The 60,948-nt window shown below is 38.2% G+C and overlaps 2 protein-coding genes across 4 annotated transcripts; both read left to right on the top strand.

The window, feature by feature from the left end:
- The first annotated feature begins 23,760 nt into the window (after window positions 1-23,760).
- On the top strand, window positions 23,761-26,228 carry LOC133821859 (fructose-bisphosphate aldolase 3, chloroplastic). The gene is made up of 6 exons (XM_062254022.1): window positions 23,761-24,010; window positions 24,421-24,690; window positions 24,812-24,921; window positions 25,038-25,128; window positions 25,218-25,487; window positions 25,639-26,228. Exons 1-6 carry the CDS (start codon window positions 23,852-23,854, stop codon window positions 25,915-25,917), a joined length of 1,179 nt encoding a protein of 392 aa, XP_062110006.1. The 5' UTR covers window positions 23,761-23,851; the 3' UTR covers window positions 25,918-26,228.
- A 21,297-nt stretch (window positions 26,229-47,525) lies between these two features.
- LOC133821858 (DExH-box ATP-dependent RNA helicase DExH5, mitochondrial) lies at window positions 47,526-58,041 on the top strand. 3 transcript variants are annotated; one of them, XR_009887768.1, is made up of 20 exons: window positions 47,526-48,061; window positions 48,672-48,847; window positions 48,934-49,021; window positions 49,339-49,584; window positions 50,297-50,392; window positions 50,742-50,930; window positions 51,029-51,188; window positions 51,263-51,393; window positions 52,126-52,293; window positions 52,382-52,654; window positions 53,099-53,293; window positions 53,982-54,185; window positions 54,668-54,737; window positions 54,853-55,001; window positions 55,241-55,546; window positions 55,849-55,908; window positions 56,008-56,160; window positions 56,279-56,389; window positions 56,636-57,154; window positions 57,287-58,041. XR_009887768.1 is itself a non-coding variant. In XM_062254021.1 (19 exons), exons 1-19 carry the CDS (start codon window positions 47,654-47,656, stop codon window positions 57,098-57,100), a joined length of 3,627 nt encoding a protein of 1,208 aa, XP_062110005.1. In that variant the 5' UTR covers window positions 47,526-47,653; the 3' UTR covers window positions 57,101-58,041. The 3 variants fall into 3 exon arrangements, 2 of the variants coding, with proteins under 2 accessions (XP_062110005.1, XP_062110004.1); XM_062254021.1 differs by having other exon boundaries at window positions 48,693-48,847; window positions 56,636-58,041; XM_062254020.1 differs by having other exon boundaries at window positions 47,527-48,061; window positions 56,636-58,041.
- The last annotated feature ends 2,907 nt before the right edge of the window (window positions 58,042-60,948 follow it).

Raw genomic sequence — 60,948 nt, 5'->3', positions numbered from 1 at the left:
ATGAATCTCTAGTGGGCGGTCACGCAGGAGTAGAACGGACTTTTCTTCGTCTTAGTGCAAATTTTTTCTGGCAAGGGATGCGCAAGGACGTTAAGGCTTATGTTCAGGGCTGTCTCACATGCCAAACGGTCAAATACTCACCCACTTCACCTTATGGACTGCTACAACCTCTTGAAATGCCGGAACGGGTTTGGAAAGATTTGGCAATGGACTTCATTGTGGGTTTACCTAAGTCCAATGGGGCAACAAATATCTTGGTGGTGATTGACAGATTTACCAAATACGCACACTTTGGTGCACTTCCAAACCCTTATACAGCGAGCAAAGTGGCTGAATTGTTCTCTAATATGGTCATTCGTCTTCATGGCATTCCACGAACAATTGTTTCAGACAGGGACCCTCTCTTTACTAGTGCATTTTGGAAGAAGTTATTTGAGCTTATGGGTACCACATTGAAAATGAGCTCCGCCTATCATCCCCAAACCGACGGTCAAACCGAAGTGACCAATAGGTACCTTGAGCAGTACCTTCGAGCTTTTACCGCTGAGAACCCGAAGCAATGGAGTAAATTTTTGCAGTGGGCAGAGTACCATTACAACACCAGTGTTCATTCAGCCATTCAGATGACTCCGTTCCAAGCCGTGTATGGTCGACCACCGCCCACGATACCAGCTTATACGCGAGGAGCCACATCGATTCAAGCTGTTGAGGCTGATTTACTTTCGAGAGATGCCATTCTCCTCCGCCTCAAGGAAAACTTGACTCATGCTCGACACAGGATGTTACAGCAAGCGAATAAACATCGCAGGGACCGTCACTTCAAGGTGGGGGACTGGGTATTGGTCAAGCTTCAACCATTCCGTCAGACCACTGTTGCTCACCGTCTGAATTCGAAGCTATTTCGCCGCTATTTCGGCCCATTTGAAATTATTGGTCACGCCGGACCCGTCGCGTATACACTCCAACTTCCACAAGGCAGCCGCATTCACCCCACTTTCCATGTATCTCTGCTGAAGCCTTATTATGGACCCTCTCCGATCAAGAGTTTTCCTCTGCCTGAACTGAGTATCGGTAATAAACCAGTGATGCTTCCTTTGGCAATTCTAGCAACGCGTGTTCAGCAACTCCACAACAAAAGCCAGAGACAGGTTTTAGTTCAATGGTCTTTGAGTTCTCCCGAGGATGCTACGTGGGAAGACTTCGATTTGTTCATGGAGGTGTACAAATTACACAACCTTGCGGACAAGGTTCGTTTTGACGGGGGGAGTAGTGTTACACAGGCCCAAGTCACAAGCCCAATAGAGTTGGATACTGGCTTGGCCCACGAAGGTGTGAGAGGATGGTTAGACCTTGCAACCCAAGAAGCCCAGGAAGCAGAAGATCATATCACGCGTGAAGACATTCAACCAGAACAAGAGAAAGAAGAGATAATCGGCAATGCAGAAGAGAAGGGTGAAGCGCGTAAGCCATGTAAGCGCGTGAGACCTCGATGGCTGGAGGATTTCGTTGGACACTTCGGACGTTGAGCTGAGAGGAGTTTTGCAACCATATTCGGTTATGCTTCCAATTTGTAATTTCTGACTTTTGGTTGTAAGTATATATTTGGAACAATGTATTTTTCTGGGTATCCTTTTCTTGAATGAAATACTGAGTATTGTGGGAGTTTGGCACTGACTCAAAGAGTGCAGAATTGCTATTAATTAATGTATTATAATAAATGATTAGTGTAAAACAACGTATAAATGTGTGAAAAGTATAATAAAATTAATAATAAGTGAAAGATAAAACAAGAAAAGAAATGGAACACAAGAAAATGATACAAGATGATTAAATTATAATAGATTTTTTTATCTCTGTATTAAAATTCTCATTGTTAGTGTTAAATTATTTTGTATAAAATGCTAAAATTTACTTTATTGATAACAATCTGCAAAGATTACATCCAACACAGTAGGGGGTAAATTCTCCCTCAAATAAGTGCGCTCAGCTATAGTGAAAGAAGCCTTTGCCAACGCATGGGCAGCTTCATTTGCAGAACGCTTTACAAAATTAATAGAAACTGAACTTAAATCCTTCCAAAGCTGTTTACACTCATCTATCACACATCCAAAGTAAGATGCCATGGATATGCGACTCCGTAAAGCTTGAACAACCATCAAACTATCGGTCTCAACAGCAACTTGCACCAATTTTCTTCTCTTGATCCAACTCAGCGCCTCCCGTACTCCCATTGCTTCACTTAATTCTGGAGCCACAGCCCCCATTCGACAGCAAGAAAACGCCTCCACAAAAGCACCAGTGTGGTCCCGAACAATACCAGCAAAGCTATGGGTTGCTGCCTCTGAAAAAAATGCTGCGTCTACATTTAGCTTCAACGACCCCAAGGGAGGCTTACACCAAATAGCACAACCATCAGCAGGTGTTAACAAATTTGGTAAGGGAGCAACATCCCGATCTTGAGCTTGGGACCATGCCTGCAAAGTGGTGTCTGTGATAACTCTACAAAATAGAGTTATTTTACCACTTTTTATGTGATAATTTTTGCTTAATTCTTGAGTTTTTAATTGATTTATTAAGTTTTTAAGTAATTTTAAATTTAGTAGTCCTATCATGATTTTATATAATTTTGTGTGTTTTTATAAGTATTTTGTTGTAAAATGTTGTAGTTAATTATTGGAATTATTATTGTTAAGTTAGTGGTAAAAAAAATGTTGTATTATTGAACTTAATTGTAAAATATAAATTAAGTTATAATTAATATTTTCAAAGAATTAAATTGATTTATTTTATAATTGAAAATATTTTATTATGACTTAATTTATATTTATTTTGTAGGGAAGTTAGTGCAATTTTGGGTTTTAAAAAGTGAGGAAAAGAATGAAGAAAAATGACGTTTTTGAGAAAAAAGAAATAAAAACGGGCATTTTTGAAATGCCATCTTTCCAGCCTTGGGCCCACGCCAGGCCCATGCCCAGAAGCCTTCCTGCCAGCCGTGTCTCCATCAGCTTGAGCATATAGCATCATCACCACATGGCCTCTTCCTTCAAGACAATTGCTCAAGGCCCAATCTCACCCAGGCTCACGGCTCCTCTTCAATTCAGCATCAATCACCCATGCACTCACACTTCTTTCCAGCTCCAACTAAATCACATGCTGTCCACTCCTTCAGCAAATCACCAAGCCAACGTGGGCCTGCACCAACAATTCGGCCCAATTCAGCCATTCAACCAAGCTGCCAACACAGCCACAAAAAGACCAAAATGCCAAAAATTATATTTTTCTTTCCCAATATTTTTCACTCAAATATCAATTCACTCTTCCCTATTTTTCTTACCTAAATAAACATTCCTAATTTATTTTTACCCTAGCTTTTCACTAATCTTTTACCCAACCAAACATTTCATCTTTCCAATACTCTTACACTTACTCTATTTATCCTACCACTTCCCAACACAATTAAATTAATCAATTTATTTATTTTAATTTGATTAATTTAATCTCCACATTTTGCCTATAAATAGAGTCTTGTAAGACCATTTGGAGAGCTCTTCTTCTTCATATTTTTCAACCTCTTCTACACATTTTTCTGTCTTCTTTTCACTAGTTTCTCTCTACCATTTTCATCTTTTGAAGAGCATGTCAAGTATGTTATTTTGTAATTTTTATCTAGTTATGAGCTTCTAATCTTTTTCAAAGGTTATTAAGATGATGATGAAGCAAAATGTAACTAGATAGTATTTTTCATTGTATGTTGATTTCCCATTTGTGTAACATTGTTTATGGATTTTTCTATCAATGATATGCAATTTTCATCTATTATTGAGTGTTAAAGCATATTACACTTAGTTATTCATTATGCAAAAATATGATATTCTTTGATTAAATGTTTTTCATTAAATTGTTCACATCTAATTCTTAGAGCATAAGTATCATATTTTGCCTAAACATAATCTCTTTGATTTTTTGTAGTTTCATTAGGTTGTAACACAACTAATGCTTAGAAATTATATCTTATATAAGTGAAGAAAAATCCTACCTTTTTGAAAGAGTAACTTGTGCTTGAATAGAAAATATATTTTGAAAAAATATATAGTGTGATTTATTTCAACTATATTAAAACTTGGGAATCAATATACTTATAAATACTATTGAACTTGCATTTTGTGGATTCTAAAATCTTAATAATCTTATTTTACATATATCTTTTGAAAACCATTTTTCTATTTAATCTTGAATCTTTTTATTAATTGTCTTTTATTTTTCTAAAACAAAATCTCATCAAATATTTGGAACTAGGTTAGAATATTATTGCTTTGTTTGAAATAGTTTCTTTTGATGTTAGTCAACTCCCATTGGTTCGATCTCGTACTTACATGAACATTATATTCCGAAACGATTCGTGCACTTGCGAGTTTAATTATTAAAACACTCTCTTTTGGGATCAACAGTCTGCCATGAGCAAAATGCCATAAATTGAACCTCTTTTATTCCTCCAAACCCGCTCAAAAAAAAAATGCTAAAATTTACTATTTATAGGAAAATAATTGACTGAAAAAATGACATATTCCTTGTAAGTCCATTTAAATTTTATAGGTAATAGTTTAGAGTTACAAAAAAAATATCCAACATAAAATATGCATCAAATTTCCAGTAAAAAAATTATACATCAAATTATATTAATGTTAAAATTTGAAAGCAAAAAAATCTTAAAAGAAAAAACCTAAATTTTTGTGTTCGCCTACGGCCCCGGATTTGCTTGGGCCGGCCCTGAATAGGATTGTAAACATTCTTTATTAAAATCTCTTCAATTTTCCAAAAACCCAAGGGACTTGACCAACCATTCAATGGTATTGGGCCAATGGTAATATGCTTTTGCCAATAAGTAACACCACCATTACTTACATCATTTACAACCATCACCCACATACTAAAAGAACTTGGAGATTTATTTTCCAGGAGCACAACTGATTCACCCTTCCACACTAAGTGTGTTGTATACCCAATGGTATCGAGTAGAAGCGATATCGTAGCAAATTTCTCACAACTCAAATCAAATGAAACAACTTCGAAAGGTTGATGCACTGTATTAATCCAATAATAAACAAAATTGAAGTACATTCCCTTATCATTAAGTGAAATTAATATATCTTTGTATGGTTTGGTATCAATCTCACTGCTACTGCTCAGAGTACAGATTTGAGCTCTAAATATTTTTGGCTCATAACAATCTGTGCTTAGAAAAATCTCAACATACTTGTAAATATTTGATCTTTGATCGTAGCTAAATCCACGTGTGATAGTGCAATAACGAGATAGTAGTGGTGGGTCGAATATCTTACATTGTCTCAATGTTGGGTTGTAGAGGACAATTTTATTTATAATAATATGTTCATATCTATTTTTGTAAATAAGATAAGATATTAATATTTTTATTTATAATAATATGTTCATATCTATTTTTGTAGATTTTTTTTTAATTAAAAATATTTTATAAAAGTATATTTTTATATATGAATTTAAATTTAAATAATTATTTTTGAAATTAATTAAATATTATTCTTGATGGATATTATTAAATATATTATTATTATATGTGAAGTTTTAGTACAATTTGAATTGAATCTTATAATTATGATACAAAAGCATATAATCTCTCTCAATAATCATTTCATTTTTTCGAAAGATATACGAGCAAATTGAATGGAAAAAATCTAAATATAAATTTATTATCCCATCAAAATATGCTGCTGTGTAAAAAAAATAAATATATGTATATGTATTTTTATATCTTTTAGTAGCAATAGTATGTAATAACTTATCACACCTGCCAACTTCTAAAATTAATAAGTATGAATAATGTCATTGATCAATAACATATTCGCAGATTTAGGAAGTTAACATACAAGGTAAACAATAATCATGTCCAGAAATCCAATTCATCAAATCTAAATAAAGTAAACGGTCTCTATGCATAAAATAACTTAATAATAGGAAGCAAAAAACCCATAAAACTCGGCTTTATAAAATTAAGCTACTAAAGTTTCATTTGTTCCTAAGCTCAATAATCAACAAATCAAAATATGAGATACTTGACAATAATGTGATAAGCCAATTGAATCAATTTTATTTGGCAAAAACATAAATAATACCTATAAAGTTTGTCGTCAGATAAATTTTAAATGACAATGTCAAAATTAGAAAAGTCACACATTTGTGTTTTTAAAATAAAAGGAGAACTCAAGTCAAAATCTCTAATCTATTTCTAATTTTTCTACATTTTTTATTCTATCTTATTTAATTTATTAACTCTAAAATCATCAATAATTGCAATGTCTTTTCTGTAACTCTTTTTTTTAATATCTATTAATAATTAATTTTCTAATAATTATTATAATAAATCAACGATATATATATATTCATATTTATCTTGAAGATTTTCAAATTCATGATAATATTTTTATTATTTCATATTTCAAATTCAAAATTTAAAATATCTTAATTTATTTATAAATAACTACTTTTTTAATAATTATAATAATAAATAATCATATATAATTGGCATTCAAATAAAAAAATTTCATTTGTATTTATCTTTTTATTGTTTTGATATTTAAAATAAAAATATTTTTTTTATATTTAAATCAAATATTTATAAATAACTACTTTTTTAATAATTATAATAAAAATGAAACATATATTGTTGACGCCGTTTTTCGTCAACAGATAAAAGAAGAGAGCACGCAAACAATTAAAGACAATGGCTAAAGCAAACAAACGAATCAGACACACGGTTTTTACGTGGTTCAGCAGTTAAATCTGCCTAGTCCACGAGTCTCTGTTATTAATCTCAAGATTATCTCTGAACAATTCTTTAGCATGAATTCTCCAGAGTTTTCTCTCAAGGATCAGAAATTCGGTCCTTTACAATGGTGCATGACTTCTCTATTTATAGAGAAGGATGCAGAATACTATCCCACATATTTTGGGTAGTTACTCTTTTGTGAATAAAAATAAATGGCCTTAAATGCCAATAATCAGATATACAAGGAAACGTTTCCCAAAGATCAGGAAACGCATAACTGACTAAACAATATCCCACGATTCTTGGGGATTTACATCAATAAATGAGGATTACATCCTATATCTACAATACTTGTAGATATTCAAAATGATCATAGCGTATCTCCAAGGCTTCAGCATCTAAGGTTTCATGTCATTGTGCGAGCCACTGACATTTCCCAAGCTAACATCGCTTTCGAGATAGCATATCTAGCTCGAGACCCCTGCTCCGAAGTTGTTCCTGAAGATGAGGGGCTCTCAGAGCTATCTTTCGAGATCGAGTTCATTTCGAGGTCAGTACATTCGAGGTCTGTATCATACTTTGCAGGCTCCGATTTACAATCGTAGAGCATACCCTAACCCTCACGAGACCATTTAATGCGAACTCAGCTTTCGAGGTCATATTTGCTATGGCTCGAAATCTGGGTATAACATTTTGCCCCCTCAAAAGTATTTGTTCGAATCCTAAGAGAAGGAAACTTTTGAACTACTCTTTTCGGGAACCATACCGTCACACTCTTAAAACGGACACGTGCCAGATGGGTATTGCTCACTTTAGGTACTTGAGTACCTTGGGAACATGCCCACGATCGTTCGTCTGACAGCTTTTCGGCGCCATCTTATCATCGACTCCCCTCCATTCGATCTGTTGAGGATTTTAATCAACGCTCCTGATTAATCCAGTTTTCCCACCTATTTATACAAGACCCCCTCTTCGTCTTCTTCACATTTGCTCATCACAGACCAGAAAAAAGAAAAACGCTCCCTAAACCTCTTACCACAGTTTATGCTCATTGCATGTTTTCTAGGCCGAAGAAACAAAAGAATCCTGGTTTGTACGAGTCAGTGAGTTCTTTCCTGCAACCTCTTCTCCACTCGACGATTTCGCTGCACTCCCCATCACTGTGTAAGTACGCCATTTTTGTTGTTCTTTTTATACTGTGTTTGCTGTGTATGTTAGTATGTGTTCTTAGCATGACGCGATAGGAGGGTTTGAACCGATAGGTTTTTAGGCTTTCTGGATTTTCACTCTGGAAGTTCGTCTCTGGTTTATATCCAGTTTCGACGTTTGAATGTGGTTTCAACTTTCTGGGTTTTGAAAATTTTAGGCTATGTTTCTTGTACACCAAGTTTTCGGGTAAAAACCCTTACTCTTGATAATTACACGAAACCCGAAAAAGCCCTTTCCTGGCTAATCGCCACCTTCTTTCCCTTGAACTTCGGGATTTTCAAAAAATCATCCACGTTCTTTTTCTTCCCTGTGGAATACGCGCTCTGACTCTTTAGTGAGGGTCTTAATATTTAGTTTCTTGCCCTTAGTTATCCGAGCTCATCTTATCGAGTTCGTGATCCTTGCATGCATGGCCCTCACCATTTTTTCTTTCTCGTTAGATGTCACAGAAACTGGAAAGACGGTGGGGGTCATTACGAGCAATTCCTTACGAGCCCAAATCTCCGAGCCCGGAATCGGTCTTTGTTCGGAACCAGCGTCGGATTAAAGAGTACGAGATCGCACGCGAGCAAGAAGACATTCGAGCCCACTATCGCCGCCAGATCGACGAGGTCATCGAAAAGAAGAGAAGAGTTCTTCGAGAAGCCATCTATTCGGAGCCTAACCCAGGACCTAGGCCAGTTCCCCTCGACCCTGCGTTAAAAGTCACAGTAGCATACCACCCGGGGGAACTCCAGTTTTCCCTAATGGCGGAGCCTTCGTCTTCGCAGCCTAAGAGAGAGATGTTTGAAGCCGAATTCTACCAGAGCTCGGTTATCACCTCCGACCAGATAACTGACATCCTGGCCATTCATGGCCTTAGCTCGTTAGACACACTGAAGTGTCGAGCTCCGACAAGGCATGAACGGAGCTGCTTCGCTCCTGGGGGCCGTGATTCCAGTGTGAAATACGCGGCCTGGAGCCAGGAACACCTAAAGGCAGGAGCTTTGCTGCCCCTGAAGTCCTTTTTCAGGGATTTCACCGATTTCGTTGGGTTGGCTCCATTCCAACTCAACACCAACTCATACAGGGTGCTGTCTGCCCTGAGGTCCTTATTCCACGAGCTGGGGTGGATAGGACCTTCACCCCAAGAGATTTTATATCTCTTTTGTTTGAAGAGTAATCCCTCCCGAGCTCGGGGAGGAGATGGTTTCTACTATCTTTCGAGCTACCCCAAAGAGACAAAAATCTTTGAAGACCTTCCGAACCATCCCCCTGACTTCAAAAGGGCTTTTTTCTGGACAGACGGTCTGTTCCCGTCTCGACATCGTTCGTTTAGGCGAATTCGTAAGTATTCTCGTTACTTTCTATTTTTGAGCTCGAATCTTTAGCCCTTGTATCCATGTTTAGTTGAAGTGTATCTCGCCTTTCAGCTAACTTTCAGCGTCCCACCCCCGACGAGACAATGAAGGAGCACAGAGAGAGCCTGCTCCGACTCCCTTATGGCAGGAGGTCTCTCTCATTTCTGCTACATGAGGACAAGCTTCGAGCTTGTGGCTTGTTAGGACAGGGCCAGTCAACCTCTGATTGGTCCAGTAAAAAATACGAACGCTGGGAGGAAGTGCCTCTGCCCACAGGCATCCTTCCCCCGAGGAGGGAAAGGAAAGCATCTCTCCCAATTTGCTCGAGAAGTCCGCGGTCGGTTTATTAAAACACAGGCCCAATAGACTAGTCTCGTGCCCACAGGATAGATACCACTTCTACATATGGAGTTGGGTAGATGACTGTGTCCATAGGTTTGATAGTGGGCTCGGGAAATACGACACTATGTATACCACGGACGAGATGTGGAATGGGATAGCTGTGCAGTATGGGACCAATGATTATAGGGACCTTTCGAGGTTATCACCAACTTATAGGGAAGGCCCTCCCCCCGCCTCTTCTGAAGACGGGGGAATTTCATGGTCCCCAAGCTCAAGCTCGGGGGAAAGTTCCAGTTAGGTTTTTTCTTCAACTGGTTTACATCTTTTCCCAAAGTTATTATCATTGTTTAACTCACTGTCATTATGCAGGTGCCATGAATCCCGACCTCGACGCCGTGCTCTTTAGTGATGGGGGAGCTGGCGCCCAGAAAAGCAAACGCCCGAGGATACCAAAGAGGCCCGACCGACAGTCCAAAGTACCTAAACGTCACGAGACGACTCCCACGGCCCAGATCACTGCGGACACCTCCAAGGAGCCGACTGCCCAGGTCGATGGGTCAGGCTCAACTGCATCCATCTCTCAGCTTCCCACCGAGACCCGGTTAATAGTTGCTCGGCCTCCGAAGAAACCTTCTACCTCAACGGTTCAGCTGCCAACGGCCCGAACTCATACTGAGGAATATGTACTTGATGGCACCGCTGGGGCAGAAGGGGTGCTTCTCAGCTCGGACGTCCTTTCTCGGGTAGGTCAGAGCTTTTCTGGCTTTGGTGCCGACCACTGGGACCTCGTGCGCAAGGCCTCGGACTGCAACACTCTTTATGAGAAGAGTATCGAACTCTCCGCCGCGGTAGCCTTCTCAAACACTCTTTATGTCTTAGAGTATTTATGTCTCTGATTATATTTCTGATTCATTCTTTGTGTTTCAGGCCCTTGTTGTTTCAGCGCAACTCAACTACAAGCTGACCAACGAGGTGCAGACGAGCTTAAATCTGGCTCAAAAGTCGAAGGATCTCGAGCTGAAGATGATTGACGAGCTCAAAGACTCGAAGTCTGAAATTGAAAGATTGAAGACCCGTCTCGAGGAGCTTGAAAAGTCAAACGCGGAGCTCGAGAAGGCCAAAGCCAAGCTCGAAGAGGAGAAGTCTGCCACCTTCGATTTCATGGAGAGCGAGAAGACCCGCCTCCTGGATGAGGCTAAGGAGCAGAGGGAGAAAGCGGTCGACCAGGCCATGTACAAACTTTGGGCCGACAATGCCGATCTTGACACCAGCTTCCTGGGTCCTCTCGAAGCCACATATGTTGAGCGGTGGAATGCCCGTCTTTTGGAAAGTACAGCTGCTCGAGAGGCGACCCAGCAGGATAGTCATGCTATTCGTCCTGGAGGGTCTGGTGATATTGATGCTGAGAAGGCCAAGGATACCCTTCTTCCTTAAATCCGATCTCGGAGAGATCAGCTATCGGGGCTGCGTCCCCTCATTCTTGTAACTATTTAAATTTGTGCCCACAGGGCTGACACAATTTTTTTATATGCTTTACATTTCTTGGCTCGAAATATTTTGCATTTTTCTTGCATTGATGAGTTATGTTTATTTAATTCATACAAACATAGTTTAGATTTAGGCTCGAAATTCGATGCATTCATGCATAGTTTATTCGAATTATCCGTTTCCAACCTCGTTATTTATCAAGGTCGTACATTACTTTAACCATGAACTAAAAAGTACTTATATGGCATGTAATATGAATGATTTGGTTAATCTTTTAGTCACTTTTCCTCATCCTTAGTATCTTAGCTCCGAGGTTATGAGTTCGAAACTATTTTAAGATGTTCCAGCCTCGATCTCGACATATTTCGTGATGGGTTTAGGCTCCCATTTAGGCTCCCATTTATCATTGATCGATAATTTGGCTGGTTTGTTCCAAACCTGTTATGCTTGCACATCTGGTTAACTCCAAACGTTTTTGGTTTTTGGTAGTTCGGTAATGTCCGACCTATCTAAGCCCGTGTACTTGGTTATTTCCAAATACTTAATGTTTTTGATAACTCGGTTAAGTCCGAAATATCTAAGCTCGCTCGGTTAAGTCCGAACTATCTAAGCTCGCTCGGTTAAGTCCGAACTATCTAAGCTCGCGTATTTGGTTATGTCCAAATACTTTTTTGTTTTTTAATTTTTTAATTTTTTTAATTTTTATTTTTTAAGCTGGAGGTATGTGTATGTATACCAATGATGCCCCCTTAATATCCTATGAGTGTGACCATAGGTTATTAAATTAAGAGAGATTGCAAAAATAAAAATAAATTACATGTGAAACAAAGTAGACCCTTTATTTGAAATTCAAAAACAAACTAAGTACAGAAAATCATGGTTACGGGCGACACTTCCTTCACTATTGATAATATGGTCTAAGGTGTTCGCCATTCCATGCTCGTGGTATGAGGCTCCCATATAATCTCGCAAGTTTGTATACGCCAGGGCGGATGACTGATTCTATCTGGTATGGTCCTTCCCAGTTTGGCCCGAGTACTCCTGCTGCTAGATCTCAGGTTGCTAAGAATACTCGTCTCAAATCAGGTCTCCCACTCCGAACTTTCGATCTCGAACCCTCTTATTGAAATATCTCGTGGTCCGTTGCTGGTAAGCAGCATTTTTCAGCTGAGCCTCTTCCCTTTTTTCTTCGATCAAGTCTAGGGTTTCTTCGAGCTGAGTATGATTGGAACTTTGGTCGTAAATCTGAGTTCGAATTTTCGGAATTTCGACCTCAATGGGCAACATTGCCTCGCAGCCGTATGCTAGAGAAAACGGGGTATGCCCAGTTGATGTCCGAGCTGTAGTTCTATATCCCCAAAGGACTTGGGGTAATTCCTCAGGCCATCGTCCCTTTGCTTCTTCCAACTTTTTCTTCAAGGAACTCTTGAGAGTTTTATTAACGGCTTCGACCTGACCGTTCGCCTGAGGGTGAGCCACTGACGAAAAGCTCTTTATTATACCGTTCTTGTTACAAAAGTTGGTAAATAAGTCGCAATCAAACTGGGTTCCGTTGTCAGGCACAATCTTTCTTGGCACTCCATATCGGCATACGATGTTTTTTACCACGAAATCCAGGATCTTCTTCGAAGTTATGGTCGCCAATGGTTCAGCCTCCGTCCATTTTGTGAAGTAATCAACCGCGACCACAGCATACTTTACTCCTCCTTTGCCAGTTGGGAGTGAGCCTATGAGGTCGATGCCCCATACCGCAAAAGGCCATGGGGACGTCAACATGGTTAGTTCGGAAGGTGGAGCTCGGGGTATCGTGGCGAATCTCTGGCACTTGTCACATTTTTTCACGAACTCGAAAGAATCCGTTTTAATGGTTGGCCAGAAATATCCTTGGCGTATAATTTTCTTGGATAGGCTATGCCCCCCGGTATGATCTCCGCAAAACCCTTCATGAACTTCTCTAATAATCTTCTTTGCCTCGGGGGGAGTCACGCATCTGAGCAATGGCATGGAATACCCTCTTCTGTATAGCCTTCCATCCAGGATGGTGTAACGAGGAAGTTGATACATTAGTTTCCGAGCCTGACTTCGATCTTTTGGAAGAATTCCATTTTCGAGGTATTCAACGATCGGGCTCATCCAGGTCGGTTCTGTCTCGATCATGCACACATCTTCCTTGTCTGACTCAGTAATGCTGGGTGCTGACAAATGTTCTATGGGTACAACATTCAGCTCCTCATTTTCAGTGGAAGTGGCGAGCCGAGCTAAGGCATCTGCATTTGAGTTTTGTTCTCGGGGAACCTGTTCGATTGCATAAAACTCAAAAAACTCCAATGCGTACTTTGCCTTCTCCAGATAAGCTGCCATTTTTGTGCCACGAGCCTGGTACTCTCCCAAGATCTGATTAACTACGAGCTGAGAGTCGCTGTAACAATGTATAGCTTTGGCCTTGAGTTCCTTTGCTATTCGTAGTCCCGCAAGTAAAGCCTCGTACTCAGCTTCATTATTAGATGCTTTAAAGCCGAACCTTAATGCAGAGTGAAATTTGCTCCCTGCAGGAGTGATCAAAATAACTCCTGCCCCCGCTCCATTTTCATTTGACGACCCGTCGACGTAAAGTTTCCACAGCTCGTGGGCCGTGGTTGTTACCTCGTCGTCGGCTGTACCGGTGCACTCCACTATAAAATCTGCCAACGCTTGTGCCTTAATGGTTGTTCTCGGATGGTAGGTGATCTCGAATTGTCCGAGCTCAACAGCCCACTTAAGGAGTCGACCAGATGCCTCTGGTTTGGACAAGACTTGCCTTAATGGTTGATCTGTCAGTACATGGATAGGATGTGCCTGAAAGTAAAGGCGGAGCTTTCGAGATGAGTGGATCAGACTGAGGGCGAGCTTCTCCATCAGTGGATACCTTGACTCTGCCCCCAGTAATCTTTTACTGATGTAGTAGACGGGTTTCTGTATTCTCTCTTCCTCTCGGACGAGCACCGCGCTTATCGCGTGTTCGGTTGTTGAGAGGTATAAGAACAGTACTTCTCCCGTCTCAGGCTTCGATAGGATGGGTGGTTCGGCTAAGTGCCTTTTGAGCTCTTGAAAGGCTAGCTCGCACTCGTCTGTCCATTCGAACTTTTTACTTCCTTTCAATAAGTTGAAGAATGGGAGACCGCGGTCTGTTGACTTCGAAATGAACCTGCCCAGAGCTGCCATCCTGCCAGTCAAGCTTTGAACATCTTTATGCTTCCGAGGTGAAGGCATATCGATCAGGGCCTTTATTTTATCGGGATTAGCCTCGATTCCACGAGAGTTGACAATGAAACCCAGAAATTTCCCTGAAGACACCCCAAAAGTGCACTTCTGAGGATTCAACTTCATGTTGTACTTTCTGAGCACGCCAAAGCACTCTTCGAGGTCATCAACATGGTTCTTGTTAAGTTGAGACTTTACAAGCATGTCGTCAACATAAACTTCCATGTTGTTCCCTATTTGCTCTGAGAACATCATGTTTACGAGCCGCTGGTACGTGGCTCCGGCATTCTTGAGTCCGAATGGCATGACATTGTAGCAGTAGAGCCCTTTATCTGTAATGAAGCTCGTATGCTCTTGGTCGGGGGCATGCATGGGAATCTGGTTATATCCAGAATAGGCATCCATGAACGACATCAGACCATGCCCCGCCGTGGCATCCACGAGCTGATCAATTCTCGGTAGGGGAAAACAGTCTTTCGGGCAGGCCTTGTTGAGGTCTGAGTAGTCAATGCACGTCCTCCATGTCCCATTGGGTTTCGGGACCAACACTGGATTGGCCACCCAATCAGGGTAAAAAGCGTCCCTTATAAAATTATTTGCTTTCAGCCTGTCCACCTCCTCCTTTAGTGCTTTCTTTCTGTCTTCATCCAGCTGCCTTCGCTTTTGCTGCTTCGGGGGAAAGCTTTTGTCTATATTCAATGCGTGGCTCGCTACATTAGGGCTTATTCCCACCATGTCAGAGTGGGACCACGCGAAGACATCCTGGTTTTTCTTCAGAAAGTAAATTAATTGCTATTTTGATTCGTCTAGGAGGTGTTTCCTGACCTTCACCTTTTTTGAGGGATCAGATTCATCGAGCTGAACCTCTTCGAGCTCCTCCAAAGTTTGGAGGTCAATCTTCTCTTCAATCCTTGGATGGATCTCCTCATCAATTTCTAAAACTGTCCCATCTTTATACTGTATGACAACAAGTGCTTGCGCGCTTGTTTGTTTCTTTCCCCTTAAGGAAATGTTGTAGCACTCCCTTCCTGCCAATTGATCTCCTTTCAATGTTCCGACCCCGCTTGGAGTTGGGAACTTAAGGGCTAGATGCCTTACAGATGAAACTGCCCCCAGCCCGACCAGGGCGGGTCTCCCGAGCAATACATTATAGGCAGATGGTAACTCTACTACCACGAACTCCATCATCTTGGTCACCGAGACTGGATAGTCTCCCAAGGTCACAGGGAGTTCAATGGACCCCATACAGGCGGTTCCTTCTCCAGAAAAGCCGTACAAAGTGGTTGCACAAGCCCTCAGGTCACGAAGGGAGAGTCCCATTTTTTCTAGGGTTGCTTTATAAAGAATGTTAACTGAGCTCCCATTGTCTATGAGAACTCGGCGCACTCTTTTGTTGGCAAGCTGTAGGGTGATGACGAGTGGATCATGATGAGGGAACTGGACGTGAGAGGCATCCTCCTCGGTGAAGGTTATAGGCTGAGTCTCAACCCTTTGGCTTTTTGGTGCCCTCGGTTCGGGTTCATATGGAGACCCGTCCCCTGTCTTCAGCTCATTCACATATCGTTTTTGAGCATTTCTGCCCCCTCCTGCGAGATGAGGACCTCCCGAGATGGTTATTACGTCCTCTCCATCTATCGGCGGAGGCCTGTCCTCATCCCGAGATCGGGAGTTATTATTCTGTGTTGCCGGAAGCGCGGCTACTCTCTGGCTGGCAGTAGCCTGTCCAGTATTTTGGTTTTTGACATACTGCCGGAAATAACCTCTCGAGATCAATCCTTCGATCTCGTCCTTCAGCTGTCGGCACTCATCAGTTGTGTGGCCGGTGTCCCTATGAAATCGACAATACTTGCTGGAGTCCCTCTTGGACTTTTGATTCCTCATAGGGTCCGGACGCCTGAAGGGGACCTGGTTTTCATTAGCCAGGGATATGTTTTCCCGAGACTCGTTGAGCTCGGTATGCACTTTATATACGGAGAAATACCTTTCTCCTTTTTTCTTCTTTCCTCCATCAGCCTCGGGATTATTTCCCTCGCTTTTTTTTCTCTTGGAAGGATTCTCCGAGGTAGGCTGTGTAACTAGTGGGTCAACCGAGGTTGAGGCGGAGTTAATGTTTATCGTTGTAGTTTCGGTCTGCGAGGTCGCTTTGAGTGTTGACCTCGCTTCCTCTACATTGACAAATTTCTGCGCCCGTCTGTTAAACTCGGTTATCGACCTCACCGGTTTCCCTTGTATGTCATCCCAAAGGGCACTCCCGGGTAAAACACCAGCTCGGATGGCCATCAAGTGCCCGCTGTCATCCACGTCACGAGCTCGGGCGACCTCTAGATTAAATCTTGTCAAGTAGCTCTTTAGTGTCTCGCCCGGTTGTTGTCGGACGTTAGTCAAAGTGGATGCTTCGGGTCTGACTCCCACCATAGCCCGGAACTGCTTCTTGAAGTCTCTAGACAATTGATCCCACGAAGTTATAGAATGTCTCTTGTACTTCTCGAACCAACTCTTGGCAGGCCCGGCCAATGATGTCGGAAACAACATACATCTGAGCTCGTAACCCACGTTACTAGCTCTCATGATAGTGTTGAATGTACTCAGATGGCTGCATGGGTCGGTTTTTCCTTCAAACGCTGGGACGTGAGGAATCCGGAACCCTTGGGGGAACTGAGTGTTAGAAATATTGGGAGCAAACGGCTCGAGCTCCTCATCAGAGTCCTCATATCGACCGTTTCCTCACTCATTCTTCAAAAGCCTAAAGGCTTTTTCGAGCTGATCGATCTTTTCTTGTACTGGGTCCTTAGGCGGTGTTTGGAATTGATAGTCATTAATCGCGATCCCAGGCTCGCGTCTCCGTGAGGGATCTCTACGCCCATTCAGATGATTCCTAATATCTGGGTTTGTCTGATCTCCCTTTCCCCTGCTCTGATTCAGGTGATTGCGCAGGTCGGGATGGCTCTTGTGATTCCCAGTATTTTTACGACCCCGGTCGTGTTTACTGACAGACCTTGTTTCTCCGGACTCATCACTAGTGAAACTCATCGATCGGTCATTTCGTGGTGGATCCTTTCTACGTCGCCTCGTCTCTGCAGTGCGAGATCGGGACGTCTGACTTCTCTCGGATGGCGCGCCTTTCCGCCCCTGGAACGTCTCCCTGTCTCCTTGTCTCTCCCCTGTACGCCCTTGATCCTGATCTCGACCAGGTTGAGCGTTCCTGCGGGGAGGTGAAGGATATCTTATGGGAGACGGAGGAAACCGTATAGGTGACGGTGGTTGCCGTCCTTGCCTCGGCCTGGAAGGTCCAGAATTTGCCCGAGATGGGCCGGTTGCGTTTGGTGCGCTACCAGGAACCTGAGTCCGAGCCTCGACAGGAGCTCGGTTGTTCTCAGTTCCTGCAGGCACTTCCACAGGTGGATTAGGCGGGACCCGAGCTCGGGTACTCCTCTGAGGCCTAGAAGGAGCAGATGGCTCTGTTGGTGCTGGAGGTTGCGCTGGCCTCCTTGTGTTAGCATTTTTTCGTGGACGCCCACGGGGCCTCCGGGGAGGAACGTGCACGTCCCTTGGAGGAGGGACTTGGTCTTCGCGCGGAGGTGGGGGCTGAGCCACCTGCGCCTCCGCGGCTATCCTAGTCAACTCCTCGTTACGTTTGTTGGCATCTGCCAGCAGTTGTTTCAGCTGCCGATTCTCCAATTCTACAATAGGGACATAACGCTCAGGGTTATAATACATGTCCTCATCCCTTGGTTGTGGAGGTGGTCCCCGGGAATCGGAGGATCCACTCCTTTCTTCAGCGTCCGGGTTCTCCATCGGTTGTTTTCCAGGACGCCTTGGGTAATTTTCTTCAGGAGTGTTCTGATTGTTTGTAGCCATGAATCTCTCTGGGATGGATGCTTGAGGCTCTCAATGAAAGCACCAAACTGTTGACGCCGTTTTTCGTCAACAGATAAAAGAAGAGAGCACGCAAACAATTAAAGACAATGGCTAAAGCAAACAAACGAATCAGACACACGGTTTTTACGTGGTTCAGCAGTTAAATCTGCCTAGTCCACGAGTCTCTGTTATTAATCTCAAGATTATCTCTGAACAATTCTTTAGCATGAATTCTCCAGAGTTTTCTCTCAAGGATCAGAAATTCGGTCCTTTACAATGGTGCATGACTTCTCTATTTATAGAGAATGATGCAGAATACTATCCCACATATTTTGGGTAGTTACTCTTTTGTGAATAAAAATAAATGGCCTTAAATGCCAATAATCAGATATACAAGGAAACGTTTCCCAAAGATCAGGAAACGCATAACTGACTAAACAATATCCCACGATTCTTGGGGATTTACATCAATAAATGAGGATTACATCCTATATCTACAATACTTGTAGATATTCAAAATGATCATAGCGTATCTCCAAGGCTTCAGCATCTAAGGTTTCATGTCATTGTGCGAGCCACTGACATTTCCCAAGCTAACATCGCTTTCGAGATAGCATATCTAGCTCGAGACCCCTGCTCCGAAGTTGTTCCTGAAGATGAGGGGCTCTCAGAGCTATCTTTCGAGATCGAGTTCATTTCGAGGTCAGTACATTCGAGGTCTGTATCATACTTTGCAGGCTCCGATTTACAATCGTAGAGCATACCCTAACCCTCACGAGACCATTTAATGCGAACTCAGCTTTCGAGGTCATATTTGCTATGGCTCGAAATCTGGGTATAACATATATAAATTGATATTTATCTTCAAGATTTATTATTGTTTTAAAATATCAAATTTAAAATCAAAATATTCAAATTTAAAACCAAAATATCTTAACAATTAAAAATATCAACATGTATACACGTCATATTAATTTGATTAAGAACAATATTAATTAAATTAATAAAAATATTTATTTTAAAAAATAAATGATTGTGCAAAAGGTCATGATTTATAAATTTTCTACCTTAAAAATACAAAAAAATCTTAAAAAAACTATATAATAAACAAAAAATCAACGCAAAGCGTATAAAAATACTAATATTAAATAAAAGCACACCTACAATAAATAGTTTATATTTTATTTTTTGCATTTTAATTATCATAAAAAACATTACGGTCAAAACGCCCTTACGTATCCATATAATGAACATGTTGTATGGGTAGGGTGAAAATAAATTTCTTACACACAATCTCCCAAAAAATATTTTAAAATATAAATTTTTTAATAATTACAAAAATCCGCGTGAAGTGCGGCTATATTTTCTAGTATTATGTTATATATAATAATATTCGGTTAAATTAAACAAAAAAAAATAAAAAATCTTTAAAACTACGGTATCTACACAGATAAAGTGAGAGGCAAAAGTAAAACAAATTTAAATAAATATTTTCTTGTACAGGGATATTAAATTTAAAGATATAATTCCTTTAAAAAAACTAGTAGAAGGGAATTTTTTTTGTTTTTTTAAGGTTATATTAAATGTTGTGTACGATAATTTGTCAAAGTTTTCTTTCTTAAAATAATTAAAAAAAAACTTTAATTTTTCTACAATTAAATCATATCTACTCATTCTAGCTTATGAGTTGATTTGAATAGATTATATTCTTTTTATTTTTTTATAATTGCTGAAGATCTCATTACTTAAGCAAACAATTTATTTTTAAAAGAAAAAAAATAATGTTTATATATATGAATTATTTGTGACTTTTAAACTAACGCATGAAAGAAAAATAAAATGAAAAGCACCTTAAGTTTAGCTTATGGCATATATATTTGCCGCTACCTTAAAAAGAAGAAGCCTTCTACTGGTTTTTCAAACCAATTATATACTATGAGAGCGACTACAACGTATCTTTTTTTTTTTTGCAATACCGGTGTATCATTTTTCTATTTCGGCACCTGGATAGATATAATCCCAAATTTTTTTATATGGGGGTGTATATTGAAGGTATTTAGAATATCCTGCAAATTTTCAAGAAATTCTGAATAGTTTACGAAGCCAAAAACATAGTGCAAACTATCAAATTTTCACACGTACACAAAAAACAGGCACGCGTGCAATAAACAGTTTAGATCCTGTTTCGGTACCATAATTTATTCAGAATTTCTTGAAATTTTGTAGGATGTTCTAGATAGCTATAATGTACACCATCATATAATTTTTTTTGGAATTATAACTATTCAGGTGCCGAAATAGAAAAATGATGCACCAGTGTTGCAAAAATAGGGGATGCGTTGTAGTCGCTCCCTATATACTATATACTAGCTTCTTAATTGCAAACTTCTAAAACTTGAAGTATAATTTTTGCCAAATTACCAATGTAATACATTATTATCTGATAAGGTTGATTGTTATAAATTGAATTTTTTTATATAAATATTTAGAGAAAATAAGTTATATAACTTCAAAAAGAGTCACACCGGTGGGACTATGGTGTATTTTCGATTTATGAACAGTTTTTGACGCGATTTTTTTTATGACTATGTATGTTGTAGTTATTTAGTGCATCCTGCAAATTTTTAGAAAATTTCGAATAATTTATAGTGCCGAAAACTAGGTTCAAACATGTTGTTTTCCACGTGCATAAAAAATTTAGTCACACGTTCAACAACTATTTTGAACTTAGTTTTCAACACTATAAATTATTAAAAAAAATATCATTTAAAATTTCTATTCTTGAATTCATGCTCTATTTTTTTTACCGAACTACTATAAAATATGAAGTTATTTAGTTTATCATATTTCTATTATTGAATTCATGCTTTTATGTTAATTAACGCTTATTAAATAAATAGATTAATAAACACATCAATTTTCATAAGTTATAAATAAGTAAATTATCGATTTCCTCAAATAAAATCTATTATTACCTTGTATCTATCTTTTTGACATTTTATCAAATGTACTCAATTTTTTTACTAACATTCAATCATGTACGAGCTAGTAGAATTTCACTTCATTCAAGTCTTCATATGAGATTTTCTACTAATATTATTCCAAAGTGAAATTATATTGTCTCAAACACTAATTAGTCCCCAAAACAAAATATTAAAATATTGTCTCCTTATTTGATGTCTATACTTTTTTTGGACATTGTGTTTTATCACATTATCTGTTTTGACTATATATTTTGACAAATTACTTTTTAGATCCTATGTTTTGTAAAATATTTCAAATAGAACCTTAAACCTGATTTGACCAAAGTTTTCTAATCTGAAATCACAAATAATTCACCAAACTAACAATTCAGAACAAAAATAAAATCATTTTGCTTAAAAACCGTATTGTTATATTTAATTTTTTCTTCATCAAAATTGAGTTTAAGGGTCTATTTGAACTATTTTACAAAATACATGGTCAAAAAATGAGTTTTTTAAAACACAGAGTCCAAACAAATAATAAAAAAAAATACAGGATCCAAAAATATATAAACCCTAAAATATAATAGTACAAAAAAATTAGAAAAAGTACTTTTCAAATAAAGAGATAGAACATGACATTATTGCAAAAATCCAAATATAGGAGGAGTGTGAGAGAATCAAAGTGAAAGCTTTGTTTTGTTTGTGGAGTCAAGAGTTGCATAGGAACAAACACTATTGAGGTTATCAAATCATATGGATATAATAGTGTTAGGTGAGATTCAAAAGAGTGATGGTGGATGAAGCACTACTTACCCCAAATTAAATTTCTTATGAAAAAGGCCTTCCCTTCTGGCGTCTTCAAAGTTGTCAACACCAACTACCATGGGTACCACACTCCCTTTTCCACATTTACCATAATACCCTCCACTATTTATTCTAAATGTTCTCTCTAGTATCTCTACTAATGAATTATAACTTAATTTTAGTATTTTTTTTCTTATTCAATTGTGCTGTTTGATAACAATTAAAAAAATAGTTTTTTATTTAATTAATTAAAATTTTGAAAATTAAACATAAAATAATATTTGATAATTCTATTTTTATTGTTATTTTTTTAAATTTTAAACAAAATTTATTAAATTTTGAAAATAGAAAATATTCACTCTCAAATTTTTTTTAAATCGTTTTCGACTTTTAGTTTTTTTTTCTTCTCAAATTAACATCTCATTTTATATTGTTAAACAAAAAATAAAAATAAAAGTTATCAAATACATTTATTATTTTTTGTTTTTAAAAATAAAAAACAAAAATAGTTATCAAACATATTTTTATTTTTTAAAAATATAAAAACAAAAATAAAAAGAATATTTTCATTTTTGTATTTAAAAAATTCAAAAACAAAAATTTTACCAAACACAATCATTATATATATATATTTTTAATTTGTGTTTATATTTTTTATATTCTAAAAAATACATAGAAATAATATGTATTTTAAATATTTAAATAAAAAATAAAAACAAAAAATATATATAAAGCTTGTTAAAATAAGAGTTTTTTTTCTGAAAAATTATTAAAATAATATAAAATAAAATTAACAAAAAAAGAAGTTAAAGAGTGTCAAAAATTATATTAACATGACAAAAAAAAAGAAAATAGTATTAAGAAGTTATTGAAATATTAACATGACAAAAAAAATAATATAAAATAAAATTATTGAAATTAACAAAAAAAAAAGTTAAAGAGTGTCAAAAATTATATTAAGAAAAAGTATTAGAAATGATTTTAAAAATTATGAGGTTTTTAGTGTAAATATATTATTTTTATTTTGGTAATATAGAAAATTGATTTTTTTATATAAATTATACATAAAAAGTGCTATTTTAAAAAATTCGAGGGCTTATATTCATTTGAGTCGTGCTGATTTTATCTCACAATTTTATATTTTTAAAATTATGTTGAATTGATATTTATTAATTTTTTTGTGACTTATACCAAATTTAGTTCGATGAAAAATTCACAAATTCGAATGTGAGATAAAATTATGTTGAATTGATATTTATTCCATGTATTAAAATTTAAATATGATATCCAAAATTTTAAGTTTATTCTATTTATATGTATTAGATTTTATACAATAAAATTTATCTTTGAGTTTAAAGAAATCTGAATTTCAATTTATTTTAATTTTTTATCTTTTAAAATACAGATCCATCTAAGTATAATTTGGATATTTTTAATAATTTGGGTGTATCTTTTCATTTTATTAGTTGAAATATTTTAAATTTAAAAGACACAAAATATCTACAAATATCAAATTCTATATACCGTAATTAATTACCGGATTTTGTTCGCATGATAAAATTCAAGGGTAGAAAGGTAATTTAAGTCCCGATCCAAGGGCTTTTTGGTAATTTCGCACGTGTTGTTGTCCTATTATGATTAGAACTCCAATTGCGGACTCTACGAGAAACAGCCTTATTTTTCTCTCTATATATATAAGAGAAAAAGTCATCAAAATTTTCACTCAGAGCACCACAGCAGTAGCAGCCACCTTCTTCGGTTCCAAAACCAAAGCTTTCTCTCTCTAATTCGTCGTCGGAGCCATGGCCTGCGCTAGCGTCAAGCTAAACGCCTTCTCTTCCAATTGGATCGGTCAACAGTCTTTCTCCCAGCCCCGTGGATCGTCCTCTCGCCTATCCACGCGCCGAGTCGCGGTCCCGATCCGCGCCGGGGCTTACACCGACGAACTCGTCAAGACAGCTGTGAGTTTCTTTCTACTCATCTTTGAAATCGTTCGTGCAATACAGGTTTTTGTATTGTTTTAGCTTATTTCGATCGAATCACTTGTTGTTCCATGTGATAGATCCTGATGAATTTTTATTATTTGGTTTGATTTGTTGATTTATTGATTTGTTTCGTTGGTCATGTTTGGTTTGTAAACTTAATCGAAGCCTATTCGATAATAGATCAATCCACCTAATTAAAATCTTAACAATTCGAAAATAAAAAATATATATAATTTTCGAGAGATTTCATCCTACCTAAAAGAAAAAAAAATTAATATATTAGCATTTAACACTTGTATTATTTTCTGAAAAAAAAAGTTTATGAATATTACTTTGATTAAGATTTAGTGCATATATTAAGACTACTTTTCTTTTCAATGTTGTAGAAAACAATTGCATCCCCTGGTCGTGGTATTCTCGCTATCGATGAATCAAATGCCACTTGTGGAAAGAGATTAGCATCCATAGGTTTGGACAACACTGAGGTGAATAGACAAGCTTACAGGCAACTCTTGCTAACTACTCCCGGCCTCGGTGAATACATCTCCGGCTCCATTCTCTTCGAGGAAACACTCTACCAGTCCACAACAGATGGGAAGAAGTTTGTTGACTGTTTGAAGGAGGAGAATATCGTGCCAGGAATTAAAGTTGATAAGGTGTGATGTTGTTTCCACTTTTATTGATTGTTATGTCAAGAATTTTGGGCAGGAGTAGGACCCAACCATCCCGTTTGTTGTTATTAATGTCCTTATCTTTATTGCATTATTTGGGTTTCAGGGTTTGGTTCCTTTGCCCGGGTCCAACAATGAGTCTTGGTGCCAAGGTTTAGATGGGTTGGGTTCAAGATCTGCTGAGTACTACAAGCAAGGTGCTCGATTTGCTAAATGGTGAGTCATTTATCGATGTTTGTAGTTTAGTTTTGCTGCTTCTACAAACAAGATGAGTAGTTTATTTCCAAGCAGCAAAGAAGCTTATGCCTTTGTGTTTTGTTGTTGATATATAGGCGAACAGTTGTTAGCATTCCATGTGGTCCTTCTGCTCTAGCTGTGAAGGAAGCTGCTTGGGGACTCGCCCGTTATGCTGCTATTTCTCAGGTAAATCTGTCATCTTGCTTAACTTTGTTGAAAATTTCTGCGAGAAAGTGACTTGATTGAGCTAACGTTTTGTTGTCTACTCCATACAGGACAATGGTCTTGTGCCCATTGTGGAGCCTGAGATTCTTCTTGATGGTGACCACCCAATTGAGAGGACCTTAGAAGTTGCTGAGAAGGTCTGGTCTGAAGTCTTCTTCTACTTGGCCGAAAACAATGTGGTGTTCGAAGGAATTCTTCTTAAGCCCAGCATGGTTACCCCTGGTGCCGAGCACAAGGAGAAGGCTACCCCAGAGACGATTGCTAAATACACTCTCACAATGCTCAAGAGAAGAGTTCCTCCTGCTGTTCCAGGAATTATGGTAAGCCTCATTCCGAATATATTCCATGGAAGTTTTGTTACATCTCCATTTGCCTAGCTTAACCTGTTCTCAGCTATAAAACTATTTGATTTATTGATGCATGAGCTTTAAATGATTTGGACTTGTTTTTCTCTTCTTTTTTATCTCACAGTTCCTGTCCGGAGGCCAATCTGAAGCCGAGGCAACCTTGAACTTGAATGCAATGAACCAGAGCCCCAACCCATGGCACGTATCCTTCTCCTATGCCCGTGCCCTGCAAAACTCCGTGCTAAAGACATGGCAAGGACGCCCCGAGAATGCGAAAGCTGCACAAACATCATTGTTGATCCGTGCAAAGGCGAACTCATTGGCTCAGCTCGGAAGGTACTCGGCAGAAGGTGAAAGCGAGGAGGCCAAGAAGGGAATGTTCGTCAAGGGCTACACCTACTAAGCCTCAGAACTCAGAAGTTCAGAACAAGAGACACTTTCATGCGTAATTTGCATTTGAAAGTGTGTAATCCTGCGAAAGTTACCTCTTTTTTTTGGGTTTTTTATTTTTGTAATCTTTGGTTAGTTTTTACTACCATTGTTAGATAAAAGCCTTTTCCTTTCTTCTTCACTGCACCTCCTGTTTTTTTTAAGTTGATACTAGAGTGCTTGAATAATACCAGTGAACAAGGAAATGTTTTTGAATTGTTAGATAGGGAGAAGCTAAAGATTATATGAACTCATTTTATTATAATTTATGGTTTGCAAAAATAATTCTCACTTTTTTTTTTATTTGTTGTCGTTTTAATAAATGTTTGCACCCACGTTGTTTTCATGTTCATATTTGAATGAATGTTGCTCTCATTTAGGGGGTGTTGGTATGGGTTAAAATGAACGTGAGAATGATAATTTAAAATATGTTATATGTTTTATGTTTAGTTCAAATTTTGAAGAGGTAAAGTTAATAATTTTTATGGGCTTTACATGCATTTTAAGGTAAAGTGAATAATTTTATACACTTTTAATATTAACTTCATCCTAAATCTATGCCTTGGGATTTACTTTTTTTTTTCTTTCCAATTTCCTAAAATAAAACAATTTATCACATTCTCTAAAATTATATAAACCTCTAAATTAAAAAATGGTTTTATGTATTTTTAGACCCTGTGTTTTGTCTTGTTACTTGTTTGGACCCTGTGTTTTGAGAAGTTACTTTTTGGACCTGTATTTTATAAAATAGTTCAAATAAACCCCTAAATTTGATTTGATTTTTTTTTTTTTTTTTTTGAAAATTATAAGCTTTATTAATAAACTTCATTCAGCAATACATCCATAATAGAGGCTGGGATCTCCCCAACCTTAAATGTACGATCAGCAGGGGAACAAAATGCTCTAGCTAAAGCATGAGCAACCTTATTCGCGGACCGCTTAACAAACACAATAGAAATATCACTACGCATTTGCCACATGGTTTTACATTCAAGTACAATATCTCCAAAATAAGATGCCATAGGAGAGCTACATTGGAGAGCTTGAACTACCAAGAGGCAATCTGTTTCAATTGTAACATTTGACCAATTTTTCCTTTTGATCCAACTTAACGCCTCCCTTATGCCCATTATCTCAGCTAGTTCTGGAGAGATCGACCCCTGCTTACAACTAGCTAACACCTCAATGGGATAACCTACCGCATTTCTGGCCATACACGCAAAACTGAATGTGCCCCTTTCAGAAAAAATAGCGGCATCAACGTTAATTTTTATGTCATTCCCATGTAGTTTCCGCCAGGTAGTTGCTCCATCTCCATTGGACAAAAAGGCAGCAAGTGGCACATCGACCTTATTTTGAGCCTGAACCCACTGGTGGAGCATCGGCGTGGCCAGTATATTTACTGAAGCTGCAAATGTCTTCTTGTTATGCCACACAAGTTGATTTTGATCAAAGTTTTTTGAACTAAAATCACAAATAATTCATCAAACTAACAACTCATAACAAAAATACAGTCATTCTGTCTAATAACTGTGTTGTTATATTCAATTTTTTGTTCATCAAAATCAGGTTTAGGGACTTATTTGAACCATTTTATAAAACACAGAGTTCAAAAAATAATTTGTCAAAATACAGAGTCCAAACAGGTAAAGAGGCAAAACACAGGGTCTAAAAAGGTATAACCTCTTAAAAAATATATCTATTTATAATTACATGTCAATATATTTCTATCAAGTGCAAATAAATTTGTTATATTTACAATTACATCTCATATATATTTTTTTTTACAAAAAATTAAAATAAAAGTATGCCTCATATTCACTAAAAAATAAAAAATTAAATTATTGTTTTCTTAAAAAGATAAATAATATACCATTGTGGTAGCAAAACAATATAAAATAGTACTTTAATATCAATTTTGGTAAAAATTTTATTACCTCAAATTTTTTAAGTATTTTAAAAAATATAAAAACACAGTATCAAAATTAAAAAATGGAAACAAAATTAGTTTTTTTTTTCTCAAACTTCACTGTTAAATAGTTAATGTAACAATCAAATTTTTCATTACTAAATATCCCTTTTGAATCAAAAAATATTTTTAAAGATCACCTATAACTAAATTCAATGTTAAAATATTATCAAAATAAAAATAACACAACTGTTAATAATCAAAACCTCTTAGGTGAGGTGTTTCTGGAGGCACGTGCCTGCTCAAGGACACGTGTTGCCTCCGGGATGAATGGTTTGAGCCCTGGGGAGTAGCTAGTCATGAAGTTGTCCATGTCACCCGAGTATAGTCTGATGCTAATTAGGACATAGCCTTAGTGACCCGACCAATATATCGTTTCCCAAAAGTCTATAATCCTAAAGATGGCCCAAGTGACTAGACTTCAAGTTCTGTAAGGAGGATAGTTGCTCGGAGCTCATCATTACTTGTTACAAAACCCACAACCATGCAAATAAAAACAAAAAGGATGTGGGGATCACATTCTGATTTAGAAGCGCGCATGCCCACCTACCACTGACAATGTGGTGGTTGTCCCTTCCGGACAACCAACAATTAGGATTGTTAAAATAACATAGTCACTCACACTCGAAAGTGGAAGCGCTACCTAACACTATCCACCACCTCCTAGCTAAGACTTGTCTGTACTTCATACGCCCAGAGTTTCCCGATCAGCCTAAGGTATGGCTACTTAAGGATGTGAATGTAAACTTGCGTGATGGACAAGCTAAACCTAGTGCACCTTGTCCACCTAACACGTTTTCCAACTTTCCATCATGTAAACCATGTATCTAGCATGTAATTAGAATTAACATTGTTACAGGCTCTCATTGAAGGGCCTTGAGCATCTAAAACTGCCTATAAATAAGACTTGGGGTCTCAATTATAAAGACAAGCCAACTTGAGCAAACCCAAATGCTACAAAATTACAAGCCCAAATAGAAATTGAGCATTGTAAGTTCTTAATTGATAATATTGACTCATGAACTAGGTCTAATTAAAAGTTGAACCATACAAAAAAAATCTCCTTGTTTATTAGTTCTAAGCTTCTTAATAATATCCTAATTGTAGTTGACGAAAACATGCATCAACAATCAAAACAATCAAAGACACAACTACCATCTAATTCAGACATTTCAACAAACACTTGTTGGCTCAAAAATCAAACCCTAATACCCAAAAGTCGGCTTGCAACGAATCTTGTTAGGTTTGGCTCCTGTGATTAAGGTTGTGCATTTTCATCACTGGGTAGACCAAATCGGCCAACCCAACCCATATAATGGGTCGAACAAGCTGAATTTTAGCAGCCCAAAATTTAATGGGTCATTTTTGTTGCAGGGTGCATTTGAATGGGCCGGCCGGCCACGACCCAAACAATTCCCAACCCATTAAACCCAACCCGGGCCGATCTATATGCCTCAGCGGCAGGCACCACGCAGAGGCAGTGACATGCAAAGGGCTCCAAGGAGTCGACTCGGCACCAGGCGGTGGGATCTCGACACCTGGCAAAGGGTTCTAGGCTCTTGGCTCACAGGTGCAGGCGGTGGCATCTTGGCTTCAAGCAGTACATTTATTTATTTTGTTTATGTATTAATATTATTATTATTATTATTATGAGTTTTTTCGTTGCTTTTGGTTCTCCTTTGGGTGCCTTTGAGACCCCATGCGTTGTTTTTATTTTTGTCTTGTTGGTTTTCTTTGTTTTGGACATCAATGTTCTTTCACTTTTTTTGGTGTATGGTTTTATTTCTGGTTAATGGTTCGATGGACTCCTTGTTTAAGGAGTTGCTTGTTAAAAAAAATGTTGCTACAGATACTTGTAATTTTAACAGAATTTGGTTCATGAAAGAGGAATAGAAGAGAAAAAAAAAAAATTAATTGGTGTAGTCGACTCCCATATGCTGCTGCTTTATTAATATTAATTCAACAACTTGCTTTATCTTTGTCAGTGGAGGAAATGATTGAGATAGAGAAATATAAATAATATATAATCTATATATTAATAGATGTTACGTTTCAAAATTAACAAATGTTAGTTTTTTGTATTATTGTTATTTTGTATCGTTGTTAATTTGCATTTTATATTATTGCTATTTGCTAATGTTTTGTTTTTTACACTAGGATCGGCAATTTGGGACCTTTAAAGGAAAATGAGAAATATTGCACTAGGTTTGTCAATTTGGCACTGTAAAGGTAAATAAAATGAGTTGTTAATATTGTTATTTCTTTAATGCTTTTTATTTTTATTTTGGGTAGATAACTATTTGGTATATTGTATTTTTACAAAGTATCATTTTGGTATCCTCTGTTTTTAATAATGCTCATATATTACCTTGTATTTTAAAATCGTACATATTTGGTACCATAAATTCAAATTTAATTAATAAAATTTTACCAATTTAATCAAATTGTTGTCAATTATATAAGTTCTAAATTTAAATTTAATTACTTAATTCATATAACTGATGACAGTTTGATCATATTGACAAAATTTTATCTATCAAATCTGAGTCTATGGTATCAAATATGTGTAATTTTAAAATACAGGGTACTATATGAGTATTATTGAAAACAGAGGGTACCAAAATGATACTTTGCAAAAATATAGGGTACCAAATGAGTAAATTCCCTTTTATTTTCAATAAGTTGTATTAGTTTGGTATTTGAATTGTAGGCAATAAACTTAAGAAGAAGGCACCAACAAAGGAGAACACCAAGACACCTATTGCCATGCTTGATTGATGGATTCAAACTTTTTAGTTTGTTTAAATTTCTATGAACTATATAGTAGTTGCTATAATAGATGATTGTAATAATTTTAGAACTTGTGTTTGGAATTTGGACAACTGTAATATTTTGGTTCTTAACTATTGACTAATAGAAACTACTAATACTTGATTTTCTTCATTTTAGGTTTTAATTTGATTATCGGGTTTATATTTTTTTGGACCCTATGTTTTGTCAAATTACCTGTTTGGACCCTGTGTTTTGACAAATGACTTTTTGGACCCTGTGTTTTGTAAAATAGTTCAAATAGAACCCTAAACTCGATTATGGTCAAAGTTTTTTGAGCTAAAATTACAAATAATTCACCAAACTAACAATTTAAAACAAAAACAAAATCATTTTGTCTAACAACTGTGTTGTTATATTCAATTTATCCGTCATCAAAATTGAGTTTATGGGTCTATTTGAATCATTTTACAAACACATAGGGTCCAAAAAGAAATTTGTCAAAACACAGGGTCCAAAAATGTATAAACTCTTGATTATCTTTTCTTTATATTGAATGATTGATTTTGATAGATTTTTTAAAATGGGTTATAACCCGACCCAACCCAACCCAACCCAACTCAACGCTTAATATAATTAGTAGGGTTGTGTTACATATTATAAATGTTTCAAATGGGTTAGAATTCTCTAGGCTGATGTAATTGGGTTGACTCATTCAAACACCCTCAACCCGGCCAACCCAACCTATGCCCAACCCTACCTGTGGTTGTGGTCCATTGGATTGCAATAACTTATGACTTTCAGTAGTTTCTGAACTTGAAGCTGGGTGTGGAATACTTCTTTCTCTGAGCTTTGGTTGGGGTTCCACCTGCATGATAGGCAGGTGACTTGTTTGCTATTGAGGGGCTATTCCATTTTTTTGGGGTAAATACCCATTTGGTACCTTGTGTTTTATAAAAATACAAATTTGGTACCCTATGTTTTCAATAATGCTGATATGATACCCTGTAATTTGAAATCATACATACTTGCTACCCTAAGCCCAAATTTGGTCAATAATTTTTTATCAATATGACCAAACTGTCCTTAATTATACGAGCTTTAATTTAATTACTTAATTACATATAATCACTACACCAAAATACCCATTTTGTGTTAGTCAAACGCGTCAGTCAACTGACTGACTGACGCCATTGATCGAGAATCAGCATTTGTGGCAGTTGAACACTGCCACAAATGCAAGGGCATTTGTGAAGTTTGCGTCAGTGGCCAACTGACGCCGTTAACGCACTGTTTGCGTCAGTTGCCCATTGACGCAAACACGCCGTTAGCGTTAGTTACCTACTAATGCAAACGGTGCGCCTAGTATTAAATCCCAGCCATCGATCTCGAGCCCCTCATTCTCCCAAATTCAAAACTTAGGTTTTCTCCCAAGAACCAGCGCCGCCTCCAACTTCCTAGACCCATTTTGGTGAGTTTTTTTTTTTTTTTTTAATTTTAAGGTTAAATTTATGAATATAATATGTTTATGAACCTTATGCATAGTTTTTTTTATTTATTTTTTGTATAGATTTATGATTTTGAAGATTATATTGTTTGAAAAACCAAAACCCAAAAACCCTCCTCTTGATTTTTTCTCTGTCTGGGTTCGCAGGGGTCATGTATGTGGCTGGGGTCGCAGGGGTTTAGAAGTGGCTGGTTGGGGACTAGGTACAAGGGGTTGGGGTCGCATGGGGTTGCTGGGTACACTGGTCGGGGTTCATAGCGTTTTTTGTAATATAGCATTTGCGTCAGTGCCCAACGGTTACAACACATGGCATTTGTGACAGTGCCCAACTGACGCAAACGTGGGAACTGCCACAAATGCCAGATTTGTGATAGTTTCCCACTGACGCAAATGTCAGCCTTGTTTGCGTCATATGATTCCGCGTCACATATAAAACTGACTCAAAAACTTAATTGTGGCAGTTAGAAACTAACGCAAATGACATTTTTTGTAGTAGTGAATTGATGACACTTTTGTCACATTGAAAAAAATTTACTTATCAAATTTGAGTTCAGGGTACCGAATATGTACGATTTCAAATTATAGGTACCATATCAGTATTATTAAAACACATAAGGTACCAAGTCTGTATTTCAATTAAACATGGAGTACTAAATGAGTAAATTTTTTTTTTTTTGTGTGTTATTTCTTCTTTCTAGTTTAATTTTTAAACTTGTTGTTTGCGATTTGTTTATGTTGTATTTGTTTTGATCTATTAATTTCCTCGATGAAATTTCCCAATTTGGCAAGTAATTATCGTTAGTATTTTCCATTACCTCCTGTTGACCCTTGTTTTGGTCAACTGACACGGAGTCAGAATGCTTGATGTGGACAGATATGTTGGAATGAATATAATGACAAAAACAGTAAAGCACACAAGAATTTATAGTGGTTCGGCCCCAGAAACTGGTAATGACCTATGTCCACTTGAGCTATAATTGATATGAGATCTCAAAGGAGTGATCAAAGAACTAGTGTTCTCCAAGTTTCACAGACCCGAGAGAGATAAATAGTACAATCGTTAATCTAATAGCAAAAAAAAAGTCCTTTTCCTTGAGCTATCTTTCTCTATTTATAGGCTCAAGGAGGATTACATGAATCAGTTACAGATATTATTTCCTAAATAATCGGATGCTCAGGAAATCATGGGAGACAATCTCGGATATGATCATAACTGCATAAGATTTTCTCCAAATATAGTGAGTATACGACTAAGCTGGTCGTATATAACATTTGAGCGTTGCGCCATGGAAATCTCTCTAGTTGATGGTCGAACAAGACTTCCGCCAGGTGTCAGCCACGTGTACCAAACGCCTGCCATGTCACCCATGCCTGTTTTTTGGATAACATTTGCCCCCCAAGTTTGTTTAGTGCGACCAGCAATAAAGAAACTTTAGGGAAACAACCGTTCATATGCCCCACGAAATCTGTCAGAGTCTTCGTGCATTTTTCAAAACCGTGACCTAATTATGTCTAATCAAGCCTTTTCAGTTTTCAAGAAACCAATTTGACGGCTTATACACTCCCCCGCGCTTCGAAAAAGGGAAAGTCATGATTGCCACTTTTTGCTATACTTTAGCCTCTATAAGTAACCTCCTCATCTCTCTTATAATCCTTTACTCACCATTTTCGACCAAGAACTTTCAAGAGCTTTATTCCGGAGCCCAGAATTTCGAAAAATTCAGACATCTTGCCGAAGATCTTTTCGACTCAAAGCTTTTATTTTTCTGAATCTCCAACCTTTGCCCAGGTAATCTCTTAGTCTTTTAAACTCTTCGTGATGCCATACATGCTGTTACTGTGCTCTGCGATTTCTTGCGTTCTTGAGTAGAAATTTGTGAGGATTTTGTATAAACCGTTTGATGCTTGATAAGTGAGTGTATTTATGCTTTATATAAGTTAGGAGTTAGTTCGATAGTAAGGATCATAGATTTAGGGCGTAAAATTGACGTAAAAATTCGATTTTTAAGCTAGTCGAAAAACTGGGTTTTTTCCCGTCCTTTAGGAGTTGAAAAAGTTTATTTTTAGAAAACGTATTATTTCCTTTTTGATCCGTTTTTCAAACTGCTAGCACCAAATTTAGTGTATGGATAGGATGCTGCTGGTCAATAGACGCGAGCAACGTTATCCCAATCTCCCACATAAATCCCCAGGCTATGTGTCTTATCTCCTCCTTTGTCTGTTTGCAGTTCACATGCAAGATCCTTGGGGAGGAGAAAGACCCATTGAAGACGACCTCCTAGCTCAGCTGCTTGAATGTGAAGAACACTCTTCTACTTTGATACTAGACATTCCTTTCTCTCGCCTTAGCCCAAATACTTCTCTAGTTCCAACCCAAAGAATGGCTCGTACCAAAACCAAAGCTCGAAAAAGAAAAATCCCTAACACCTCCTGCCAGCCTACTGCTGATGCCCCATCGACCAGTGGTTGAAGCGAAAATGTTCCTGACGCCAATGTGCAAAGGCATGCCCGTCCTCGACACGCTGCTCAGCCGGATTTCGAGTGGCATGTTGTTCCTGAGAGTAGAGTGACGATCAGGATGATCGCCAACTACTTAAATAAATATAAATTGACAGGGTGACCCTGGTCAAACCTTCTCTCGACCAAAGGGCCAACCTGCCAGGCGGGGCTTACAGCGCCTGGTCGCAGTTTCACATTGAGGCAGGTGCCACTTTGCCTCTTTACTCATTCTTTCAGGGGGTGACAAATTATTTTGGAGTTGCCCCCTTTCAAATTACTCCAAATGGATAAAGAATGCTTGCTGCACTCTATATCCTTTACAAATTTAAAAAATGGCCAGAGCCCACTCCCCACGAGGTCAACTTCCTTTTTGACCTTAAGTCCAACCCTAACCAAGAAGGCACGGGGTTTTTCCACTTTTGCCACCAAGAAACCAGGTGCACTTTCCTGACTGACACTACCCACCTCTCCAATGTGGGGAGGTATCACCAGGAATACTTCCTTACACCCGACTTAGTCGCAGACAACTTGGCCTTCACCCGAGGAGGTAAAAATTTTCACGCCAGCTTCTTCACTTGGTGTTTTTCTTCCACAATGTCTTGAATTTTCCATGTGTTTCAGGCCCATGGTTGCGTCCAATCCCAACTCCAGGGATGGAGTCAAAGGCGGCACTCTTAGCCAGCATGCCGAATGCTGATAAGAGTGTCAAAAATTTAGTTACAGAGGCTAACCTTAGGCTAGCCGGCCTCTGGAATCTCCAACCAGCGACGAGCGACCCTTCGGCAGAAGATGTTCATGCCGAAGTGGAACCCGAGCAGCAGCCCCAAGCGTCTCCTCCACGGAGGAGAACAACTGGGGTTACGATTAGGGAACCTGCCATCCCTCACCGAACAGAGAGACCCTTGGCTCCTAAGGGTAAAGGAAAACAAAAGGCTGTTGAGCCTACCGAACTCTCTGACGACTCGTCGGATGAAAACGGTATACTAATATCGCTTTTAAACCATTTGCCAATTCCTTCTCATCTATTTGATGGGGATGGCAACTTTAAGAATACTCCCTCCTTAAATTCAGATTTCTTCCAGGCAGTAGGTAGTTCAGTAAATAATGTAACGACCAGTAGTTGTAGCGCGGGTACTCTACTTGTAATCCTTTTACTTTCATTCTTTTACCCTGCGTGACCATTTAGTCTTACTGCTCGCGTTGCTTCCTTTTGTTCAGATATGGACTCTGATGACGTTTTTTAGCACTACCAGGCTGCTGCTGCCTCTTCTGTCCAAAAGAAGGATAGCAAGAGGGCTCGAGGGGAAAGCAGCAAGACTCCCTCGAAGAAGGCTTGAACAGACAATGCTCCAACCACTGCCCCCTCGAAGGAGAACTCACCACCTCCACCTTCCTCCAAGCAGCCGACTCCCACTCCTGCTAACCCACAGCCTTCTCCTAAGGCTCCTAACAAGGAGGCATTGAACACTCAGCCCGAAGGCTTCCTGCCCAGCCTCGTGGTCAGCTCGGCTAGGGAGAGGATATACAAGCTCTCCAAGCACAAACGCAGCCAGGCAGCCATTACTGAAACTGTCTCCATGGAGGCTGATCAAGTCGTCAACAGAGGGCTGAACGAGATAGTCAGCGTAAGTTAACTCCCGCTGCCTTAACATTTATTTTTGATTCCTCGTCCTTACTTTATCTTATTCTCTGTCTTCAGGGGCTGTTGACTTTAACTGCTGGCTGGCGCCGTATTGGGGCGTTGGTTTCTCGGGGAAAGAACTTTGACTCCAGGCTTGCCGAGAGTAAGCAAGCACTCGAAGCCACAAACAAAGAGCTGCTCGAGGAGAATAAAGAGCTGTCCAAACAGAAAGAACAACTGTGCGAGGACAAAGCTAATCTGACCCAGTGTGACGCCCCACATCACTATGGCTGCTTTCTGGAATGACGACTAGCCCTACAAACCAAGACAAGTATTTCCAGTGTGCTTTGTCCTCACTCGCACACTTCTTGGGAAAACTTCCCAGGAGGTCACCCATCCCTAGATTACTCCAGGCCAAGCACGCTTAACCATGGAGTTCTCAAGTGATGGGCTACAGAAAAGAAGATGCACCTTCCTAATATAGGTAGTACCCATCAATCCATTTAAGCCCTCTTCAACTATGTAGTCTCATACCTACACAGTCTTAGAATCATTACACTTGACCTTCCCCATGTGGTGTGGGATTGCACAGCTTACCTGGTCTTTCCCCTTACGGATCACAGGATTCTGACTGTCACACCCAGGAGCTGCTGGCAACTCGGGAGACCTTGAGGAAAGCCAGCGAAACCAAGGAAAAGTTCAAGGAAAGCGCCAAGCTCAATCATCAAGAATGTGTTCAGCTTGAGCTTGATCTGATCGCCAGCAGGCAGGAGGCGGAGGAGCTTGGAAAACGAGTGCGGGAGCTCGAGGAGGCCGGAGCCAGGGATTTGAAGAAGTACAAGGAAGCCACTCACCTCTGCTTCTACGAATTCTAGAAGCATAACCGGGAGGCTAACTTCAACTACCTGCCCGAACGTTTAAAGAGGACTTTGATGGCGCAGTGCGCCATCCGGCTGGAAGAAGAAAAAAAGGCCAAAGTGCCTGCCTCTCCAGATATCTCCCTAGCAGGGGGGATTGATGGTGCGGATGCTGAAGCTGGTCCTTCCGCCGACCAAGGCACTCCTCACAACCCTCCAGCTCCTTAAAAAAAATTTCTCTTTTATTTCAATTACACGGCCCACGGGCCGTACTGTAAAGACAATTTATTTTTGTTGCTGCAAGAGCAGTTACTTTTTCTTTTATTTGAACAGTTACATTCAAGCAGTACTGCTCGTGGTGTAAAAGAATTCCTTTTGATATTATAATATTTTCTCTTTACTATAATATATGTTCGCATGACTGAACCTAGCATAGTACTTTGACTTGATTTGACAAAATATGAATTTTGAAAAATACTTTAAGTACCATAGCATGCTTTCACTTATTTTGTTCATGTGTTTACATACCTCTTGGTATGCTTTGCTATCGGTGTACCTTATATGCCCCCCAAGTGACTGAGGAGCTTTAGGTCTTTGGTCACTTGCCTTGACCCCGACCTGTGTGAACATTTATGCTCGGGATAACTTGTAAGAATTAGAATACAACAAAACAACACACATAATGAACAAATACTTGTAAATAAAATTTTCAAAGGTTGGCAAGAATGACTGGCTGCGCACAGTCCCTTATAATTCTCGTATTAAAATGGACTAAACATGTCTTTACGAGTGATCTTAAAAAGATCTTACACTTATAAGCGATTAGCCATATAACATGGCTAACCCTTTTTTCAAAACTTGTAAAAAGTAAAAATTAATACAAGCCAGTCCTTTAAAAATGACTATTTATTGATAATACTTGCGCAAGTGTTCTCCGTTCCAATAACGTGGAACGAGATCTCCATTTAAGCGTGCAAGTTTGTAGGTGCATGGATGAAGGACTTCTTCAATCTGGTAAGGTCCTTCCCAGTTTGGTCCGAGTACTCCAGCAGTTGGGTCGCGGGTGTTTAAGAAAACTCGTCGAAGTGCTAGGTCTCCGACGTTGAACTTTCTTTCTTTCACTTTTGAGTTAAAATACCGGGTGACTTTTTGCTGGTACGCAGCTACTCGGAGTTGGTCTTTTTCTCGTTTCTCCTCAAGCGAGTCTAGGGACTCCATCAACAGTTGGCTATTATGGTCTTGGTCGTATGTGATTCTTCGATGTGAGGGCGGATCTAACTCGACAGGCAACATAGCTTCATATCCGTAGGCTAAGGAGAACGGGGTATGACTTGTCGCTGTTCGATGAGAAGTTCTATACGACCAGAGTACTTCAGGCAGCTGTTCTGGCCATGCTCCTTTAGCGTCTTCGAGCCTTTTCTTCAGGGTATCTTTAAGTGTTTTATTCACTAGGGTTGATCATTGGGTGGGTTGGTCGGATTACAAGGCATGTTTACCCGTCCAATATCATAATCGGGTTAGCAAAAGTGACCCGTAACTTGCCTAATTAAGAATTTTTTTTTTAACCTGTCCAATAATTTGGACGTGTTGGTCGGGTTAACCCACCCAAACTGAAATGGTATTTTTTTTGGCGAGTTGGTCGGGTCAACCCGCCCAAACAAAAGTGGTATTTTTTTTTTACATTTTTTACATATTTTTCTTTTAAATATTAGTACTAATAGTGTGAAGGTTATCTTTTTAAGCTTAAAACAATATTTTAAATTTATAGTAAAAAAATTAAAACAAAACTTAATTAATTTATATATTTATTTGAATATATTAAAAATAATAAATTCTTAATTGGGCGGGTTGGGTTATATTGGGCGGGTTGATAATTATTTTCAACCCGCCCAATGTAACAATTGGGCGGTTTAAATTTTGGTCGGTTTATTCGGGTTGCGTTTTTTGGCGGTTTTTTCGGGTTGGTTTGGGCGAATTATTCGGGTTGGGCGGGTTGTAAAAATTTCTGCACAACCCTATTATTCACTGCTTCGACTTGCCCATTTGCTTGTGGATGCGCAACTGAAGAAAAACTTTTGACGATTCCATGCCTTTCGCAGAAGTCTGTGAATAGGTCACTATCAAACTGGGTGCCGTTGTCTGAGACAATTTTTCAAGGCAAACCATATCGGCAAACAATGTTCTTGATGACAGAGTCAAGAACTTTCTTGGTCGTTATGGTAGCGAGCGGCTCAGCTTCGACCCATTTGGTGAAGTAGTCGACTGCTACGACTGCGTATTTTACTCCACACTTTTCCGTTGGCAAGGATCCAATCAAATCTATACCCCATACTGTGAAAGGCCAAGGACTCTGCATCTGCTTTAACTCGTTGGGAGCTGCGCGTGGGATCTTGGAAAATCTCTTACACTTATCGCATTTTCGCACAAACTCCATTGAGTCTTCGTTCATAGTCGGCCAGAAATAACCCTGCCTTAGAATCTTTTTCGACAAGCTCTGCCCCCCAGCGTGATCCCCACAGAAGCCTTCATGTACTTCCCTCATTAGTTCTTTAGCCTTTTCTGGTGTAATACATCTGAGCAGTGGCATGGAGTATCCTCTTCGGTAAAGAACACCATCGACCAGTATATACCTAGCAGCCTGTCTCTGAAGAGTTCTGGCTTTGTTTCTATATGCTGGTAGTACACCATTCGTGAAATACTCCAAGTACGGTGTCATCCATGTATCTTCCATCCGGATTTCCATATTGATCTCATCCGCTCGTATGCTCGGCTCGCACAATCTCTCCACTGGCACTATATTTAAAGTGTCGGCGTCTTTTGCACTTGCGATTTTGGCTAAGGCATCTGCGTTTGAATTATGATCTCAGGGAATTTGCTGGAGGGTATACTTCTCGAATTGCGCCAACAAATCTTTAGTTTTGTTTAAGTAGGCCACCATTTTGAGGCCCCGTGCTTGATACTCCCCTAAGACCTGATTTACTACCAGCTGTAAATCACTGTAAATATCAAGCACTTTTATACTCATGTCTTTGGCCAACCTTAGCCCTGCGAGGAGTGCTTCATATTCGGCCTCATTGTTTGATGCGATGAAATCGAACCTAATAGCACAGTGAAATCGATGCCCTTCTGGCGTTATCAATATCCCTCCTGCTCCTGTGTGAGATTCGTTGGACGATCCATCCGTGAATAACTTCCACGAAGGAACTTCGACTTGGGGCTCAGGCTCACTAGGTTTTTCGCACTGCTCGTCATCTGGGAGCTCAGTGAATTCAGCGATAAGATCAGCCAAGACTTGTCCTTTTACTGCTGCTCACGGTGAATATGTGATATCGAACTGCTCGAGTTCGACTGCCCATTTTAATAAGCGTCCAGCCGCCTCTGGCTTTTGCAGAACTTGCCGAAGGGGCTGGTTAGTTAAGACTGTGATGGGATGGGCTTGGAAGTAAGTACGTAACTTCCTTGAGGCCAAGATTAAGCAATAGGCTAATCTTTCGATTGGAGGATACCTTAATTCGGCCCCGATTAACCTCTTGCTTACATAGTAAACCGCCTTTTGTATGCCTTCTTCCTCTCGTACTAATACCGCACTAGCAGCAAATTCGGTGATCGCCAGGTAAATGAACAAAGTTTCTCCATCTATGGGTTTTGATAAACAGGAGGCTGTGCCATGTGGGCCTTTAAGGCTTGGAAAGCCTGTTCGCAGTCTCCGGTCCATTCGAACATCTTGTTGCCTCTAAGTAGATTAAAGAAAGGGAGGCACTTATCCGTCGACTTGGAAATGAATCTACTTAGTGCGACAATTCTTCCAGTTAAACTTTGCACATCCTTGATTTTCACCGGCGATTTCATGTCGATCAGGGCTTTGATCTTTTCGGGTTGGCCTCGATTCCTCTTGAATTAACAATGAACCCAACAAATTTCCCTGATCCTACTCCGAAGAAACATTTGAGAGGATTTAATTTCATCTGATATTTGTTCAGAACATTGAAACACTCTTGTAAATCCTTTACATGTCCTTCTGCCTTTTTTGACTTTACCAGCATGTTGTCCACGTATACCTCCATGTTTACTCCGATCACTCCTGTTTAATGCCCAAAATGTGACTACACTAAGCGGTAGTTGTAGTAAGATCGGGCAGTCGATCCACAAGGAGGTAACCTAAAATCAAAAGGTTAGTAGAAAATAACACAAAAAGTTAGTAACAAGAAGTAAATAAAATTGTAAATGGAAAGAGGTTTGAGATTTTGGTATTGTATTTTTGATAAAGTGATGAAATGAGATAAGTGAAATAAAGGTAAGATGTAATCAAGAGTTTGAGAAAATGAAAGGTTTCAAGAATCATCCATATGCTTGTTTAGTTACTTGGTTACTTGATTTACAAAAATACACAAGTAAATAGTTCACATCCCAACATTTACTTGGAAAATCTAACATTAAAGTCCATAATTTTTCTAACAAAAGTTTATTTGAGTTATAAAGTTCTTTACTTTAAAAGCACAATGTTAATCTTATGAAAAATCTAAAAATGACAAAATACTCAAGGGCAATAATGCAATAGAAGATTAGACATAAAATTATGCATCAATATTACTTTTACTAATTAGAAGCACATGGAAAGAGCATGACTAATCCTATATACTATTAGCATAAGTAAATAAAGATAATAAAATAAAGATAGAGATGAAAGAACATAAATAACTCAAATATATTACATCAAGAACATAGTAAATCAAAGTAGCAAAATAACATCACTTACATATGGAATCATCCCTAACATTCTTAGGAAGATTAGGCCATTATGCTCATGAGTCTCACAAAATTCTAAGAAGAAAATATGAGAAGAAAGTGAGTGGAAATTTTGCTATAGTTTCTCTACTCTAAAAGTTACATTCCAAATGTGAAGAAAGTGTCCCTATTTATAGATGGAGAGAATGACTAAAAAGAAATTAAATAACAATTTAGGGTTTACAAAATAAATATGAAATATTAATAATAAAATATGATTTTGAAAAATCAAATCTTATTATTAATATTAACCTAACTATTTTGGTGTATGGTCAAAATGCCCTTTTTCAAAAGCACCAAAAAAGATGAGCTTTAAAGCTCAAAATGGTAATTTTGCAAGGCCCAATACCCACAAAATATGGGTTGAAGTGGCTGGTGGCAGCTGGTCCATTGACCCATTTTCAGCCAATGGGAAGAAGACACATGGATAGCAGGCTGGAAAAAGGGTGAGCTCGGGTTGGGCTTTCGGACTGGGCTTCAGCTGCATTGGATGGAGTTGCAAAAGAAGGCAAGGCCTTCGTTGGGCCTCAGCTTTCTTGGGCCGTTAGGGGAGGCAAGGCCTTCGGATTGCTGATGAGCCTGCTGGGATGAATGGCTGATGATCACTTGTTGCTGAGGATTACTGCGTGGCTGAAGGGGAATTGATGGAGGCTGCTGAAGGTGCATGGCTGAATGAAGTACTTGGGCCTACGTTGGGCTTCAGTTGGGCAATTGTTGGATGAGCGTGAGGGAAATGCTTGATGGTCACTTGCTTTGGAGGAAAGAAGCGGATACGTGGCGCATTGGGAGAGCGACACCTGACGGTTGGGCAAAAGGAAGCTGTTGCTGGGCTTGGGCCGAAAAGTGGACTTCTTCATTTCAAAAATGCCACATTTCCATTTCTTTCTTCAATTTTATTTATTTATTTTTTCTTTGTTTCCAAGTGCCAAAATACCAATTAATTCCTACAAAATAAAATAAAATAAATTAAATTATAATCACATATTTTCATTTGTAAAATAAATCATATTAATTCTATGAAAATATTAATAAAAACTTAATTTATTTTGACCATTAAAATCAATAAATGTGTATTTTTCACCACTAATCAACTCCTTAAACATGGGGTTAACCAATCGCTGGTAAGTCGCACCAGCGTTTTTCAGTCCGAAGGGCATTACTTTATAACAGTATAACCCTGTATCGGTTTGAAAGCTAGTGTGATCCTTGTCAGGGGGATGCATACTAATCTGATTGCATCTTGAGTATGCATCCATGAAAGAGAGGATCTCATGTCCTGCAGTTGCATCTACCAACTGGTCGATCCTTGGGAGTGGGAAGCAATTTTTTGGGCAGGCTTTATTAAGGTATGTGAAATCCACACAGGTTCGCCATTTTCCGTAGGCTTGGGAACCAGTACTGGATTAGAGACCCATGATGGATAAAAAGCCACCCTGATGAACCCATTCTCCTTCAGTCTTTCAACTTCCTCTTTTAAGGCTTTCAATCTATCTTTATCGAGCAGCCTTCTTTTCTGTTGCACGGGTGGAAAACTCTTGTCAACGTTCAGGACATGACTGATAACTGCAGGATCTATCCCAGCCATGTTTTTGTGTGACCAGGCAAAAACTTCCTGGTTCTTTCTAAAAAAATCCACCAGTGCATGCTTCGTTGTTGCTTCTAAATTTTTCCCGACCTTTACAACACTGGTCGGGTCTTTTTCGTCAAGTTGGACCTCTTCAAGGTCCTCGACGGGTCCAACATCTTCTTCAAAATCCCCAAAGTGAGGATCTAAATCTCTATCCTCACTTTGGGCAACACCCTATTTGGTGATTCCATCACCGGATTGGGCTTGTGTATCCATGGCCATCTGCAACCTCTCTGGGGGAGTGCTCTTCAGCATTCCCTTCTTTGCCTTCGTGATCGAGGCATTGTAGCACTCCCTAGCTTCTCTCTGATTCCCCAACACGCGTCCTACCCCTGCGTCTGTTGGGAATTTCATGGCCAGGTGCCATACTGAGGTGACGGCCCGAAGGTCAACCAGTATGGGCCTTCCGATTACAGCATTGTACACCGAAGGACAATCGACCACTATGAAAGTAGTGAGTAATGTCCTGGTAGCAGGCGCTGTACCTGCTGTTACCGGAAGTCTGATTGACCTCGTTGGAGCAAGTACCTCACCAGAGAAGCCGTAAATTGTTTGGTTGCAGGGCTCTAAGTCCTTGACGGACAACTTCATGCGTTCCAGCAAAGACTTGTACAAGATATTTACCGAACTTCCTGTATCAACTAGTACTCTCTTCACCATCATGTTGGCGATTTGAACATCCATGACCAGCGGATCGGAATGTGGGAACCGGACATGCTGGGCGTCGCTATCAGAGAAGGTTATTTCACCATCCTCTAATCGAGCCTTCTTTGATGCCCTGTCCTCCACAGTCATCATCTCGATGTCCTGGTCGTGACGTAGGGTCCGAGCATATCGTTCCCTCGCCTTTCCGTTGCTTCCCGCGAGGTGCGGGCCTCCACAGATGGTGAGTAAAGTGCCAGCTATGGGGTCAGGCTGCAAAGGTGGCGAACGTTGGCGTGCGGGCGCCTGCTCGTTGCCACCTGGAGCCTCTCATTGGGAATTTCCCGAGGCCCGTACGTATCTTCTCAAGTGTCCTTGTCTGATAAGGAACTCGATTTCATCCTTCAGCTGGTTGCATTCATTTGTATCATGTCCGTAGTCGTTATGATAACGCAGAACTTGGTGGTATCTCTCTTCAAAATATCTTTTCGAATGGGAGCGGGTTTTTTATAAGGCACATTAGAATTCGTGGCCTGATACACCTCTCCTCGAGACTCAATAAGGGCAGTGTAGTTAGTTAACCGTGGTTCATAACGATTGCCCTTGGCGCGTTTATTCTTAGAGGTGGAATGCTCATTATGCGGCCGTTTCCCCCCATTCTTGCCATTGCCATTGTCGTTCACGTTGCCTTTGCCGTTGGGTTTTGACCCATTGGCGGCTTTGGCGGGCTCGGCAGCCCCCTTATCCTTGCCTGGGGATTTTCCTTCGCTGGTGATGGCATCCTCGAGCTTGATGTATCGATCAGCTCTATCCAATAATTCTTGAGTAGTCTTTAACTCCATGCTTTCTGAGGCTACTCCACAAAGGCGTGTGGCGCCTAACTCCCGCAGTTAGGGCCATCATCTTGCCCTCATCACCCACTGTTTTGGCTCCAGCCGCTGCTCGCATGAAGCGCTGGACGTATTCCTTCAGTGGCTCTCCTTCTTGTTGGCGTATCTCCACCAGCTGATTCACCTCAGTTGGGTGCACACGACCCGCATAGAATTGTCCGTAAAATTGTTTTACGAACATCTCCCAAGAAACAATACTTGCAGGAGGGAATTTAAAAAACCACTTCTGTGCAGCATCAGAAAGTGTTGCAGGAAATATCCTGCACCGAGCGTCTTCGGACACTTTCTGAATGTCCATCTGTATCTCAAACTTGTTGATGTGAGATACCGGGTCACCATACCCGTCAAAGTTCGGAAGCGTGGGAATCTTAAACTTGCTGGGAGTTTTTGCCACAGCTATCCTCTGAACGAAAGGAGTGCCCCTTCTCCTGTCGTACTCGATATGAGACGTTCTTCCCCCGACCAGCTGTTGTACTGCCTGGTTTAGGGCATCTATTTGGGCTTGCACGGCATCGGGGATCACCGGGGCCTCTGGTGCTGGGGGAACGTACTCGTCATGCCGTTCCTGGTGATCGTTGAGTACATCTCTTAAATCCTCGTCTCTTCGCCGCTACTCGCTTGCTCTGAGTCGGTTAAAAACGTTATTTTGTCTGAGCTGCCCCCTAGCGTCACGTCTCTCTTGTTGGTATTCCCTAGGTGGTGGACTTTTGCCCCCACCTCTTTCTCCATTTCTTCGACCGGAATTTCCTCTGCCTGAGTCGGCCTCATTGTAGCCATGGCCATCTCTGAATCTCGAATGGCTATGTTGGGATCGACTGTCCCCTCGGTTGCCTTCTCGGGCTGGAACTTCCCGAGCGTTAGAGGTTGGCCTGCGTTGGTCGGTAGGTCCCCGTACATTATCATGCCGTGGGGGGCCCCGGACCGCAGAGCTTATCTTTGAGTTCCTTCTGTTGCCAGAAGGACGCTGCCCTCTGCTCGGGGGGTTTGGCTCTTCGCCCCTATGGCGTCTAGGACTGCGGGGTTGCTGCCCGACCCTATTCTGCCTTGGCTGCGGGGGAATGTCACGACTAGCCTGGGATGGAGGTTGTGCTTCAAGATCCCTTGGTGGGACATCCTCCTGAGGCATTGGAGGCTGCTCGGGCCTCTGGGGGCTCGAGGGCTGGATCAACGAGCTAGGATTGGGACCCCTTTGGGGTGGCCCATTTGAAGGTTGATCAGGCTGTGAGGCAGGTACAGCCTGTTTCCTAGCCAACTGTAGGGCTGCTTCAAGGGCTGCCATGGCCTCCCTCTGACGGCGGTCCATCTCCGCCTGTCTTTCACTCAATTCCTGACGCTATCGCTTAATTTCTTGTTGCTGTCGCGCCATAACTTCAGCAGCACTTTCTTGGCTGACCCTCAGATTGGCCAGTTCATCCTGCAATACCCCTAGGGTATTCCTCAGCGTCTCGGAATCCAGTTCTTCCTCATCAAATTCCAAATGTGGCTCATCTTCGGTCACGTTTGGAGGAGGAGGTGGTTGAGAAGGTGCAGCACCAGTCGCCTGCCTAGTCTTCTTTGTTGTTTTCGCCATTTATGCTTCAACAATATCGTATCAAGCTCTCAATGAAAGCACCAGAATGTTGACCCTTGTTTTGGTCAACTGACATGGAGTCAGAATGCTTGATGTGGACAGATATGTTGGAATGAATATAATGACAAAAACAGTAAAGCACACAAGAATTTATAGTGGTTTGGCCCCAAAAACTAGTAATGACCTACGTCCATTTGAGCTATAATTGATATGAGATCTCAAAGGAGTGATCAAAGAACTAGGGTTCTCCGAGTTTCACAGACCTGAGAGAGATAAATAGTACAATCGTTAATCTAATAGCAAAAAAAAAGTCATTTTCCTTGAGCTATTTTTCTCTATTTATAGGCTCAAGGAGGATTACATGAATCAGTTACAGATATTATTTCTTAAATAATCGGATACTTAGGAAATCATGAGAGATAATCTCAGATATGATCATAACTGCATAGGATTTTCTTCAAATATAGTGAGTATACGACTAAGCTGGTCGTATATAATATTTGAGTTTTGTGCCATGGAAATCAGCCACGTGTACCACCAATGCTTGTTTTTTTGATAACTCCTATTTTGGATAATATGTTTTTTTTAGGCTATATTAAGCTATTTCTACTAGCCTTTGTTGTGATTTGATGTTTTGGAGGATAGTGATTAAATCCTTTTTTAATTTTTAATTTTTTAAGAAAAAAAATCTAAATAGCATAATATATTTTCGAGAAAAAAAGAAAGAAAGAATCGAATATTTTTATTACTTGATATAATAATCACGCGCCACAGGGAGCGTATCTACACGCACAATCCAAGCCGAAATCGAATCCAAATTCCCCAAAAACACACTACAGTACAGAACAGTTCACAACCCAGCTGTACTAATCAACCATCACTGACATTGCAACTCCAAACCCATAACAACTCAACAACATTCTTCTTCTTCTTCTTCTTCTTCTTCTAAACGACACCGTTTCGCTTCACAACGCATGCTATTGCTCCTCGCACCTCCTTTTCCTTCTTCTTCTTCTTCGTTCTCTTCCTCTCTTCTTCTTCTTCTTCTTCTTCACTGCTCTTCCAAAACCCTAACCCTCAAACCCTCCTCCTCCTCAGCTACCCCATTCGGCCGAATGAAGGACCGTCCTCCCTCCTCATACGGCGCCGTTTACGTTCCTCCACACCACCGCCTTCGCTCCGTCATTACCTGCCAAAATTATACCTCCTCTGCTTCATTTGGCTCCAACTTCAAGGACGATCAGACCACCACCACAGCTGACACCTACTTTCAGCCGCAGCAGGAACAGTTCCACAAGCCCAATTCGCCCTACATTTCTTCGTATGACGATGCCGTTTCCGAAGAAGGTTCCGATCGTGAATTCGATTCTTATTCCCAACCGGTAGGCTTATTTTTGTATTTGTATCTTGCTTTTGTTTGATAACTTGTGAGTTAATGTGTGTTGGGTGTTGAGTGATCGTTATTAGCTAAATTGTAGTGTAATTGTTTGTGTCAAGATTTTCGTTGACTTTTTTTGGAATGGTTAGAAATGTTATCAATGGGAATGCTTAGTAATTTGATCGGTTCTTGTCTTCGACAAAGTTAGCTGTTGTTTTGTTATTGCTAAATGAGTGAATTTTGAAATAATTCATTAATTTTTTGTGAAGGGTTGTTTTGAAGTGATAGAAAGACTATGTTTTTGTAATACTTTTGGGCTTTAACCAATGAGAGTCTTTTTTAGTATGTTGTTACGGTAGAAAGATTCTCTCTTTCTCCTTTCTTGGCAATGATTGAGCTTTGATTGAAAATATACTCGCTCCCTCTAGGATGGGGTGTTTTTTTTTCTTCTTCTAGTGGTTGGTAAGAAATGGATTGGTCTGCACCATCTTTGGAGAGTGAAGTTGTGAATATTTTCATGGTCAATGTACTTCATTTGCAAATATTAATACTATATTACTTTTATTTAGATGTTATTTTATTTCTAATGTATGTTTATTATCTTCTTCCTTAAGGAAAAAAACTATGCTTTGCAGAGTGCTGTTCCTTTTGATAGCATTGAACAGTGGAAAAGGAACTTACATATTCTTTTAAGAGACAAGGATAAGCAAGAGTTGATTTCCAGGGAGAAAAAGGATAGACGTAACTTTGAGGAAATAGCTGTTTTGGCGAGCAAAGTGGGACTCTATAGGTATTTGTTATCTTTTGAGTTTCATGTTTTTCTAAAAGAATAGAGATTAGTTCTCTAGCAAATCTAATTGATATTACACTTGGCAGCCATCTATATGCAAGAGTTGTTGTTGTTAGTAAGGTTCCTCTACCAAACTATAGATTTGATCTGGATGATAGGCGTCCACAGAGGGAGGTATTTTCTCATAGTTCTTTTTTCTTTATTATGATGCTTGATTATCTTAAAAATATCTAGTTCTATACATTGTTGTTTCTTTAAATTGATGCTTCAAAATTATGTTTAATTCTTTCTCACTCTTTAATTTGATTGTATTTACATGGATCCTACATATGTTTGTTTGACAAATTTTCTACCTTAAAATAATCACTAATTACTTTATGCCTCTAGGTTGTTCCTGTATATTTTTCTAGTTTCTTTAGTTCCCTTAAATTATTCATTTTCCCCCCTTTATAGACTTCTATTAAAGGTTGTAAGAACTTGACTCTGGACAGGTAACCGTACCTCTTAGCCTGCTCAGGAGGGTTGAGTCATATGTTACTGAGTTCTTATCTCAAAAATCTTGGAGTAGGGATAATTTTTCAGATGTTTCCTTTTCAAGATCAAGCAGTAGCTGTAGTATTGCCACCGAGGAAGGACTTTTTGAGGCACCTGAACCACTGGCATCTAGTAAGATTGTGATGGAGAAAGTTCTTTGGCAAAGAAGCTTGCAGTTGAGGGATCAGCAACAAACTTGGCAGGTCTTCCTTTTTTTTTATAATTTTAGTTTTGTCTGTCTGTGTAATTATGCACCGGTGCTTGGAGAAATAAATTTTTAAAAGTGCAAATACATCTGAGTTAGTAGAGTTGATTTCTGGTTTTCTGGTCAAGAACTTCATAGTATATGTAGTTTTCTTATGCTATTAGATTTTAAAGCCTTGTCCAAGTGTCAATGTATTTGGCTTGGACATAGTTAGCTTGTTTTTTCAGTTTTTTATTAAAATTTTGAGTGATAATTACAAAATACTTAGTATTTATTAAGTTTATTGAGGTTCAAATTAAAAAGTACATTTTTAAATATAAATCGACTTGTATTTTGGTGTTTTTGAGTTGTATGTAGTGGCACTTATGTGAAAAGTAAGAAGGCAACTATATTTTGTTTTTGAAGCAAGGTTGCTTAGAGCCATGCCAAGTTGTTAGAATTTATGTACAAAAAGAATTTATAATAATAAAGCAAGCAACCATTCTTCATTTTCCTTGTCATTATATATGGAAAACATATATGAAACTGAAACAAATCCTTAGATTCCTTGATAAGTAATCTTTTACTTCCGTTCTTGAATCTTTATTATAATTGTTGTCATATGTTTGCATTGTTATTTCTATTATTTTGAGCATCTTGCCCCTATTCTTGGTATCTAGAATGCATAATATAGTTTAAGACTTATTTTTTATTTATTTAAAACAATGTAGCAATCTTATGAAGGCAGAGAAATGCTGGAGTTTCGTAAAAGTCTTCCTGCTTGTAAGGAGAGGGATGCAGTGTTATCATCTATTTCACAGAATCAGGTCTGTTATTTGCTTGAGAATTAGATATAATACTTAATTAAGAAGTGTTATCATAAATTTATGAAGAACTAATTTTAACCTAATGGTGATATCAAAAAGCATTTGGTCCCGGGTCTCTCTCAGTTTGTAAGACTTCTAGTGGTTCCCTAAATGTTGTTTTATAAAGTAATTTGGAAATTATTAGCCTGCTAATTGATTGAGCCTATATCTTGGTTATACGTAGTAACCCTAGAAGTTAAGAATAAATGCAATCTCATATCAGATCATTTGGTTAGTGGCTAGTATCTATTTTCAACAGATTCTCTTGTATATTATTTGTTTTGTGGTGGTTAAAAACTTCGGGTTTCAGGTGGTTATAATTTCCGGTGAAACTGGTTGTGGCAAGACCACCCAGATTCCACAATTCGTTTTGGAATCTGAGATAGACTCCGGTCATGGGGCTTCTTGTAATATTATATGTACACAGCCTAGGCGAATATCTGCTATGTCTGTGTCTGAAAGAGTTGCTTCAGAGAGAGGGGAGGAGTTGGGTGAATCTGTAAGTTTTCCTCAATTTCCTTGGATACTTGCTACTTAAGTAGTTGTTGTTTGTTAAGAATTTTCAAGTTCTCTCATTTTTGGCTGTATTTGTCAAAGGTTGGATATAAGGTTCGGCTAGAGGGTGTGAAAGGGAGGGATACCCGCCTTCTATTTTGCACCACTGGCATCTTGTTGAGAAGATTGCTTGTTGATAGAAGTTTGAAAGGTGTAAGTCATGTTATTGTGGATGAGATCCATGAGCGTGGAATGAATGAAGGTAAGCAGAAGCTTTGTTTTAATTTGTTTTTAAATTTTAAAATGCAACTGCTCATAGTGATAATTTGATGCCAGATTTTCTGCTTATTGTTCTTAAGGATCTTCTGCCTCGTCGACCTGAACTGCGCCTGATTCTGATGAGTGCAACCCTAGATGCAGAGCTTTTTGCATCATACTTTGGTACTGCCCAGATTATTCACATTCCGGTACTTGTTCTAGCTATGCCTATTATTTGTCAAAATTATGAAATATCACAGTATTAAAAAAATTTCTCTCTAGATTGCTCTTTTTCTTTATTCTGTTGTCTCCCTGAGCTTTCTTATTTTTTCTTTTGTTACATGTTCTTTAGGTTCTCCCTTTCTCCCTTGATTCTTGTTCAGTTGGCTGATCTACTGTTGAGTGTTCTTTTGATTTTGATTTGTACTTCGTTTCAACTACATTTTTCTTATATTTTTTTTTATCTTTATGATGCATCTTTTAGAAGTGTTTTTGGTTTCATTCATATATCATCAGCTTTTGCTGGTGCTCAAAATCTAGTCCTTAAGATTTTGCAGCAACTGAAAATTGACATTACCACAGTTTTTTTCTTCTTTCGCCTTTCTTAGTATTTTTTCCTAGTTTTTCTTTTGGCTTCTGCATTTGTCTTTTATTTTTTAATTTCTAAAATTTCTCATTCCTTTTGTTCCAATTAAAAAAAAAATTAACAGTAACAAGTAAATAATGTTTTGATTTTTTTTTTCATATGATCTTTTAAATGAAGTTTACAATCTTTAAGGTTGTTCTTCTGTTTAAATACTAGTTTTTGATGCATACAACTGGTAAAACATTATTAAGTCTTAACATCTACAAGTTTTCCTTGTGACAATAAATTTTTAGTAGGATGATAATAATGGATGGTGCGATAAGTTTAAATCTTTTGTTTTTTTTTTCAAATTTAGGGTTTTACATACCCAGTTAGAACTCATTTTCTGGAGGACATTCTTGAAGGCACGGGTTACAAATTAACCCCTTACAATCAAATTGATGATTATGGTCAAGAAAAGATGTGGAAGATGAGCAAACAAGCACCAAGAAAAAGGAAAAGTCAAATTGCCTCTCTTGTTGAGGTCTGTGTAGTACATTTTATTGATAAGATAGGATTTTCTTGATCTTTTAATTGGTGTCTTCTCATCCCTATGTAAAATATGTGCTCAGGATGCACTCAAAGCTGCTGACTTGGAAGGCTACAGTACACAGACTCGAGAATCTTTATCATGTTGGAATCCTGATTGTATTGGTTTCAATTTTATTGAGTATCTTTTATGCTATATCTGTGAGAACGAAAGGCCTGGGGCTGTTCTAGTTTTTATGACTGGGTGGGATGACATTAATTCTTTGAAGGATAAGCTCCAGGCGCATCCTCTGTTAGGTGATCAAACTCGAGTTTTGTTGCTAGCATGCCATGGCTCTATGGCCAGTTCTGAGCAGGTATGTTTCTCACAAATTGATCACAGAATTATGAAGATGACATGGTTGTGTCTTTGCAATTGTTTGGTGCAATGTCAAAATGTCATGGGCTCTCAAGCTTAACTGCATCTGGTCAATGTTCGTGACTTGGGAGTGATCATTTCAAGTAAAGAGTATGAATGCATCCATGCCTCTTTCTAGGACCTATGTAACCAGGACAAGCATTAAAAAAAATCCTGATGGTCTTTGTGTACATGTATGTCATTCTGCATGTGTTTTAGCAAAGTGTAAAATGGCTACAACGTGACTTAATTTTGCTCAATTTGTGAAAATAGGACTGCTTTTTTTTTTTTCCTGCTATTTATACAAGGAGTTAATAATTCAATTATTATTCCATTTTCTTTTTCTTTCTTTCCTTTTTAACTTTATTACTTCTTAATTTATTGACATGGGATGTGCATACAGAGGTTAATATTTGATGAGCCTGAAGATGGGGTGAGGAAAATAGTACTAGCAACAAATATTGCAGAGACAAGTATCACAATTAATGATGTTGTTTTTGTACTTGATTGCGGAAAGGCAAAAGAGACATCATATGATGCACTGAATAACACTCCTTGTTTGCTTCCATCCTGGATATCCCAGGTTTCTGCTCAACAAGTAAGGTTATTTTCTAGCTTGAAATTTGGTCTCTATGATGGGAGATCTTTGTGTCATTTTTTCTGGAATGAATTTTTGCCAATGGGGTTATAGGGAAGCCATCTCCTTTTCTGTTGGAGTAATAGTTAAAACTTTCTTCACCCTGTAATTGAACTTTAAGTACAGTATCAATCTAATGGCTGGAGTCTTCCTAGCCAGAGTAGTTATTGCTATCCTTATAATTAAGATTTTAATGTTCTGCACTTTTCTGTGGGTATGGATTGTTCCTAGTTGTAAGGTGCTCAGATGAAGGGAGGTGTAGTAAGCTCACAGCTCTCATTAAAAAAAAAAGTAAGCTCACAGCTGAGAGGGCTTATAGTTTGAGCAATGTTCCTAAAGATCTTATTTATTCGTCGATGCTTTCTAAACAAATATATTATATAAGTACAATATGGCATTTAATGGACTCATATTCTTTTCAAAGTGACATGCCTCAACAAATTTGCAATCAATGTATATATATATATACACATAAATATATATATATATATACACATATAAATATATATATATATACACATATAAATATATATAACAGAATACTTCTGTTTTGTGTGTGTTTGTTTTGAAATTGACTAGTTTCAATTGCATTCCTACTTATTGAACTTCCTTTGATTAAATACTTGGCATTTTTTTTGGTGTTTTGTAGAGAAGAGGCAGAGCTGGTCGTGTTCAACCTGGAGAATGTTACCAACTCTATCCCAGATGTGTATTTGATGCTTTTGTGGAGTATCAATTACCCGAAATTTTGAGGACGCCTTTGCAGTCTCTTTGTCTCCAAATAAAAAGTTTAAATCTTGGAAGCATTTCTGAGTTCTTATCTAGGGCTTTGCAATCACCAGAGTTATTAGCAGTAATAATCTAGCCATCTGTACACACACGCTCGCACACACACACACATTTAAATTTCAGAGGTGCACAATTGCATATCTAGGCACAAATGATGCTATATATGTGCTATGAAGTTCCCTGTCTTTCTTTTTGTTGTTTTGAGCAAGTATTGGCATCAGGTTTATCACTTTAATAGCTTAATTATTTCATGTGATTTCTAGTACCGATAGGCTAACCATTGTGTAGGTTGAATATAAAATAATTAAAAAGCCTACCATATTTTACTTTTGTGGGTATATATATATTTCTTAATGTAACCTTCATAATGTGTAGTTGTGTGTGTGGTTGCGTGGTGGGGTTTTATTTATTTAGTTTTTTCTGATCTTCATTGTAGCACATCTTATTAGATATGCTCCAAAATGTATCTTTGAGAATACGATTCTATGCTTTTACAATTTTTGCTTGTACTTCACAAGTTTAATTTGTTTTATTATCTGTTTGTAGGTGCACAATGCTATTGAATATTTGAAAGTTATTGGAGCCTTGGATGAGAAAGAAAATTTGACTGTTTTAGGTAGGGGATGATATTTGCTTTGACTTTTTAGCAAGCGGTAGCACTGTATTGTATTGTATTGCAAGATAATTGCTTCTTAGATCAAGAGTTTCATTCTGTTCGAGTCTCTTGACAGGACGGTATCTAACAATGCTTCCTGTGGAGCCAAAACTTGGAAAGATGCTCTTATTGGGTGCCATATTAAATTGCCTGGACCCAATATTGACTGTTGTTTCTGGGCTCAGTGTCAGAGATCCTTTCTTAACACCATTTGACAAGAAGGATGTAAGTAAGATTCCAATTTTCTAATTCTGCCATGTTGTATTTAACTCATAGCAGAGAACAATTGATTTTGTTTTACTGATCGGTGCTAAAATTGATAGGAAATTTTTCTTAACTGGAAATAGGATTTAAAAGGCCTTAATATCAGGGGCAATTGAATGTAGTTTACTTGTGACTAAAATGGAAAGAAAAGTATTTACAATGATGGATGCTGGTCTGATTTAATTTGTTTGACCGTTTAGCTTGCAGAGGCTGCAAAATCTCAGTTCTCAAGAGATTACAGTGATCACCTTGCTCTTATCAGGGCATACGAGGGATGGAAAAATGCTGAAAGAGAATATGCTGGTTATGATTACTGCTGGAAAAATTTTCTCTCATTACAATCTATGAAAGCAATCGATTCTCTTAGGAAGGAGTTCTTTTCTCTGCTGAGGGATACTGGTTTGGTCGACTCTAATAGCACTGGCTACAGTGCATGGAGCTATGATGAACATCTCATACGAGCTATCATATGCTATGGTCTATATCCAGGAGTTTGCTCTGTAGTGGTAAGCAATGATTTCTTTCATATATCTTGCTGAAGCATTTATTAACTTCCAGCAGCTTTCCGAACTACCTTCTTTGTCTGTAGTATGTATTCTTTCTGTATGTGAATACACAAGAATAGCCATTTTAAAGTAACTAAATGTTTTGACGATGGTGGAGTTATTATCTGCTACATATATAAAATTGGAAAGTACATTTCCTTTAGGTTTTGGATGGGTGAATTTTTCTGCCTTCCCAAAAAGTGTAAAAATAAATAGTTTCTTCTGTGCCTTTTTCTCGTGAACTAATGTTAACGCTCATGCAGCATAATGAGAAGTCGTTCTCTCTAAAAACCATGGAGGATGGCCAGGTGCTTTTATATTCGGTATGATTTCTCAATCATTACATCAGTTTATTGCTTGGATTGTTGTATATGCTAGTTATTATGCCTGTCTTTAATTGCATCTTCATTTGGCTTGCTCAGAACTCGGTCAATTCTCGAGAAGCTAAAATTCCTTATCCATGGCTTGTTTTCAATGAAAAGATAAAAGTGAACTCTGTTTTCCTCCGGGATTCAACAGCTGTGAATGATTCAGTGCTTCTCCTATTTGGTGGTAGCATATCTGCCGGGGATATTGTGAGTATTTTGATAGCATCGGATCTATTGTTTTCTGTGTTGTGCTAACCAAGGTATATGGTGTAATGTTATAGTTGTTATCGATGACTAAATAACAATCTGTTTTTATCTTGGGAAGGATGGACACTTGAAAATGTTGGGAGGATACCTAGAATTCTTCATGAAACCTGCTGTGGCAGAGATGTATCAATGCATAAGGAGAGAGCTTGATGATCTAATCCAAAACAAAGTAAGTAGATTTTCGAAGAAATTACCCTATCTTTAAAATGTATTGAGATGACTACTTTATATTTATACTGTTGCGGAATACTAAACTGTTTGGGTGGGTGAGAAGTGCATGTGTGAGTAATCCAGATTTTTAAGTCCCCACAAATGTATCTTAGAAAGAACCAAAAAAAAAAAGCAATGTGGACTACTTGGATATTTTCTCTGCTCATCACCTGTTTACTAATTTCAATCTTGGGGAAAATGGCAGCTATTGAACCCAGGATTGGCCATAAGCACCCATCATGAGCTCCTATCAGCTGTACGCTTGCTAATTTCTGAGGATAACTGCGAAGGTATATTTGTATTTGGCCGCCAGGTCCTCAAATCTACTAAGTCATCCGTTACCACCAGTACACAGCCAGTTGTACCTTCAAGAACTGAAAGTGGACCTGGGGGTGATAACTCTAAAAGTCAGCTCCAAACGTTACTCACCCGAGCAGGATACAATGCACCCACATACAAAACTAAGCAACTAAATAATTGTCAGTTCCTAGCAACTGTAGAGTTCAATGGAATGCAGATAATGGGGCAGCCATGTAGCAACAAAAAGAGTGCCGAAAAAGACGCAGCAGCTGAGGCTCTTCAGTGGCTGATGGGTGAAACCCGAAAGGGCAACGAGTATATCAATCACATGTCAATGATGCTGAAGAAAAGCAAAAAGGATCATTACTAGCTTGATACAGCAGTCTTTCGCAGAAGGGTTTTGATACGAAAAGCAAGCGCACAGGTTGGTGCTGAGAATGCGTTTTGACATAATGAGCTTTTAATACCAGCTATTTCGATAAAATCCTGAATGGGTTGTTCCAACATGGTCGCTTGGAAACATAAAATCCAACCAATTTGTTTTATTTTCTTCCAGACCTGTACGGAAAATTTGTTGGAGGGACAAGTCTTGGTCAATGTTGAGCTGTTCAGGGGTGGTACTATGGACGACCAAACTTTGGAAAGGAGACTAGTTGTGAATGGCACATGTCCATTGATTGTTTTGCTGTTTAGAGCACAGCAACACACGGATGGACCAACCAGGAGACAAGACATAATACCATAAACATTTACACTACAGGGACCAGATTTTGGCTGTTAGTAGTGTTTAAAAGTCTAGGAAAATGTACACACATTTAAGAAACTGTACATGGTGTCTCGTTAACCTATCCTGAGCTCATCGAATATCACTCTAATTGTTTTCACCATTGTGAAACTAGCATGTTGGTCTGTAAAATTGTGAGCAGCAGTGATCAGTTTTCTCACTCGGCTTAGCCTTCTCAGCTTGTAAATATCGAACTGGTTAAGACAGCTTTGAGCAGTGTTTTGGGCCACTTCTTTTGAGTCCCTGGTCGTTACAATTGGAAGGAACAGCAAAACCCTCTTGATATGGTGTTATTGCCTGCATTTTTTTCTGTCTTATTAACTAGGGTATACCTATCGATAAGGTACAGATCCTGATCTCGATCTTTGATCTTCGATCTCGATCTTCGATCTTCGATCTCGATCTTCGATCTTCGATCTCGATCTTCGATCGCGATGAATGGTCAGAATTTGTATCCTATTGATCAGAATACATGTCTATATTTTGGAAATAATCCTCTAAAAGGAACATGAAAGTTTTTTCCTTTATTCTATGTCAAGTTGATTAAAGTGGTAGATTCAAGATTTAGCAGGGTAACATAACAAGTGATCATAAAAAAGTTGTCTGATTTTATTACATGTTAATTATTTGTCCCTTTTTCAATCTTAGTTGGAAATAGAGATAGTAGTTGTATCTGTTGATTAAAAAAGGAGTTGATGAGAGTTTTCAAACATGGTTCTACAATTAACTGTTGAATAAAAAAAGGATAAGAAATATAGTAAAGACAAACAACACATTAAAAAAAACAGAGGAAAACCAATGAAACAGTGTTGAAACTTTGGTCAAGTATGATCTTGGTACAAAAAAGTATATACTATTATACAGACTTATGAATCAATTTATAGTTTTTTTTTATATATACACTGCAAGTTGTCATTTTTATATATATATATATATATATACATATATTTTTCAATTGTTTTGCTGAGATTCAGTTCCTCAGAGTGACCATACTCCATTTGATTTTTTCTGAGTCACCATCAAAAAATTAAGAATATGATTCTTGATTTTCTTGTGTCAATAAATATTTCTTTTGAAGGAGCTATCATATTATAATTACTCACATACACATATGGACATATTATTTATTTGTATTACAACCATGCATACTGAAAGAGAGACATTACATTAATATTAAATTTGTTACAGATAGACCCAATATTAGGGGTGGAAAATTGAGATCATGTTATATATATATATATATATAAATTTATATATATATTTAAGGACAGCCAGGCAGAGAAAGATGAAGTAGACTTTGTTGTTGCATGTGATCTGAACTGCTGTATGGGAGATAAAAACGCTGATGGGTCTTTGATTTCTCTTATTAATAATTGTTTTTTAAAAAAAAAAAAACAAGGATTTGCTTCCCAAGGAGCTCTAGCTCTCTCTCTGTCTTAACAAAAAAAATAAAAAATACAACATTGGAATTAATAATAATAATAATTCATTCATTCAAATCTAATAACATGTTTTCTATTCACAAATCCATTGTTATATGCACTCATTGCCAAAGGTTGTAGATGCTACAAAATCCACAATCACTTTATTGTAGCAATGGTATGACCACTTGTCAACCTTGAATCTACAAAAGATGGAGTTGAATTAATTGAAGTTAAGAGTAAATGGTGAAAATAGACCATCTAATAATAGTCTTTCCTTAGGTATTTTTTTTTTTTACAAAATGAAAAATGGTTTTTATTTGAAATTCAGGGTATCGGGAATTTTTTATTGGGTGTTACAAAATTATTGTGCGAAATGACTATAAGGCCAACTCCAATGAGAGTTGTTTTGCCTAAATACTTGTCAGAGGTGGTCAAAGGTGGAGATTGGAAGCTGAGGTGGAGAGGTTATTTTAAAAGAAATTTGGCAACGTTGCCCAACAGTGACAACATTGCCTTTTTATATATATATATATATATTTTTTTTGATTGATTAAGCTTTGATGTGACAATTTAAGCAATCTCCCCTATTGGAGATGCTCTAAAAAGAATACCATGACATTCGTTAAAATTAATTAGTACTCTTAATTGGGATCAAGTCCAAATATTGTTAGATAAAATTTATGTATATAAAATTGAAGATGAAAATAAATAATGAAAAACGGTTTTTGAATAACCCAAATCTAGATCTATCCTAATAATTGAATCAATGGAGGTCTTTTGGCAACAAAATTTTATACTATAGGATAAAATTTGGCTTCATCTTCACTAAATTACCAAAGAGAGGAAAAATAGATTTTAAAAAAAAAAATTTACCTTCAATAGTTATATAAGCAATGAATTAAAAAGAAAAATCAAAATTAACCAATCATATATTTATTCCAAAAAACCAAACCCTTCTGGCCTTGTAACACAAAATTCCCACATCTTGTTATAAAATAAATTATAAAATATATGGCTGTCGGGGTATCATTTTATTTTATTTTTCAATAAAATATTAAGTTAATAATAATGTTGAAAAATATGGAATCTAACCATATAATACACATAAAAATAAATGTATAACTTATAATATATATATATATATATATAAGAGTGTTATGAGACAGGCTGGGAAATGAGAAAGCTCTGCTCCTTTTCATTGACTAACTTTGTAAATTACATTCCCAAACATTTCATTTTCACTTTTATTAAAAAAAAAAAATTTAAAAATAGAAAAAAAGAGTAACATTAACATAACAAGATTTGTAGTAACAAAAGTGGGTGTTTCAACTCAATAATTGGTAACCAAATGGGACCTGTCCAACACAAGAGTTTTAACATATAAGACATGAAAATATTGAGATGGGGTTTACAACAAGACAATCAAACAACACAAGTGTCAAGTGTCATAATCTAAAAGAGAGCTTTCTAATATATAAAATCTAATCTAATCTATTCAAACTCAAAAAAATTTTTTAAAAAATAAATAAAAAAATAAATCTATTCTAAACTCATTATTAAGTTTGGCTAACACAAAAACCATCTGCCAAAGAGTCTCCGTCGTCACGTTGTACCATTGCCGAGTTGTCGGCCCAATTTCCCTTTTTATGAGTTTAGGATTGACACTAACTTAAAGCTTTTCAATTCATTTGAAGTGGACATTAATGGGTTTTTGGGGACCCCTTTGGTCTACTAGTGTTCTTTCATCATTTTTTTGTTTGTTTCAATTCAATCAAATAATAAAAAAAATAATAATAATGAATTTTGGTGTATGGTATTCGTGTGCTCGATGACACTTGATGTGACGTTTTGTGATTAGGTAAATTCAAGAGTAATGATACGTGCACTAAAATTATGTACAAAAACATTACATCATTAATGAGTTTTTGGGGACCCCTTTGGTCTACTAGTGTTCTTTCATCATTTTTTTGTTTGTTTCAATTCAATAAACAAAATAAAAATAATAATAAT

The sequence above is a fragment of the Humulus lupulus genome, chromosome 3 (assembly GCF_963169125.1).
Source record: "Humulus lupulus chromosome 3, drHumLupu1.1, whole genome shotgun sequence".
NCBI classification, from domain to species: domain Eukaryota; kingdom Viridiplantae; phylum Streptophyta; class Magnoliopsida; order Rosales; family Cannabaceae; genus Humulus; species Humulus lupulus.
Note: the sequence above shows the minus strand (reverse complement) of the source record. Positions and strands in the feature narration are given on the sequence as shown.

Bases quoted from the DNA above. Each gene is read 5' to 3' on its own strand.
- LOC133821859 (XM_062254022.1), top strand. From the start codon at position 23,852: ATGGCCTGCGCTAGCGTCAAGCTAAACGCCTTCTCTTCCAATTGGATC. The intron at 25,129-25,217 runs GTAAATCTGTCA...TACTCCATACAG, and splicing joins GTTATGCTGCTATTTCTCAG to GACAATGGTCTTGTGCCCAT. The intron at 25,488-25,638 runs GTAAGCCTCATT...TTTATCTCACAG, and splicing joins CTGCTGTTCCAGGAATTATG to TTCCTGTCCGGAGGCCAATC.
- LOC133821858 (XM_062254020.1), top strand. From the start codon at position 47,654: ATGCTATTGCTCCTCGCACCTCCTTTTCCTTCTTCTTCTTCTTCGTTC. The intron at 54,186-54,667 runs GTAATAATCTAG...ATCTGTTTGTAG, and splicing joins AATCACCAGAGTTATTAGCA to GTGCACAATGCTATTGAATA. The intron at 56,161-56,278 runs GTGAGTATTTTG...TATCTTGGGAAG, and splicing joins GCATATCTGCCGGGGATATT to GATGGACACTTGAAAATGTT.